The sequence below is a fragment of the Rousettus aegyptiacus genome, unplaced genomic scaffold, assembly GCF_014176215.1.
Source record: "Rousettus aegyptiacus isolate mRouAeg1 unplaced genomic scaffold, mRouAeg1.p scaffold_m13_p_3, whole genome shotgun sequence".
NCBI lineage: Eukaryota > Metazoa > Chordata > Mammalia > Chiroptera > Pteropodidae > Rousettus > Rousettus aegyptiacus.
In genome coordinates, this window is record NW_023416306.1 from 140,392,548 (window position 1) to 140,464,636 (window position 72,089).

General features: G+C 35.9%; 1 protein-coding gene across 4 annotated transcripts; it reads left to right on the top strand.

Moving 5' to 3' along the window:
- Positions 1-4,636: 4,636 nt before the first annotated feature.
- TMEM260 (transmembrane protein 260) lies at positions 4,637-58,424 on the top strand. Of its 4 annotated transcripts, XR_001598292.2 has the most exons (17): positions 4,637-4,902; positions 9,458-9,489; positions 10,192-10,343; positions 26,570-26,747; positions 27,934-28,047; positions 34,048-34,227; positions 35,729-35,769; positions 38,589-38,672; positions 39,829-39,943; positions 41,195-41,364; positions 44,209-44,380; positions 46,094-46,242; positions 50,093-50,269; positions 51,595-51,648; positions 53,151-53,241; positions 54,376-54,491; positions 57,386-57,496. XR_001598292.2 is itself a non-coding variant. In XM_016156121.2 (16 exons), the coding sequence occupies exons 1-16, from the start codon at positions 4,743-4,745 to the stop codon at positions 57,653-57,655; spliced, it is 2,139 nt and encodes a 712-aa protein (XP_016011607.2). In that variant the 5' UTR covers positions 4,637-4,742; the 3' UTR covers positions 57,656-58,424. The 4 variants fall into 4 exon arrangements, 3 of the variants coding, with proteins under 3 accessions (XP_016011607.2, XP_036095003.1, XP_036095004.1); XM_016156121.2 differs by lacking the exon at positions 54,376-54,491 and having other exon boundaries at positions 57,386-58,424; XM_036239110.1 differs by lacking the exons at positions 51,595-51,648; positions 54,376-54,491 and having other exon boundaries at positions 57,386-58,424.
- Positions 58,425-72,089: the final 13,665 nt, after the last annotated feature.

Sequence of the window (72,089 nt, forward strand, 5' to 3'; positions counted from 1 at the left end):
TCACCCCATTCTCCCAGCCCTCCAACCCACCTCTCCTCTGGCCATCACCAGATTTTCCTCTCTATTTGTGAATCTGTTTTTGATTAGTTTGTTCTTTTTTTTTTTTTCTTAGATTCTGCATATAAGTGAAACTATATGGTATTTATCTTTCACAGTCTGACTTATTTCACTCAGCATAATAACCTCTAGGTCCATCCATGTCATTGCAAATGGTAGGATTTCATTTTTTTTTAATGGCTGAATAATATTCCATTGTATATATGAACCATAACTTCTTTATCCGATCATCTGTTGATGGGTATTTGGTTGCTTCCATATCTTGGCTATCATAAATTGTGCTGCCATGAACATAGGGATGCATAGATCTTTATGAATTATTGTTGTGGTTTCCTTTGGATAAATACTCATTAGTGCAATTACTGGGTCAAAAGGTATATCCATTTTTAATTTTTTGAGGGAGCTCCAGACTGTTTTCCATAGTGGTTGTACCAATTTGCAATCTCACCAACAGTATGAGAGTTCCCTTTTCTCCACAGCCTCACCAACACTTGTTGTTCTTTGATTTATTGATGATAGCCATTCTGACAAGTAGAGGTGATGTTTCATTGTGGTTTTAACTTGCATTTCTCGGATTAGTGACCTTGAGCATTTTTTCATATATCTATTGGCCATCTGTATTTCTTCTTTGGAGAAATATCTGTTCATTTTTTAATTGGATTGTCTGCTTATTTATTATTGAGTTGTATGAGTTCTCTATATATTTTGGATATTAACCTCTTATCTGATGTACCATAAGCGAATATCTTCTCTCATTCAATCAGTTGTCTTTTTGTTTTGTTGATGGTTTCCTTTGCTGTACAAAAACTTTTTAGTTTGGTGCAGTCCCCCTTGTTTATTTTTACTTTTGTTTCCTTTGCCTGTGGAGATATATCCAAAAATAAATTACTGTTAGCAATATTAAAGAGTTTACTGCCTATGCTTTCTTCTAGAAGTTTTATGGTTTTGGGTCTTACATTTAAGTCTTTAATCCATTTTAAGACTATTCTTATATACAGTGTAAGAAAGTGGTTCAATTTCTTTTCTTTTTTTTTTTTTTTTACATGTATCTGTTCAATTTTCCCAGTACCATTTATTGAAGAGATTGTCTTTACTCCATTGTACAGTCTTGCCTCCTTTGTCATATATTAAGTGAGCTTCTATAGATTGCTTTAGGCAATATGGCCATTTTAATGATGTTGATTCTTCCTGCCCATGAGCATGGTATATGCTTCCATTTATTTGTATCTTCTTCAATTTTGTTTTTCAATGACTTATAATTTTCTGAGAACAGGTCTTTTACTTCCTTGGTTAATTTGATTCCCAGGTATTTTATTGTTTTTGTTGCAATTGTAAATGGGGTTGTTTTCTTAATTTCTCTTTCTAAAAGTTACTCATTGGTATATAAAAGTGCCACTAATTTCTAAATATTTATTTTGTAACCTGCTACTTTACTGAATTTATTGATCAGTTCTAATAGTCTTCTGGTGGAATGTTTAGGGTTCTCTACATATATTATTATGTTATTAGCAAATAATGAGACTTTTACTTTTTCCTTTCCAATTCAGATACCTTTTATTTCTCTTTCTATTCCTATTACTGTGACTAAGACTTCCAATACAGCATTGAAAAGAAGTGGTGAAAGTGAGCATCCTTGTCTTTTCCTGATCTTAAGTAAAATGCTTTTAGCCTTTCCGCATTGAATATGATGTTAGCTGTAGGTTTGTCATATATGGCCTTTATTATGTTGAGGTATGTTCCCTCTATTCCCACTTTGCTGAGAATTTTTATCATAAATGGATGCTTGGATCCAGATTCTTTTATAAGAGAATAAACATTTGCATGTTAAACTACTGTAGCAGGATTTCAGTTACTAGTAACTAAATGCAATCCATAATAGATAGACCAATGGTCTATTATTCATTTATTCATTCATTACATAAACATTGTTAAGTACTATTTTGTGCCAGGTATACACTGGACATAAGCCAGACAGTCTACCAGGTTTTAAATTCTGTTTAAACACAGAAATGGAGATATCACAAGGCAGTTGGGTTTAAAAAATAGATAAGTTCTGGTTTAAAGGAGAGGTTGGTGGTATGTAGTTTTGAGATTTATTAGCCTGTAGTAACTATTTATAGTTTCACTCAAACCATTTTGGGAAAGAAGGCAGAAAAGAGACTAATTCTACAACTCGGCCTTGGTTCACTCTACAGTTGGAGGTCTGACAGAAGCAGAGCCAGGGTGGAGAGGCCAGGGGTAAAGGAAAGCCAAAGGAGAGTTCTGTCATTGAAGCTGGAGGAGGAAGTGCTTCAGGGATAAGTGAAGAGTCAGCATGCTTACTGAGGGGTAGAGTCAGACACAGACTGAGAGAACTGGTCATTCTTCTTCCTCAAAGGAAATTAACTATAAAGCTAACGAAGCTTTAGTTTCATAGATGGTCACTAGACCAGGCTTCTTTCCGTGCCTGTACATAATTTTGTATATGCAGCTTTGTATTCTTTGGCTTAGATGATTCTCCTAATTGCATAAACTCAAACCCCATTAAACCTAGATATGTTCCTCTTCATCGTCCTTCACCTCTCTGTAACAACTTGACCACACATACTTAATTAACGTCATTCCTTCTTGAGACACATCCCTTTCTTCTACTGTTCTTTCCTCTTCTCCCACCATTCCTTAAATGAAGATATGTGTTAACACTTGGCCTCAATCTTGTACTTGCTACACTATGCCTCTGTGAACTTATTCATTCATATCACCCTTATATGAACAGTTCCCAAATTCATATGTTCAGAACTAAATTCTACCTCCCAAAACATGGGCAAAGAATTATCCTCTTTTGAAAGATACTTGCCATGATAAAAATTTATTTTATAGAGCTCATAAGCAAGAAAAAGATGAAATGATGAAAAATGAAATGTATGTGCTTTAATCAGTCATTATTAATTGGCATACTCTTTCAAAAGAGAAATAGAAGGCAGCCTGTCTTAGTAATCTATTGCTGAGTAACAAATTACCCCCAAATTTAGTGGACTAAAACAACAGCATTGATTATCTCACAGTTTCTGTAGGATAGTAATCTGTGAGAGACTTAACTGGATCTTCTGGATCAGGGTCTCTCTTAGGCTGCAATCAAGGTGTTGAAAGATGTTACCATCATCTCAAGGCTCCTACGGGGAAGGATCTATTCCCTACCTCCTTCAAATGGCATTGGCCAGATTTACTTCCTTGCAGGTTGCTGGACTGAAGACCTCATTTCCTCACTGGCTGTTGGCTGGAGGTGACCCTTAATTCCCTGCCCATGGAACTCTCCATAAAGCAGCTCATAGCATGGTAGATGGTTCCATCAGAGTGAGCAAGTAAGAGGGCAAGGGACATAGGTAGTGACCACAAGAGGGAATGCAAGTGAGATGAAAAGTCAGCCCTAATTGACACACATCACTTTTGCCTTATTCTGTTGGTAGAAGGGAGTCCCTAGGTCCAGCTCACACAGGAGGGATTACACAAAGAAGTGAATACCAGGAGTTAAATCACTAGAAGCCATTTTAGGAGCACCCTAACACACAGCCCCTGCTCTCTAGGAACACTACAGGTGAGAAAGCATTATGTAAATATCTGCGAAAGACTAAGGTATGCCGGCACAATGACTGCCAATTAATGTAGGTGTATGTTACTCTACAGTTGCAGCACTGTGTTCCTGTCAGATTGTTTGTAACAAGTTTTAGATGGACACTGATCTTCAGTATATTTTTCGATGCCTTCCACAGGGGTTGCCCTTCTCCCCTCCCACTCCAATATTGCTATAATATTGTAAAAGGTAAGCTTAAAAATCTTACTAAGAGTGTGCTATGTGGTCGTCCTATAGTCCTCATCCTTTTTTTTTTTTTAATTGCTGCTAGTCGGAAAGTACAATGTCTCCATTTCATTTCCTACTTTGTGGTCAAAGCTCCATCAAAATACTCCTCTTTGTTAAAGTAGAAGACAACTTTGCCAGGGTAAGAATTATTTGTATTAATGCAGAAAGTCAAATTTCTCAGCTCATCTGCCGAGTTTTCCTCATGCCATGGGGAAAAAAAAAATTAGACCAATTAGCTTATTTTAATCTCTCTGAAAATTACTCAGCGATTTAATAATCAGCACTCTGGCTTATAATTAATCATAGTAAACACATGCGATTAAAGCAGTTATTGACTGACTTGGCACATGCTGTACGCACACCTCTCCTTGCATTAACACGGTTTAGGTTCCTGGCTCCCAATCTTGGTCCTCTTGTGTAGTTTCACTCCACACCATTGGGGGCAGAAGAATCCCTTGCTTACCCGCAGTTTTGGACTCAGCTTCTGTCTCTGTCAGATCCAGCCAAGTCAGTGACGAAGGGGGGAAAGGGCCCTGGAGGTGCAGGCTGTGCCCAGGATTGCTTTTTTAAGATAAAGACTTTTTTTCTATGGTGGGCTAATTTCAAACATATTATAAGTCTGTAAACCTCAGCATGTGAGAAAACTCCTCGAACCTGGTTCTCGCAAAGCCTGGCATTTTCTGCGTCCTCCCCACCCCGGCGAAGGAAGGTACGGTCCGGCCCGCGGAGAACTGACGCGGAAGTTACTGCGTCTGCTGCAAGGGCCCCGCTCGCCCGGGCAGTTTTGTGCTCCCGCACGTCGTAGGGCTCGCCGGGTCCTCCTTCCTCGGTCCCCACTGATCGATCCATGGGTCTCCATGGCGACAGCAGGGGTTCGGCCCCGGGGCGGGCAGCCGAAGTGGGGCCGCGGCGTTCCAGAGGCCTGTGCGGCGGCGTTGCAGTGTTCGCCGCCGTGGCCGGTGTGTTCACCCTCACGCTGCCGCCTTCGGTGCCGGGGGGAGACTCGGGTAAAGTACTCTCAGGGTCGTCCCTCCTGCCCCTCTGCTCTGGTCTGCACTTTTCTCACGAGGTCTGGACAGCTCGTGCCCTCCAGGGTTTCCGGTCCAGACCCAACTTATGTTTCCATCCGTTCATGTTAACTCTGATTCTTTTTAGTTCTCAGGCTTTTGAGATAGGACTTGTGGCTTTCACCTGATGGGGACTTATCGGCCACTCCACTTACCCAGATCTTATTTCTGGACCTGAGTTTTCGCTTCCCATTTCTTATTAGTCCACAAGTATTACTTATTGCATGCTTGTGTTCCAGACAAAAGGAGTGGTGAACAAGTATGGAGAGTATTCTGGTGCTGGTAGAGACAATACACAAATTATTGAATAAACAGCTACATTTTAAGTGGTGATATAGTTAGCAGAGACAGTAAGAGGGAAATGTGATTCGAAAGTGGGAGGGGCTGGTGGCTCCTTCCGAATGGCTAGTCAGGAAAGGCCTCCGAGGAGGGGATCTTTGCTTGAATTTTGAGAAGGAACAAGCCTTGCAGAATATTTGGGGGAGAATACTTAAAAGAGTGGAAGTCGGGTTGTGGCTTTAAACAAGCTACTTCTATTAAAAAGAAAACCACGAGTGCACTAGTTATTTTTTGCTGCCCAATAAGATACTCCCAAATTTGGTGGCTTAAAACAGCAAACAGTTATGTCATATTTTCTGTGAATCAGGAATCTCGGTAGAGTTTAGCTGGGTGCTCTTACTCAGGACGAAGATGCAGTCATGGTGTAGATTGGGGCTGCAGTCCTCTCAAGGCTGAATTTGGAAAGGATTCACTTATAAACAATCCAGTTATTTTGCCAGGTGGGTCTGGGTGAACTAAGAGAGGGCACCTTTGTCATTTTGTAATCTAACCTTGAAAGTGATATGCCACTACATTGTTTTATTCGTGGAAGTTAGTAAATCCAGCCCACACCCAAGGAGGAGAGGATTACACAGAATACCAGAAACTGGGCATCATTAGGGGTGATATTCAAGGCTGCCTACCACATTGAGGATTGTTGATGCTCCATTTTCAAGTCATTACCTTTATTCTTTCAGGTCCTATCAAGCACATAGGAACAATGTTTCATTAGTATAGTGCAGAATGGAGTTACCATGTTTCCAACGTTTATATTAAAAAAGAAATAACTTTATAATTGTGAGAGTTTTGACATTGGAGAGTATTACTCAGAGGTTGGGTAGTTCTGTACTTTGCAGAAAAGAAAACCACTGACAGTTACTTACTATGGTTGAGCTGAAGTATGTGGGTGGGATGAATAGTTAACACTTATTGAGCACTTACCCAATATTGAGGGAGGTATTATCAATATCTTCCTTTTATAGATGACAAAACTAAAGCTAAGCTATGTCCAGAATCGCACAGCCAGAAAGCAGAGGCAGTTAAGGAAAGAACCCACATAGTTTGACTTTAAAACATGCTCTTTTAACCCCTGCTCTCTGTCAAAGAATTTCATAAAATTCTTTGTTAAATCTATCATCACAAATGTAGTGATATTTAAAAACTTTAAAATCTATGATCGTTGCCTTGTCTTTATGAATACTGTTTTAATTTTTCCCAGAAGAATAAAGTTACCTATTCATTTTGAGTTACCAAAGCTCTTAGATGTTCCAATTTGTTTAGTTTAAATAGTGGTTGCTTCAAATATTTTTGTTCATTTTTGAGAATGATAAATAAACTCTTCTAAATATTGCCAGTAAAATTTGTGTAATCATTTCTTTGATAATTTCGTTTATATGTTGAATGTACTGTTCCCCTTGAATGTTTGTGTTTATGAAATATACTTTCTATCAATAAACAGAACACATCTCAAAACCAATATAAACCATGTATTTTTCTTCCTACTAAGTCTTAAATTATACTCCATAAATCCATCACATTATATGGCCATGCCAGTATTTTGCACCACTTGATACACATTGTTGATTTATGGGCAGTAGTGCTTATGGTCCTTTGGAGAAGAGGGTGGGAATCTAGCCTTCACTTTTTGTTGTTTTGGGAGAAAATCAATTTGCATTAGGATGCCATCTTTAATAGACTTCATTTTTGACAGTGTAATTATATAATTAATATAAAAAGTAGACTATAAAGGAACCCCCCTTTTTTTTAAAGTTAAGCATCTGCTAACAACTCTGAACTTGCCACCCATTTGTGGCCCAGACACAAACAAACAAAACAGTGGTCCGCACACTTGAATGTACTTTTGAAGTGCCAGAGAAACTTAGGCCCAATGTCAGAGGGTCCTAGTGTAGGCAGGTTTTGGGTATGCTCATATAATCTTCATTTCTGTAAAGCACCCAGATAAGTTTATTTTCTGTTCAGGTAGTAGTAGGACTTACGTTTCAGGAAACCCTAATGTAAGGGTAGGGAGAAAGAGGACTCTTTGTTTTTTGTTTTTCAGTATTCACTTTGCCTCTTTACCATACTCAGTTTTAAGAGTAATATTTCCCTTTAGCTCTTTATCAAAGGTAAATTTATAGGCTTTGAATAGTGGCATCCTCTGCATAGATTTTAGTTTAACATTTGGTAAGAGTTGTCGATGGAAGTTTGCCACATTCAGATCTATCTTTAATACTAATAGAACTCTAGCAAAGAATAACAGCGTATTGACTTTTTAATGGTAAAATGAACTATTTTTGTTAACTTTAAAATGTAATTCTAAATACATTTTAAATGGAAGTGAATGAAAAGTGATATTGAAATATTGAACTTCACTGTGCTTCACTGCACCTGCAGAAATATGAGGAAAAAAAACAAACAGTTTTAGACCGAAGACATAAAAGCTGACTCAGAGTAAAACTATAAAATGTACTTGACAGTAGTTAAAAAGGAAAACAGCTATTTTAAACATTTATATACTTTAAAAAGTATATAAGATACAAGAAGTGCCTTTGGTTTCTAAGGGTTTCTTGAATATCTCCAGAAAACTTTGAAGATGCCCTTAAGTAATTGACTTAAGTGAGTAATATCTGTCTTTGGGTGCCCTACGAGGGGTGTCTGAGTAGCAAGGATGACTGTCAACCTGTATGTTCAGAGCTTGAATTAGAATGTGTGTGGCCAGAGAAGGGAGAGGTGGTGATGTCTTGACAAGATCCTGAAATGGATAGGATAATATTTTTAACTTAGTGGAACAGACAGAAGTGAAAACAACTAACTAGAATATGAGGCAATCTAAGTGCTAAATAGATTCAAGCAGGTTCTATGGAGGTGGAAGACATGTTTCATGATGATGGGGAATTAACTGGGGAGGGGTATGTGTAAGGAAATGTGTCACTGAGAAGGTGGCAATTGAACCAGGCCTTGAAGGATTTAGGAGAGGATATTGGGTGAGAAAATGAGTGATAAGGGGTGTAAAAGAAGACCCATTCCAGAGGAACAGTGAGAATCAGATTCTACTGAATTGAGTATAGGTTTAATGGATAGATATAAACCTTGTAAAGGGACCTTGAAGCCATAAAGAGCTTGCATGTCATGCTGAGGGATCTGAACTTCATTCAGTAAGCAGAGAGCAGCCATTGAGAAATGTTACACTAGAGGTTTGATCCAGCCTTTGGGGATGAGGGGGAGTGGGTATGGGGTGGCAATAATAAGTGATTTCAGTATGGAGAAGTAGAAGATTGGTCAATGCTCTTTTTGTAGTCCAGGCCAGAAAGGGTAAAGGTCTACATTGTGGCTAGGGCAGTTTGTAAAAATTAGTCATACTGATATTTATTGAAAGATAGAAAATGGATATTAATACATTTTTTAATAGACAACAGTCACTTTAATACATTGTCTATTAATATTGATTGATTTCTTACATTGTACTGCACTACAGTATACAGGGCTGAGTCAGAAATAGTCCCTGTCCTCTGGATACTTAGAACATTAACGAAGCAGGCATTGAATTACTACATCATAATTTTAGAAATGATCACTAATGGCGAGGAATTATAAAGTTCTATGTAAATAGTATTATGATTTAACGATTTGAAAGAATGTATTATGGTAATTCAGTATGAAAATAACCTGGAGCTAATAAACATTTGGAAATTGTTTAAAGGTATTCAACCTAATTAATGTGGAGAAGGTACCCAAATGCCAGGGTTAGGGTAGTATGGCAGACTTTACCAAGTGTTGTCTGCACATTCTATATATCATAAGGTCACATCTTTATAGACAGTTTTGTACTAAATACTTGAGGGATAATACTGCATATCGCACTAATGCTCTAAAAGAGTTTTGTATATATTTGCAAGTATATACAACTTTCAGGAGGGAAAATAAGCATTTTCTTAAAAAATGGAATTCACCTTTATTTCCACTGACCAGTTATTAAAAACTACCAAAGATAGTTTATTCAATGAGACCTAAGGGAGAAAATATTCTTAGACTATTCATGCTGTTAAATCTCTGCAGATTTACAGTTTTATCCAGTCAAATTAATGCAAAACCCCAATGCAAGCATTTGGATTTTGAAAACTTTGGAGGAGTGTCATTTTCTAATAGTAATTATTGGTTTTACATTATTTTTTCACAGGGGAACTGATCACAGCCGCACATGAGCTTGGAGTAAGTATTAGTTTTATTGTTTAATCAATGCTCTCATTAACAGTTTTAGGCATTAAGAAAGTTTAATTAAGCATGGAGTAAAGTAGATTAATTTATTTTTAAACCCCCAGTTTTTAGTAACTTATAAGTACAGTACGTGACAATTTACTTTAAGTTTTAAATCCAATTAAACTAAATTATAGAGCAAAGCCTTTACTATATATACAGTAGCTGGCTTATTATCACCCCAAATTTTGTATAAGCTGTGGAGAATAAAATAAATCGGGTTAACAGTTTTAATAAGTTTATTATTTAATAAACTTTATTATGGTGCATGATCCCTTTAGCAAGACCTTAGGACTGTCAGCATGGGGGTAATCCGATAGCAGTGTGGTCTTTCAACTTTCTAACCAATACAATATTTCAGAACCCGCTTTTTTTCAATAGCCTTTTAAATGACCCTAATGTACTGTGAACTCAGAGAAGAAACTGCTTAAGAATCGACAATGAAATATGTCACCCTTTCTCTAGGTGACACACCATGTGATAGACAATGCCAAATCCACTGAAGAAAATATTTATTTGTGTTGGCACAAAAGGATTACAATAGAAAACCACTATTAAAACAGTCTTTGGCTCTTAATCTTCATACTTGCCCGAGAAAAGGGCTTCTTTTCAATTAAAGCCAGTGTGAAAACCTAACTGTTGCTAATTTTTCCGTAGGTTGCCCATCCTCCTGGCTATCCTTTGTTCACCCTGGTGGCTAAACTTGCAATTATACTATTTCCTTTTGGTTCAGTTGCCTACAGAGTCAATCTTCTCTGTGGCTTATTTGGAGCAGTAGCTGCATCATTACTTTTTTTCACCGTTTTCAGGTAAAGTAGTTGATTAGTTAAAATTAATTTTGACTAATATAGTTTTCTTATAGCCCAAGTACATACATTTTTAAAAAATCATTTGTCGTTTCAATGGTTTTCCTAATCACTCATGCGATTTCACTTTCTTAATTTATAGTAATTTCATATGCATCTGACCCTCAAATGATTACACAGTCAGTTCTGCTTCATACAATGGAGTCAAGGTGTCACCAGTTCATTATCACAATTCTGTGGTTAGGCAGAACTAATAAGGTTTGTCATTTTATGAAGATGCAGCTGGGCCAGTTTAATTTAACAATATGAACTTCATCTTTTGGTGAATGATAAATAACATTTAATTACTCACAGTACTGCTGATGGGTAGCTGCCTATCAGGTTCAGAGCTAATACCTAATTATATTGTATTTAAATATGCACATGTTGTATACTTTTTGAAATGAGGCTATTAACTAAAGAAATCAATTTGAGATGTGGTTTTAGTAACGTCTCACTTTGTTCCATTATAGCTGTAGGGAAGATAGGAAAATTAGACCCCACTTACTTCATTGATGGAAGGCTTTCTTAGTTTAGAAGGCTACCTGTTAAAAAACGGGTCATTAGTGTTGGATATTGGTAAACTCATTTGTCTTTGGTATTTGTCTCCTTCATTCTTAACTCAGTCTAACCTGTGCTTAAGAGGATTATAGAGAAAAATACAAATTATACTTACTGCAAAGGGAAAACCAAATTAAAACACTAAAACACAAAGGGAAAACCAAATTAAAACACTTCTTTCAAAAACAATTGCAGATTTGATTATAAAAATATTCTTGTATACAAGTATAGTATAATTTGAATAGACAGTTGCACATGTCATTTTGGAGACTGATGTTTTTATTTGCATTAGTCATAATATTGCCCTTAAGCTGAATTCTTTTCTAAATTCTCTTTTAATAATTTACAGTAAGGTAAAAGTTGACATAATTATGACTCTAAACTTTACTTTTAAATCTATTTGCAGAAAGTTTTCAGATTGAAATTTATATTTGTTGATTATTTACTAAATTTTATCTATATTATTTAATTTGTTTTTATTTCAGCCTTATAGGTTTTCAGTGAAAGCCAAATCTTTAAGTATGAAATGTTTAAAATAATATCTCTGCTTGGATTTATTTGCGGTTTGAATGTTACAAATATATTTTTTAAATGAATAGAATAATCTTTATCAGACTTTTTCCTTCTGTGTCTTTTATATAAGAATCTGTCATTCTTTCTGTTGATAGAAAAATTGATCTTTTTTATTTTTAAATATCTAGGTTGAAATTTAGAACTTAACCTGTCTGTATTGAATGTTATTAATTTTTACAAGACATTTAAGAAAATGATATTTAAAGAAAATTGATACTTATATTTATTTTGATAGTTCATCTGTATTTTAGAAGATCATTTCTATAACACATTTAAGCTGTATGTGGATATAAGTAGCTCTTAATGCAAATAAAGGGATTTGTCCTCTAAAACTTTTTCATGTATTAATTTTGAAAAAATTATAAAAATTTTCAATATATTGTTGATGCCATTCCACATGAAAACCACTGTAAAACTCATATATAAAAATCTTTACCTTTAAAGAATTCAAATACCTTTGAACAATAATTTTCCTTCGAGTTGTCCATATTTTAGAATAGCTTTTAGTATTATCCTTGATTATAATGAATTTTAGATTAGCACATTAGTCTGCAACCCTCTTCTTTTAATATATAGACATAATGATAAATTTGTATACTTGCTGATACATGTTTTAAATCAAAAATTCTTAATATGACTAAACTGGATATAGGAGTGGTTTTGGTAATATAGTACTTTGGAAAAGTTGCTTTCTTTCAGAAAAGGGATCTAACAATATTATCTCTTACACACATTTTAATATGAAAATACTTCATTATTTTGAATACAAATAATTGACAAGGTACACGTCCTTTGGGAACAACCTAGTTCAAGTGGCAAATCTGTTTTATCAAACAATAGACACCCTTCAGGAAAGAGCAAGCCATCTCTATGGTAATAGGACTAACAGTAGCCTATTGATTGAGTGGAAGAAGACATTATACAATGTCAGCTGGCTTGTTACAATTTCATTTGTTGTATGACCTGAACTTAACCTTTAAAACCTTTCTTCTGTGAATATAAACCCAACAGCAGGACACAGTTTTTGTACAGCCATTACAGTGACAGCTTTTTTCCAGTCCCAGCATACAGTAAATGTATTCCTTTACAGGTTGACTCCTTTATCAGAATTTCTTTAGGAGACATTTCACTACTTTATTCATTTACGGACCAAATCATCATTCCATTTTGTTGTTGAATATTGAAGGGTTTTGATCCAGGAAACTGTTTTATTTGTTCTTTCCCCCATCACTTAAGGGAACATTACTGTACACGTGGGATTAATGCTGACTGGTGTGCAGTAAATTAATTCTTTTAACAGGTTTAGGTTTTTTTTTCAGGTAATTGTTCACATAGCATTCACTATATTTAACTCTCGGGGTGGACATAAAGACCTTCTGTACCTTTTAAACAAAGATTGTATTTCAAAAGCAAATTTCTGTTTAAATGTGTTGATGTAAAAAGCTCCATTTTTTTCAGTAAACATGACTTAGGTTGAAAGAATCATTTATTCGTTGTTCCCAATTACTATGTAATTTTTGCTTTTCTTGCATCTTTCTCTTGCTTTTAAAAGCAGTAAGATGTCATTAACACTGCATATTTTGTCAGTCTTTTCTAATGGTTGGCAAGAACTCATTTATATTTGCTTTCCCCTAATGTAGAAAGTGTATGAGTAAAACGGCACACTGAAAGCTGTCTGTGTCGCTGTAGTTTATTGAATTAAAAATAGTAAGATTGTGCCAGTGTTTTCCGTATGTATTTATTTATGTATTGTCCCCTTCAGGGGTATTTTAAAGCATGCATTATGTTAAGGAAGTTTAATCTAATACATTTCATTTATATGAAATTGTACTCGTTTTATTAATATGTACATCTGTGCATTTAAGGCTATGTAATACAGTCAATGTTTTATGGGAACTGGGATTTTCTTTAAGGCCATTGAAGTAAGTGATTTTTAAGTTTGATAGTATGATATTACATTGTTAGATTTGAAATTCACAAATCCTATTAATACAAAATAAAAAGTTATAGATAATGTAAATCACTAATATGAACACCAGTTAGCATTGCCTAGTACTTGAATTTCAAACATATTTCCTAGGAAACATTGAACTAGGTCCTATATTCTGAATAAGGAAGGAGTACTTGAAATCAGTATCATTAAACATCAGTGTAATTATATTTCACATGTCCTGGTATCACTAAAAGAGAATGGAGTATGTTGATAATATTGTATGAAAATTCTTCACCTCAGGGAAGATTTAAATTGCTTATGATTTCAGATGAAGGCATATCTTTTATTTTGGTTGTTACAAGGCAAGGAATACATTTTCAACAGGCTTGAGGGTCAACATATTTTTTTCAAACTATTATGGGCCAAATGAAACTATAGAAGGATTCATTCAGCAATATTTCTTGAGCCCTCATGTGAATTGAGAGTAAAACTGCTTTAGTTTTTATAATAAAAATTCAGTGCTCATTTTAAAGAAAGTAAGACAAAGTCACTAACCATCAAACAGTTGTTCAAATATTTTTCTAAATATCACCGTTTCAGGAAACTTGCATTAAAAAACTTTCTAACACTTTTAATGTCAAGTAAATTACCTAGAATATATGAGTATTGATAATAAAGGTATATTGAAACTACACTTGTTTACTAAAAAGAACCTACAACGAATTTCCGTAATATTTAAATATCTGTTGGCAGATTGTTTTGTGCCAGTATTTTATTTATTGGGTATCTTATTTTTTATAAGTTAAATATTTCTAAACATTTTGCTACTACTAAAAATTAATTTGATTAAACTTTTGGAAAAGGAACACTTGACTCTGAGTACTGTGTCTGCTGCTATAGTTTCAGCTAAGATTCCATTCAATAAAGAATAGAAAATTAAAATGCCATACCTTCTAGAATGTAGAATCTCCTGCTTAAGGGACATTTGGATTTTCCAACTCAAAGAGTATTTTAGATTATTACCATAGAGAATAATATGAAGCTCTTCCTAATTTCAGAGGTAACTATGTATAAGTAACAAATAGTCACCAAGTTTTTGTAGTTGAAGAAGAATGGAAAGTACTGGAGCATTAATTTCCATTCAGGAGAATATCTGTCTTGATCCCTGGTTAATTGATCATATATTTCTCTCATGCTTGTATTAAAATTGCATTGACTCAGACTAGTTAAGCATATTAAGAGCTTGGTTCATTTGCATTTTCTTATAAGTAGAGGGACATATTAGGCTCAAATAGCGGCACTTCATTTTGAAGGGAAAAAAGCAGGGCAAAAACTCTTTTTTAAGACTGTAGAGTCTTTTCTGACAGCTAGTCAGAGTTAGAATTAGTTCAAGGAAATGTTAATAATGCAGTGCCTGGCCTAATCCCTTTGATATCACCAGGTATCCTCCTGTTCATGGGTTAATTGCTTTAAAAGCGAAGGCAATATTCTGAGCGGTGGGCCGCTTCACCTTTTCACAGCTGTTACCATTGAGTGACAACTAAATCCCATGTGTAAGATGAGGAAGAGCTCAATCTCCAATTGGGAGAAAATTTATGTAAACCACAATCCCTTCAGAATGTGCGGAAGTCATAGACTTTCTTGATTTACTCTGCTTTTCCCAGAAAGCTCTATTGTTCACTTTCCTAAGTCCCATCAACCCTTTGTAGCAGAATATCACAGCGGCAGCAGATAGCTTGAAATATATAAATGCTATCATAGCTCTGATTAATAGCAGTGCTTATGAGTCAAGTCTGATAACAGTGCAGCTCTCCACTCAATTTCAGATACTGCTAATGGAATCTGTCTTCTCCAATTGTAATATGAGAAGGCCTAATTTGCCATGGAGCTTGGAGCTGTCACCAGTAGGGGATTGTGGGGTCAGATGGGAGCTGCCAGGTTTTTGCCCTGCAGCTTGTATCTCTCACTTTGAATAGAGCAGCCCCCTGCCTGCCAGTTAGCTGATAGGCCGCCGTGGGGTTTATGCCACTATATACAATAGGAAAGGGCTACATAGGCTGACTTTATAATTGTGAAGCTAGCTCATATTTCCACAGCTACTGTGCTGCATAATTTCTAATAAGTGGTTTTAACAAATGTCAGATTATGAAAAGTTTCCTCAATTACAAAAACTTATAAAACATTTAAATTGCTAAATCTGTATCCTGCCGAGATTTTGCCACTGGAACTAGTCATCAGTCATTATGGCTGTAATCATAATTGCATATATTTCTTAAAACTACAAATAAAATTATAGATCATAATTCCTATAGATTTGCTGCTTTTCAAAGACATAGAAATAGAAAATAGTCTTAATGAATTGAAATATTAAGATATACTTCATAACTGCATAATACGACTACTTAATATTAATTCTCTACTGCTTATTAAGTTGGTTAGTGTTGCTGATGAAAATAGTTTAATACTCTAATTCTGTTGATTTTTGTTATTTCAGTCTTTTAAGTTTACTTCATATACCTTTAGGATATTAATACTTTAAAAATTGTGCAGCATCTTCCAAGTTTTGAGTTAAAAAGGACTTAGTGTGATGCCTTGGCCAGTGCCTTTGAGAATAATATGCTGAAATATACTTTAACCAATTTCAGTTTTGCTACTGAATACAAAATACACATTGAGATTGAATAACAAGCCAATATTGAGGTCTTGCGTGTTTTTAAACATTTCAAACAAAATTGACGAAAATCTGTAATTTGAGAGTTATTTTAAACTAGGCTGTGCCTTAAGAAGATAATGCCTCCTGTTGTGCAAGTTATTTGGTATACCATGAAAACTTAGTGAAATGTAACATAAATGATGGTGATTTCTATAAAGCCTAGTTCAGTGTTTTAGATATTCAGGTATAAGTTGATGGGATATAATAAAAGGAATTGTTTTAAACCTTGAATAGCTTTCTCATTTATTGGTTAATACATAAATCTTACATCTAATGGAAATTCCGTGATTACATTTTCTTTATGGCAGCTATTCATAATATTCCTTCTATTTCAGTTGTACTTTTTTCCTTTGTGAAAACTTTTAAATTTTTCCCCCAATTTTATTTAGTGGTTTTAAATCAGGAATAATACTTTATACTTTTCCATTTAGTATACTAGTAGTTGATATTTATGTAATTGAAAATTCAATGTAGAACAGTTGTTTTTCTTTTGATTGAATCTCATGAAATAGAACAAAACTTGTTAGGATTTTATCTGGAGTGAAAGTAAACTTTTATAAAATGTGGATAAAAGGACTTAACTGAAAATTTATTAAAGATGGAAATTTTTACATTTTAGGTGTGGCGGTGGCTTCAGAGACATAACTTTAATGTACCGTGTCCTAAATTATTGATTTATGTCTATTAGATCTACATTTTAAAATGAAAAGAAAAAATTTAAATTCTCCTGCTCTCTGAATGTCCATTGGCCATAATTTACATACAAAGTATCTGGCACATATTAGATACATAATTTGTATTTGTCAAAAGAGTGTTAACTGCCACTGAAAGAGAAAGGTTCGACAGTGTACCTTTCTTTTCAATTGTTTAGCCTTCCAGTGTGACCATTCTCCAGGTACATAAAGAGATAAATATATGGGCATTGATTGTGTGAATGAGCCAGAAAGTAACATGTATAATTTTCATGAACAAGACTCAGAAAGATGAGAACTTGGGAGGATGGAGGCTGTAGATTTGCTGTTAATCGCATCTTGCTTTAGCACACTTCTTCCCTGTAATCCATTGCATTTGTTTAGTCATTCATTATGCTTTGACACTAAGAGTACTTTATGTAATAACAGTGCTCAGATGCTGCATTTTGGCCACCCTACAGGATTCTACTTACTTTAGGGAGTTTTCCCTATGAAAGGAGAGTAGTGGGTTGGGTTCTTTGCATGAAAGTAACACCAAAGACAAATACATTCGTGAATTTTATGAGGCACGTCAAATGTGTGTTCTGAAAGAATCTCAGGTTTCTAATATTTGCCTTTTGATTGAAGGTTAGACAAACATGTGACTGCACATGAAAATCAAATACCGTGTAGTAGAAAGAAAAATATGCCTTATCATCAATAGCAAACCTGTGTCAATGGTGTAAATTGTAACTTCCTGATCCATCTGTTGTGTCAACAATGAATAGTATTCCATCAGTGAGAAAACTACTGCACAATCAGTACTTTTCTTAGGAATCTTATCTAGGTCTCACGGCTTTTGTGGACCAAAAAGAAGGCAATTATGTCTTAACTATGGAATTCTGAGCTCCACATTTGGTAGGCTACTCTTAAGAGCATCACATATTCCTTACCCCTCTGTGGAGAATCTCTGTCATTTGCATTACCTGGGTGAAATTTTAAATACTTGACCACCCTTTCCGTACTATCTATCATACTGTTGGTGCACCTTTCCTCATTGACCAACCACTTGCTGTCCTAGAATGTGAACTACATGATTTTAGTGTTAACCCAAGTAAAAAGCTATTAGGGAGATGTATTTACTGCAAATGTATTGCAAATCATAGTTTATGTTTAAAAATAAATATGTCATTAATATTTAACAAAATATATTTATTTATATAAAAAATACTTCATTATCTTTTAGATATTTTGAATCATCTGTATCACTGCTTTACTCTGTTAGTATGAGACCTTGAAAATTGAGCATACCTCTCTAACTATGTAAAAACTTGATTGTGATTGTTAGTATTGACATGTGACTATGTTTTACAATATAGTGGTTGTATTATTAAAATTATCATGGTAATGGTGTTTGATGTGTGATCTTCATATTGCTACATAAGATGTTATCTCGCTGTAAGTCAGGTTAGATTCTAGAAATATGTATTTCATTTGAAGAAATGTCTCCTTCAACCTTCTGTGAAGCTCTATGAGAATTAGATTGATAATGGAAAGCATTTTTTTTTTTCTCATAGCTAATTCAACATAAGGTGTTCTTACGTTAACATGGAAAATAGTTTAGACTTTCACAGTTTACTAGTGAGTTTTGGTAAAGTGACTTTTCATTTTATTCACTATCTCATTTGAATTTCTCTTTTTCTCCAATTTAGTATTAGTTTTGTAGAAGCAGTTTCATCAATTTCAGTAGAAAAATGTGTGCCTTTTAATTTTAAGATGCCACTCTAGCACATTAGTTGTAAATAAATTTATTAATTCTTTGGTTGCTTTTAAAAAAATACTTAAGCAAATTTATTCAAAAGATTAAAATGAAAATTGAAAGTCAGATGCCTGGATTGCCAAGTGAAAACACAATGGTGTCTTTGATTATGTCATTTTTATTAAAAATAAACATCAGACTTAATCGATGATTAGGTGACAATTGTTTGTTTTATTTAAAGACACATATTTATGGTCTGTCTGTCCATTTGATTTTATGGATGATACCAAACAGCTCATTTTGTGGAATCAGAACAGCAGTTTCATTTAAAACACATGTTTAAATAATAATGTCCAAGTGGACAATACTTCCGTATATTTCTGAAAGAAAGATTACATAGCCAGAAATTTGTACCACCAATTCATTTAACAGCATGATATGCAGTCATGTTTGTGCATAGTGTTTCACTCTGCTTATATAATTTAACTATAGCCTTTTCAGGAAAAAATAAAAAATCTGTAGAGTACATGTTATGGTTAGAATTATTCCCCAAAAGAGATTGTAACTAACTTGTCTAATCATTCACTCTGGGGCACCCTTCATTGAGAGGGATGGTAATTGGCTCATAAAGTAACAAAGGCCCCAGCAAAAAAAACAGAGGCTCTAGAAATTTTGTGGATTCATAGGATTCATAGCATTAATACATTTTTTAAAAACTCATAAATAATTAGATAATAAAAGTGCTTATTCAGTCACCTGGTTTGCCTAACAAGTTTGAAACTAGATTTGCCTTCAGACATTTTCATCAAAGTGATTTTTGCAATATCACGTAAGACTTCTGCAATTTAATGTCTCTTTCTGTCTCAAATTCATAGTGGTTTATTGATAGGGAAGATTCATTGATATTTGGTTCAACGAGATATAAGATGGAAATTTTGAGGTATTTTGTTTGAAATTTCAAAAAAATTTGAGAAAAAAATTTAAGGGCTTCCTTTACACATCAGTGTGTGAAAGGCGATATGAGTAACTAAACTTTCTATGTTTTATTATTCCCTTTGAAATATGTTATAGATAAGGAATAAATCATATAATATGAAAAAATGCTTTTTAAGTAAATTATTATTTCTGTGCTCTGGCTGAAAGAATATTTAAATGCTTGAATTAAAGTACAGAATGATAAAATGATTAATTCTTAGTTTCTATAAGATATATTGATATGGATATCACTATTTAAAAAAAATTAATGTAAAAAAAATCAAAATAAATCCTTGAATTTTCCCCTAATTTCATCTGTTACTGTGATGCTACAGTAGTGATAAAGGATGTGGTTCTTAAAAGGAACAAAATTTATCCCAATACCAAAACATCTTTCCATTTTTTGCAATTAAAAAAGATTAATTTCTAAATAATGGCAGATGTGATTTTATTATTCCCTTTGAAATATTTGTGTTCTAGACAAGGAATAAACCATGTAATATAAAAAAAATGTTTTTTTAAGATTTGGAAAGGGTTGGACTTAGGTTGGGCTAATTAGAAACCATTGCTATTTGGAGAGTATTAAAAACGAAAGATAAAGTATGTCTGAAATAAATATATATAGAGAGAGGTGGGAAAACATTTAGTTTTCAAAAATATCAAATAGCTTTTCTAGGGATATAAACACCCACACATATATGTAAAGCGAGATGTACTTCTTTTAATTTTAAAAATGCACTGATAGATATACTCTTACATGGCTATCCAGTGGTATTAATGGTCCAAAAATAATCCTATTGGCTTTGTAATACATTATTTAGAGAATTTTAAGTTCAAGTCTTGTTTCCTTTCTGTGTTTTGATTATGTTACAGTTGAAAAATTCTATTCATCAGGATTATAAATATAGAAAAATCCGGAGAAGGGACAGCTACTCTAGTCTTAGCAAAAGTAGGGAAAACTTCTTGGAAAGGTGATGCCTATGCTGAGTTGTAAACAATCAGTGGGAGCTGGCCAAGTGAAAGCAAAACAGCATTCCAGATACAGAGAACCTCATGTGCCAAGAAACCCAGAGAGGGGAAGAAACAACTTATAAGTACAGAGATTTACAAGTCACTTAGTATTGCTGAAGCAAAAAGTTCGAGATGAGTTACATCAAAAAATGAAGCTACAGACGAGCAGACACCAGATCATAAAAGTTCTTATATGTCATGATGAAGAGCTTGTAGTGTTTTATAATACAAAAGGAACCATTAAAGGGTTGGAGGCAAAAAAGCACAGGAACAGATATTTTTAGATCTCACTGTGGTGGCAATGGCGGGCCTGGGACTGGAAGCAGACGAAGCCTTTGCATCGGTGCCGGCCCGTGGTGAGGATAATAGCTGAAATAGGGCAGTGGTGGTATGGATGAAGCGAAGAGGATGAACTTTTAAAGTGTCTCTGAAGTAAAAGTGACAGGATGTGATATGTTCAACAGGAGGAGAGAGAGAGGGGCTTTGATGGTGATGCCTAGATCTCTATCTTAGATAACTAGGTAGATAATGAAAATCACTAAAATAGAGAACACAGGAGCAGGAGTCATTTTAGAGGATGAGGAACTAATTTTGCACATGTCGACATTTAGATTGTCTGAGACATCTAGAGTTGGAGTGGCTTTGTGGTCTGGTGTATAGCAGTCAGTCAGAGAGATGTCAGTCTGAAAATAAGGGAGCGGCAGTGCTGGAGACATATTTGATTTCTTCATTTGTAACTGGCAGTTGACATCGAGAGAGTAGATAGAGCCACCCAGGCAGAGTAAGTGGAGTGAGAAGAACAATTTCCTCAGAATGAAATCTTGGGGAACACTGGCTTTAAGGAGTTCATGCAAGAGGAGCCATTAGGAGGAAACACAGGAGGAAGATCCGGAGCCATAGAAGGAAAACCAGAGGGATGGGAAGTCCCCAGTGTCCTCAGTAGAGTGTGGCTGTGGGAGTGATCAACACAGCAGGGAGGTCCCAAAAGCTCACTGTATGCGGCAGTTAGATGGTTATTGAGGACCTCAGTGAGAGCAGTATCTTTAGAGTGGTAGGGTGAGAACAGAGGGTAGAGGCTGCAGATGTGGACCATGTGATACTAATAGTGAGCCTAGCCATGACCCTGAAACTTCCATTCATGAAAGCATCCTTGACATTAGCTTGGTCTTTAGTCATTCATCTCTCTTAACAAGGTGAAATGAAGTATGTTTAAGGTACTATGCCTTGAATGATATAATGAGAGCCTACGTAGAGTCAGCAAATGATTCAAAGTCTTCAAAAGACCTTCTCTAAAGTCTTCATATAGTTCTCATCCTTACCATTGCTGACATCATCCTTTGACTTGTCAGGAAGTCACAGACTCAGCTTGCTATATACCGATGTGGGGCATCCCCTCTCCTTGTTGGCATGCATGCAGGTAATGTCATGGCAATGGGCCACACACCTGTCTTCCTACATTGCACTCACCCTGCAGACTTAATGCATGGTGAACTGCTTGTGTTTCAGAACAAATACTTAGTTTTAATGAAAATGTTATGGATTTGAGAACAGCTTTATTAAACTCTTTTCCATCACAGGCTGCTTTCAACAATATAGAGTCTAGTCTTGCTTAATAGGCCTGTCCCATCCTTCAACCATTTGATGTCCCCTTTCCCTACCCACTTTCCACTCCCTGCATGACTGTAGCTTTTTTAGTTTGCTCGTTTCCTTGATGCCCTAACCCCTGCCTGCCATTTAATTGAGGCCTAGAACCCTTTGCTCATCCTTTTCGTCTCCTCCATCAGCCCAGTGTGGCTTTCCATTCCTGCCTTCCAGTGTAGGCCCATGTTTAATTACTTCACCAACCTTCTTCTCTTGCCCTTCTGTTTTATCTACGTAATAAAGCCCCTAAGCCAGGCTCCATCCAGCCTTTCCAGGCCAGGCTCAGGCTGCTGCTGTCTTATCCACAGCATGTGGACTGATGCTGCCCCTCCATATCCACGGCCTCTGTGGTCTGCAGCCTCACCGAGCACAGAGTGCTGCTTACACATCCTTGTTATGTGTCCCTCCACAGCTTGCAGTTTTCCCACAACATGTCTCAAAGTATCTCTACTTTTCTTAATCCGCAAGTTCATATATGTTATGTGGTCAGTGAATATTGATGGATTCTGAATCTTAACTAAAACAAACTTTTAAAGACAGTGTGTTTAAATATGTGCATTTTAAAGGACATTCACAATTTAATTTATAAAAGGCTGTTGAAATCAAAGAAATTTATACAGATTAGGATGATAAAGGGGATACGTTTTTTTCTGAGGTGATAAAAATGATATAAAATTGACTGGTTTTGGTTGTATATGTCTATTAATATACTAAAAACTTTCATACACTTTAAATGCGTGAATTATATAGTATATAAATTATATCTTGATAAAGCTATTTTTTACAAAGGGAAAACTTTAAGATTGGGGGGTGGGGGTGGGGAAGCTGGAGAGCTCATGGGATTTCTGGGAGGGCTGGATTACCAGGCTGTGAGCCTGAAACATCCAGAGCCCTAGGCAGGTATGTTCAAGTGAAACCACCACTACTGCCATCTCTGGGCACCAGATGCCCCAGCTTACACCTCCAGCATACCTGGATTCTGAACATTGCCCCTGAAAGTGCTGCCATCATCGTCTGTGTAAACGATGTACAAATGCAACTAGCCATGTCTGAATGTATTCTGCCCCCACCCCTGGTTCTTTGCCTCACCAATTTCCAATTTAAAGACTAGAGCGGGTGCTTCTGACAGGTAGAAGGAGCCCAGGTCATACATACACCCATGCTCTAGCTGTAAGAGAAACTGGGAAAGTATTTTCTATTTTCAGCATGTATAATAGGCTGGGTATCCCTCAAGTATAGAAAGGGATTTTAGATGCTGAGCAGCAAAGTTAAAAAACAATGAAAGCAACTACTTTGTAGATTCAAGCAAATACTTTGTAACAGGCAAAAACAAAAATGAAAACAAAAGATTACCTTTTGTCTTCACTTCATGTTAGGACTACAACCCAAACTCCTTGTAAGAGTTAGTCTGATTTCTAAGCAAGGAATAGCCCACTTAATAAACCCTCAGGTTCCCCAAATGTTAATATTTTACCACATTTGCTTTGTCTTTGATCTGTGTATTTTTTTGTTTTTATCCATTAAAGAGTAAGCTGTAGCCATGGTACCTTTTTACCTTTCAATGCTTCAGGGTATATTTATTATAAACAAGAACATTTTCTTACATGTCCACAGTGCAACTCTCAAAATAAGAAAGTTATCATTAATACGACATTGTTATCTAATCTACAGACTTGATTGAGATTTTGCCAGTTGTTCCGCTAATGCGCTTTATAGCAAAAGACAATCTCAGATCACGTCTTTCATTGTATCATCATATCCCTTTTGACTCCTTAATGTAGAACAATCCTCATGGTTTTTGTTTTTGTTGTTTGTTTGTTTCGTCTTTTAAGATCTTGACATTTTTTGATCCATATAAGCCAATTATGTTGTAGAATGTCCTTCAATTTGAGTTTGTCTATTCCCTCATGTTTAGACTCAGGTAATGCATTTTTGGCAGGAATACCATACGTATGATGCTGTATTCTTTTCTTCGGAAGAGATCAGGAAGCCCATGATGTCTGTTCCATTACTGGGCTGTTAACTTTGATCATGTGGTTAAGATGGTGTTTGCCAGGTTAGCTACTGTAAAGTTAACATTTTTGCCTTTGTGATTAATCTATTTATAGGGAGATACTTTTAGGTTATTACACATTTCTGTCACTGCAAAACATTTACCCACTATTTTTGTATTCATTGATTATTATGATGATAGTTTCCAAATGATGACTTCTATTTCCATCATATCTCCTACAGTTAGTTATTAGTTGGCATTCTATAGACTTTTCATTGTCTTTCGTTTATATCACGATAGATTCGTGGATTCTTGTTTATTTGTTGGGTTGCAATCTACTGCTGTAATTATTCGATGCTCGAACTATCCCCAGTTGGGCCAGTGAGAGCTCCTTTACACTGGCTTCTGTGTCCTTTTGTCATGTCCCTGTTTGAATACTTCCTTACTTTCTGGCACAAGATGTTTCAGATTCATTTTGTTCGTGAGCTACCCCAGCCCTGAAATCAGACATTTCTCCAAAGATGCTAATTTACATTTTAAGTAGAGGAAGAACTCTTGTATCTTATGCTATTTTCCAAAGTAATATTGACAGATGAAATGTAGAAATTCCTTTAAAAATGTTACAAATACTTTTAAGATTAATTGATTCTCTCATTCACTAAGTTTCCTTTCTCTGCTTGAGGCTAGATGCTTACAATATAAGTTTAGTTTAACTCCAGTTCACATTTCAAAAACAATGTCAAAATAATTGTTACAGACAATTAAATGCAATAAATGTTCAGAGATGGGCTAGAAACCTGGAGATTGGAGAGAAATTTCGAAAAGAGTAGAGTTTGAATAAATAGGAACAGGAAAAGCATTCAGGTCAGGGGTACAGCATGAGCAAAGGTATGGCACTAGGAATAGGCATGTCTTATGAAGGGATTTTGAGAAGCCTGACTAGTTTGTAGAGCTAACAGTGTTGGTAGCTAATGGCTAGGTGGGGTTTGTTTTTTTGGGGAGATGGGATCCCAGGATGACTACTTTAGAATTTGTCTTACAAGCAGTGAAGAGTCCCTAAGTGTTGGGGCTAGGTAGTCATAAAGAATATATTTTAGGAAGTTTAATCTAATGTTATATTGTAGAATAGATTGGAAAACAAGACAAGTTAGAAAACTATTAAAGTAATTGAGTCAAAGGCAGTAGAAATACAAAGTGAAAGGAGTTTGGAAGGAAGAAATTAGTGTATCGACAGAAAAACTAGGAGAATGGGGGCTTCTGATGAAATAGGAAATGGATGATTTTTGTAAAGGAAAGAAAATAAATAAATTGCAAACAAAGAAAAACAGGTTTGGTGATATTGATTTTTAAAATTTTAACTTTTTTCTATAATGGTTGATTAAGAACCATAGAATTACTTTATAACTTTTTAAACAAAATAGTATAGGACGTGGGGCCATATAATTTAATTATCACACAGTAGTGCTTGCTGAATTTCATAACACTCATTAGACATAGATATTTGGTAATAGCTTTAATTTTCTTAGCTTTAGATTTATAGTGAAATGAGAAGGTGTTTTGATTTGATATGCTCTAGTATATTCAACTGTATTACCAGTCTCAAATCATATCTCTGAATTGAGATCCAGATTACTGATTGATTTGAAATGTATGGCTCTTGTTAGCATTTAGGGGGTGAGAAATTTGTTTCCAAGTGTAACATTTGATTCTTTTTGTTTTATTAAAATCTACGTTCCCATTTCTCTCTTTAAAAAAATGTATGTTTTTAATTTCAATTTTGTTTAAAGGAGAAACCATCAGAAACTAAGAATTTAGTTTACAAGATTTTAAAATCAGTAAATATTGTGACCAAGACATGCTTTGCTATATCTTGAGGGATAAGTGTAGAAAGGACTTGGATCCAAACATTCCATAGGAAGTAAGAAAGAGAGTTCCTGAATAGACATTTTGCCATTTCGTTAATTTTTACAATTAAACATATTTCAATCTTAACCAGCATCATTCTTTTTTGTGGATATAGCGAGAAATATGACATAGGTTTGTTATCTCTCTAGCTACTATCTCTTCAGGCTTTCTGAACTGGCTTGGATCCTAGAGGTTACATCTGAGAACTAAACCTCATTCTATCCACAGGATACCAAGCAGGTTTGTTCATTCGTTTATTAATAGGTAAATATATGGACTTCCTAATTAAAATCCGTTGAAAAATATTATTACATGAAGTACTGTGTTAACCATATAACGTGTTGGGATAGTGCTGGGTGACTGTCATAATTTCTGCTGCTACAGTTTATAAAAAAGGAAAATAAAGTCAGTTCTTTTTGTTGGGAAAGAAGATTTCACGTTATCTGTATTTGCAGGCTTTCTGGCTCATATGCTGGAGGAATCCTTGCTGCGGGGGTGTTTTCATTTTCTCGTCTAACATGGCAGTGGTCCATTGCAGCAGAGGTTTTTAGCTTAAACAATCTGTTTGTGGGGCTGCTTATGGCTCTTACTGTACATTTTGAGGAGGCAGCAACTGCAAAAGAAAGATCAAAGGTAACCTATTTTGAACAAAGTAAAACCACTTTTTGTTTTAATTTTTAGAGAGTTGCTGTATTTCTTTTTAACTTTGGCTTATGTACTGTTTCGCTGTTCTGATTACTGTTGAGGTAGTCTAGGCACATTGAGAGAGAAAATGTTTTCAGTTCTTTTTCTGTGAACCATGAGAGCCTTTATAAAATATGGACTTTTTCCCCTTAGAGTTTGGAAGTTTTTTTGGAGAATGAGGGAATTCTGAAATCTCCTTTGAGTTCTGTGGGAAAGATAGGCTTGTTGGTTAATTCTGCCAGTGTGTGTGTGTGTGTGTGTGTGTGTGTGTGTGTGTGTGAGAGAGAGAGAGAGAGAGATCACAAGATGTCAGGCTCTAGACTGACCGCCTTAAATTATATACCATTATGGTACATTGACTTATTCCCTAATTGCAATAAAAGTCACATTTTTGCTTTTTTAACTAAAAGGAGAGTATCAGATATAAAAATGAAGTAGTTCAGAAGAGATTACAATGGATTCTAAGGCAGACACTTTCATCAAAATAATTTGAAACATGAAAGAACCCTTGTCTTCTAAGAGCTTACAGTCTACACCTTGGAAAATGCCAAATCATCTTAGTATAGGTAGTGCTGTATCGTTAAAGAATGTAGAAACAATAGAACATGGTTTATCTGGTTTCTGTAAACAAATCTGCAATGCCATTAGAGTTTATTTTTTGTTTAAAATAAACTTTTTTTCTGTTTATGAATTTAACATGTTCAAAAAAAGACCACAACCCATAGTTAAACAGGTTTCTAAATAAAGTATATATTTATTTAATTTAATAGGAGAAAAAAATAAAACAGAAAGAATTGTCAAACTTCAATTCTAGATTTTACTTGCATATGAATTACACAATATCTTATTACTCTTAGGACTTATATAAATCATCATACAGGACTGTCTAAAACTTAAGTTTGAAGACAGTCATTTAAGGTCAAACTACAATGATTTGAAGAGACTGAAAAATATTAATGGTGATAAATATTAGTGACTGCTGGAGCATGACTGCTTGCATCTAAGAGGTTGATTTTAATCTGACCTGTGATACAAATACTTGTTTTTAATATAAAGAATAGCTTTTTTATTATTGTGCTTACATAAAGTTTTAGGAGATGCTTAACTTTTTTTTTTTTCTTTTATTTATTTTCAGATAGCTAAAATTGGTGCTTTATGCTGTGGCCTTAGCTTGTGTAATCAGCACACAATAGTACTCTATGTTTTGTGCATAATACCATGGATTCTCTTTCGGCTTTTAAAAAAGAAGGTAGGTTTTTGAATTTTGTAAAAATGAAAATTCATAATATTTTATTTAGGCCCAATGTAATATTTATGGCATCAGAAAACATGGGGCTTTAATTTTTGTGTTTTAGTTTTATGTATAGCATAAATTACCTTAGGCCCTAATGACATTGACTGAAAAAAATAGGATTTACAAAAATTATGCAGTATTGATTTCAGTGGCATCTGGCCTATCTCATAATTTTCTTACTGATTCCAAACAGAACCTCGATGAAAATAGGCTAAAAGGACTTAAAACAGCAATAGCAAAATTTCTTAATTGTTTTATTCTATATCCTAAGATGAAAAAATAGTGTATGAATAATAGTTCATTTATCCAACTGGTGACTGAGTGCCTGCTCTGTGCCAGAGGCTGCGCTAGGTGCTAGAGATTCACCTCAACAAAACAGATACCATTGCTGCTATTGTGAAATAAATAATAAGTCTCTGGTAAAGAATAGTCCTGATTTCTCAGAATCAATTTCCCTTGGATTCAAAATGATTATTTTAGTTTTTTTTTTCTCTGAAAGGAAAAATGATTATGAATTTAAATGGTAGTGTAACACAATATAGGAAAATTACTTTGTTAGACAGTAGGAGATGTAGGTAATAATGACAAGGTAGGGAGCCGAGTTAGACACAAACCCTTGGAATGATAGCAGCTCTTTATTTTGTTCGTCTTCTTCCCAGGGGTTAAAACAATTTGTATACAAAGCCAGTGCTGGGGTTATTTTACTTACTTACTTTATTGTTTGTTTGTTTGTTTGTTTGTTAATTATACCGCAGGCACATTTATTTATCATTTCATTACTTGTCACATATACTTAGCTATCATTCGAATTATATTAGAAAAAAAATACATATATAAATTGTTATATAGAAACAGGGAAATAATTATGCCAAAGCTTTAGATAATTATATTTACTGTACTTGAATACATTTTCTTTCTTCTTGGCAACAAAGCAAAAACAAGTAACCTGCGGGTTATGAAATTTTTCCTATGCGATAAAAAAATAAATAGAAATATTACAATTAACCAGAAAGATCAACTTTTTTTTGGAACAGAATTCTGTTAAGTCAATCAGATAAGACCTTGTGGAATGGATATTAAACAGCACAATGCGCATTGGTTTTAGTAGTGGTTTTATAGAGTATACAGGAAGTTCTTTATGTTGTCTTTTATTATATAAGCCCTTGAGTAAAAAAAAAAAAATGAAGATATAAATAATTATATAACTCAACAGAGACTTCTTTATGGAATAAAAACCTGAGGAGGCCCCAATATTTTTCTTGCAAATTGATGGATGGACAGATAGGAATGCACTGATATCCTGATACCAGTCATCTTAGCCAGGTTTTTTTTTTCCAGCTTTATTGAAATATAATTGACATATAACACTATGTAAGTTTAAAGTGTGTAACATGAATTAACATACATATATATTGCAAAATGATTGCTACAATAATGTTAGTCAACAGCTTCATCACCTCACATAGTTAAAATTTTGTGTTTATGTATGTTGAGAACTTTTAAGATCATTTAGCACTGTTCAAATATACAACAGAGTATTGTTAACTATAGTCACTGTGCTGTACATTACATCCCCAAAGCTTTTTCATTTTAAATGTGGAAGTTTCTACCCTTTGACTACTTTTATCCTTTTTCCTCACCCCTCAACCCCCACCTCTAGCAACTACCAATCTACTCTATTTCTGAGTTCAGTTTTTTAGATTCCACATATAAATGAGATCATACAGTATTTGTCTTTGTCTGACTTATATTATTTAGCATAATGCCCTAGAGGTCCATCCACATTGTCACAAATCACAAATTTCAGGATTTCCTTCTTTTTATGGCTGAATTACACATATACACACACACACACATATATAAAGAAAATGTGATATATATGTGTGTGTGTGTATGTGTATATCACATTTTCTTTAGCCATTTATCTGTTGACAAACACCGAGATTGTTTCCATGTCATGGGTATTATAGATAATGCTTCAATGAACATGAACATGCAGAGATAGTGATTTCATTTCCTTTGGATAAATACCCAGAAGTGGGATTGCTAGATCATATGGTAGTTCTATTTTTAATTTTTTGAGGAAACTCCATACTGTTTTTCACAGTGACTGCACCAATTTACAATCCCTCCAACAGTACACAAATGTTCCTTTTCTACACATCCTCATCAGCACTTATTATTTCTTGTCTTTTTGATAATAATTGTTCTAATAGGTGTGAGGAGGTATCTCATTGTGGTTTTGATTTGCATTTCCCTGATGATTAGTGACATTGGGTACCTTTTCATATGTCTGTTGGCAATTTGAATATTTTCTTTGGAAAAATATCTATTCAGATCCTTTGCCTATGTTTTAGTCAGGTTATTTTTATCTATCTATCTATCTATCTATCTATCTATTTATTTTGCTATGGAGTTCAATGAGTTCCTTATATGTTTTGGATATCACAAGATATGTGGTTTGCAAATATTTTCTTCCATTCTACAGGTTGCCTTTTCATTTCGTTGATCTTTTCTTTTCCTGTGCACATGCTTTTTACTTTGATGCATTCCCACTTATTTCTTTTTTGCTTTTATAGCTTGTGCTTTTGGTGCCATATCCAAAAAAATCATTGCTAAGACCAAAGTCAAGGAGCTTTTCACTCTATGCTTTCTCCTAGAGTTTTATAGTTTTAGATCTAATATTTAAGTTTTTAATTCATTTTGAGTTAATTATTGTGAGTGGCATAAGATGAGGTCCAACTTTATCATTTCAGATGTGAGTATCCAGTTTTTCCAACATTTATTGAAGAGACTATCCTTTCCTCACTGAGTATTCTTGACTCCTTTGTCAAATATTAATTGGCCATATATGCATGGGTTTATTTCTGGGATCTCAATTCTGTTCTATTGGTCTGTGTGTCTATTTTTACACCAGCACCACACTGTTTTGATTACTACAGCTTTGTAATATAGTTTGAAATTAGGAAGTGTGATGCCTCAGGCATTGTTCTTTTTTCTCAGGTTGCCTTTGGCTATTCAGGGTCTTTTCTGGTTCCATACAAATTTTAGGATTCTTTTATCTATTTCTGTAAAAAATGCCATTGGAATCTTGATAGCACTTGTATTGAATCTATATATATATGGCTTTTGATAGTATGGACATTTTAACAATATTAATTCTTTCAATCCATGAATGTGAAATATCTTTCGATGTATTTACATTTTTAATTTCTTTTATCATTGCCTAATATTTTTCAGTCACCTGCTTGGTTAAATTTATTCCTAAGTGTTTTATTGTTTTTGATGCTATTGTAAATGGGATCATTTTATAATTTTTTTTCAGGTAATTGTTAGTGTTTAGTAACACAACAAATTATTGAGCATTGATTTTGTATCCTGCAACTTTACTGAATTCATTTATTAGTTCTAACATTTTTGTGTGTGTGTGCGGAGTCTTTAGGATTTTCTATATATAAGATCATGTCATCTGTATACGGTGACAATTTTACTTTTTCCTTTCTAATTTGGATGCCTTTTATTTCCTTTTCTTGCCTAATTGATTTGGCTAGGACTTTTAGTACTATGCTTAATACGAATGATGTGAGTGCGCACCCTTATGTTGTTCCTAATCTTAAAGTCAAAGCTTTCAACCTTTCATAATTGAGTATGATGTTAGATTTGGGCTTGTCATATATGGCTTGTTATGTTAAAGTATGCCCTAGATCAATTAAATCAGAATTATTTTAAGGTAGCTCTGCAGGTGAGCATAACTACTGGCTGGGATCTCTGCTTGGACAAGCAGAAATAGAGTTTACTAACATCTGAGCATTGGTTGCTTTGTAAGCTTAATTTTTCTTCTCCATCTCTATCTGCTCCCGCATGGTTGAGCCCTAGAAATCTCCCCCAGTGGTCCCCAAGAGGTAAGACCAGAATGAGCCTCTTAGGAAGCATCCCATAATGCTGAAGGAGCTGGATGTCCACCTTGCACTCTCTTTCCTGCTGAAGAACTGTAGCCCCAGGGGTGCCCACCCGGCGCAGGGCTGTGCTGGCCTGGGGAAGGGGTGAGGTGGTCAGAATTCTTCTCTTACACTTCTAATACCATCTTTCTCAGTGTCTGTGGTCCAGGGACATGCTTCACCCTCATCCCTTGATTCTGATGTTTTCACAATGATGTCTTTGTCTATGGATAGTTGCTAGGTGGTCTTTTTGTGAAGAGGACTGAAGTCAGGAATGATGTATGTTGCCATCTTAATGGTGTCACTTTTAGCTTGGTTTCTGACATCAGAGAAGCTGCATTTAGACATTTTGTGTTAGTTGATTGATAGGAAAGCCATATGCTTTGTATGAAACATGCAGGACTCAGAATTAATAAGTCAGGAGCCTATTCGTCCTACCCTTAGGTCAGCTACTGATGAAGGATGAAATTTTGGTAAGCGTGACCTTTCATTTCCATGATTTAAATAATAGAGGCTAAAAAATAAAGTCTACCAGTGAAGGAGGGAGAACGAGAAGTCCTGGGTTAGTTGGTTATAACTCTGGCTACTCAAATTATCTGGGAAGTTTTAAAAAAGTGTGTGTGTATGCGTATATACATATATTAACGTATATATGTATGTGCATATATGTTTGTGTATGTTTGTGAGTGTGTACTCATGCTGATATCACCCTAAAATAATTCTGATTTAATTGATCTGGGGTGAGACGCAGACATGGATATTTTTAAAAAGTTCCCCAGGTGATTCTAGTGTATGTGCATGTAAGACTTGGAGCCACTCTCCTGGACTCTGTGAAATAGCTCTCCTATAACTGTCTCCCTGTTTATTTCCAATACAAAAGGAAAATTCTAGAGCAACTGCATTTTGCCATTCTAAATTGAACTTTATAATATGTAGAAATTACCAAAATACAAACATTTATTTTCTTTAAAACTACTTTAATAGCAAAGGAACATTGTTCAAATAATTATTTCTTATACTCTTTTCATGCCTTCACATTTTATTCATCTCATTCCCACTTTAGAAATAGCAAATGAAATCAATATATTAAAAAACACTCCATTTTTAATTAAGAATGTTTATTTGAAAATGCTATTATAAGGCAACTGCACTACTTCTGGTGAATATGAATCTTGGTTCTTGTACCCGTTGTCACATAAGAATTTCCCTTTTCATAAGGAAAAATTGGCAATTTCCAATTATGATGTTTTAAGAGACTCCCTTTCTCAATCACTAAAGCAACCACTATTTGAATGTTTCTAGTATACCAGAATTCTTTTGGACTTAATCTTTGTAAGACTTGATCAATATTGTCCTTTTTTAGAAGTGTACAGATGAGAAATATATTCTCATATGAGTTAATATTATTACATAGAAAAAAATATCCTTCAGTACTCCATTCTATATGTGAATTGAGAAAAAAAGAGCATGTGGATGAGCTGGGAGGTTATTTAAAAGCTAGTTTCATTTGTGCCAAGTATTTCCCATGAAATGTGTGAAGCTCTTGTAGGAAGAATCATATTGTCAATGAACTATCATAATAGAGTATATATAGTTGAAATCTACTCTAGATGAGGGTGATGAAATGTGTTAGTATTATGACAATATTTGGGGCATATTCAAAATCAGACAAACAGAATAATCACTTCCAAGTTGGTTATCTCAGCTGTGCAATGCCTCATGTCGTGACATGGTTTTCAATGTAAAAGGTGCAATAAACATGACACTCACGAGTCTTTGCTAATATTATTTGCTTCACTCAAATTTCACCTGCCATGCAAAGGAGTTCAGGCTGATGCAATTTTCTCGTAATCCATGGTAATCAGAAGGTTTAACATAGTATTCTGTGGTGACTTAATATAAATTGAGAGATCAGCTCTGAGTAAACATATTTGATGTTTTCCTTGATGTATTCTTGAAGTTCGGATGAATCAACTAAAACAAACATTGTTATACAACACAATGTGCTCTAATGCAGGAACTCTCCCTGGGCTCTTTATTGAAGTTGAGCCTGTACTTCTCTGCTGGTTTGCTGCCCTATGTCTATCTTCCTATCTCATCCTACCTCAATCAAGCCCGCTGGACCTGGGGAGACCAGACAACATTGCTAGGATTTTTGACCCATTTTCTCAGAGAAGAATATGGAACATTCAGTCTGGTAAAATGATATTTAAAGCCTTTTTAAGGAATAAGTAACAAAACTTAAGTGGTCTGCCTGGACCTCAGTTGAAAAGAAGAAAAAACACAATCAATGTTTATCAATGGCAGTATGTAGAATTTTTCCTTCAGTTATTTATGTAACAAACTTGCCCCTTGATATGTGGCCTTTAACATACATTAGAAAAAAATGGGATTCACTTAACCTGCCATCATATTGTTGTATACCCTGAATATGTTTTTAGGAAACAAGCATTAAAGAGAGTCTGTTGCCAGCCATTGAAGCATTTCTGTCTTATTAGTGTTGGGTATCACTTTGGGCTCCTGGTCTGTGATTAAAAATATTTGGGAAAGATTAAAGAAAACAAACTCATAATTTTTAATTAACTTTGACCACAACACTTTCTTTTTAAATATTTAAAGAATAGTGTTCATATTAGTTTTTAGTGTAACACCTATGTGTAAATACTTTATGAAATATAATTTCGTTAAATGTGTAAGATTTAATGTATTCTAAAAGAAGATCAAAAGGCCTTGTTTTCCCTAAGATATAAATTAGGGGGAAACACTAAAGTGGTTATAGTAAAAGTTATTTGAAAAATGAAAGAATAATCAGATGATTATTTTAATATATACAGGTGTATCAGATTTCTTTTTTCATGGTTTATACTTTCAGTGTCTTATTGAAGAAGGCCAATCGCAGAAGGGGACATATTTTGCGAACCAATTACACAAAACTCTAAGCTATGCAAAAACGAAACAGTCTATTGCTCAAGGACACATACAGAAGTAGTAAAACTATGTATTTTTAGAAAGTAGGGGAATAGTTAACAAAATTCACGGTAATAGTTGCCACTAGGGGATGAGAAAGGCGAGGCCCGAGGTGGCTGTGTGAGATACCTGGTGGTATTCATGCAGTTTTGTTTCTAAAGGAATGGCGGGTCCATAGATTTTTAAAAGCTATCTTAAATATACATTGCATATGTTGTTTGTATGTCAGAAATATTTCATAATAAAGTAGTGTAATTTTACTTAGGTTTAAATTTATATTATTTACTTATGTCGGTTATTCCATTAAAATATTACTTGGGGACCATTCCAGATTTGAGATTAATGTATAGCTTCACAATTATGTGAATTCTTACGTAAACAGTTGATAATGAACTTTAATCGAAGTGCCCCAAAAAGAGTATAAAGAGACCCTAATGAAAGTGTACAGTCTGTTGATTCATTAATGTGTTAATCCTTCCTACTGGAATAGTTTAACCGATTTTTAGCCAAGTATTGTTTCTGAAATTCTTACTAAAGAATGCCCATGTTTTGTTTTTACTGAATTCTCTTTAAAAATCAGTAAGGCTCTGAAGTAAATACTTTGAATGAAGAGAGGTAGTGCACTGTATATTTAAAACATGCATCTTGTAAATCAACATAGTCAAATATAATAGCCTAACAAAATTTCAGTTTAATGCTTCTGAAAAGAAACTTTTCTCTTTTATGTTTAGGCCAAATCTGAAATAGGATCCAGCATGTCTAAAATTTTACTGTAAGTATGAAATATTTGAAATAATTTTAAAATAAATTCTTTATTGCTTTAAATATTTTTGGGGATTTCTGAGTTTATCCCTCTGTGAAGTAGTATGTCTGAGAAGTAGTTTTCACCCATATAGTTAATAGTTGTTTGTGCATACTGTCAAATATTCTACCGTTTCTTTCAATAAGGAAAAACTTAAAGTGAGCAGTAAATACAAGTGAATGAGACTATTAGGAGACTACATAGAACCTATAAAACTAAAATGTTTCGGCTTTCATTTGGATACAAAATTAGCCCATATACTGTTGCTTCATAAAAAATTTATGCCTTGTTCTGGTTTTATGTATCTTTCAATTTCAGAGATATTTTGTAATATTGTATTTCTCAATTGAACAATTATTTTCTTATATTAAGCTATGCTTTTTTAATTTTTCAGAACTTAATTTATTTAATGTCTCTTAAGATTTTTTCCTTTAGGCTGTTTTGGACATATATTTTTAACATGCAATCTTATTAAAGCCAACTTAAGCAAATATATTTTATATATAATATCTACTGGCATTCATTGAAAAATGGGTTAATATTTCCTTTAAAACCTACACAGATAAGGCAACTTGAAAAAATCCATACCAATCCTGTAATATTTTCATATTTTCAAAATATAAAATTAGGAAGAATGATTTTCTACAGTACTAGCGTGATCTCCTAACTAATTATTAATTTGGCGTCTGAGGACTATTGAAAACCATTTTCAAAATACGGGGAGAACATTTCAACTCTACATATGAGTTAGTTCATAAGTCCTCACAATTTCTATCTTGCTTACTTGCCAGCTTGCTTTCTTCTTTCCACCTTTCCTTCATTCCTTTTTAAATGACCTTTTTTTCTACTTTCCAAACAAAGGATACATAATCATTATGAAAAGTTTAGCAAATACAGGTAAGCAAAAATAAGAAGACGAAAGTTACTATAATTCCAATATGCAGATGTAACCACTATTACTAATTCATTTAACATTTTGTCTATATTCTTCCAATATTCTTTATATTTTTGTTTATTTTTAAAATTAAATAACATACATACTGATTTATTAGCCTCCTATTTTTCATTTTATACAGCATCTCAAAAATATTTTCCTGCCACCAATTATTCATGTAAAACCTTTATAGTTCTCACAATTGACTTAAAATATATATATTTTTATATCTGACTGAGACTTTTATGGTCCCTTTTTCTATTTTGTTGGGGAGAAGGTAGCAAGAAGCTTAGTTTCCCTTTTAAAGATAAAAAAACATCTTTGCCCATGTCTCTGGGCTTTTACTTTACCCTGCCTTGCTCCAAACTGAAAGACTCACTACCTGCTCATTTCACCTACGTTTCGGGGTTGTTATCACACTCAGGATTACTGGTATATTTTGCTTTAACAAATCCTACAGAAACGCAAAAGAACTCTCAAGAGCAATCCTACATCAGACATCTATTTTTATTAGTTACACATAAAAGTCATCTGTTGGGAAATTAAGGGCCTCTTTTATATTGAAATAATAGCAGTTAGGTTACATACCCAGAAAAAAAGACTTGTCAAAAGTGATGACCACACACACAATTTATTCAACCAAATCATAATGGAGGCATAATCCTAGCACCCTGATTGAGAGAATTTCTAGTTTTTAATTGTTTCGGGTGGACAAGAGTGTTGAGAAAGGCAACTCATAATTAACTTACTAGAAAATCCTTCAAAATGATGGAACCTAATCATCTACCCTTTCCCAGTCAAGCAAATTACATTCTTTCCCTATGCATATCTCTAAATTGCAACCCTGTACAAGGAAATTATTCAGTCTAACCCTAGGCAGTGACCATGTTTTAGAGCTTATATTTAAGCAACAGATCTCCAAGAATTAATTTTGAGACTGACTTCATTCCTTTTGAAGAATGGCTTGAAATGGGCCTCATGCAGGAATCAATTTTTCAAGTATATTTAAAAATGAGTGAAGATATCTTTTCATAGCAGATGAGTCTCCATTAGTAAAATACACATTGTATGGTTTCCATAATTACGGTATCACATTTTCTCCAGTAAAATTGCCAGTAGGGAGAAGAAAGTTCTTTGAGATGATATATAGAATCATTTCTTTTTTAAAAAATTGGAGACTGCTAGAGCTGTTTTAGAACTCAGATAACACTTGGAAAATGGTCATTAGTTAATTAGTTAATGGAGCTAATGGGACAATTTAGGTTAATTGTAGGGGAAAAAAAAGGATACATTTCTTGGAGCTTCCTTAAATGGTCTTTGAACCAAATAATATAGAAAAAAGGAAAACTTTTAAGGGAGAAGATAAGCTAGAAAAGAATGGTTAAAGATCACTTCTCTTGTCCTTTTTACCTTCATGATTGGCTCTCCAAAAGATTTATTTAAATTAATTTTCTTTTTCATTGCTAATCACTGGAGGCCATCGTTGCACTGTTGACAAGTTTAAAAACCCATTTTAGATGACTTCTTATTAAACCAGTCGGGAATACAGATTGGTTTACAATTTCAATACAGTCTATCGATATCACAAATACTGGAGAATTATTTGTTTTGATGCTATCCTAAATTACATAAGTTGGTAGCCAAATGTTACAATTGGAAAACATCTTAAAAACGTTCGGCTCTTTCTTGTGGTACTTTTTCTCCTGAATTTGAAAGAAGACAAAATAATTTTAAAATTTGATGCCAATCCTGAAATTTACTCAGTGCATAATCACATGTATTTTACAAAGAATGTTTTATTTGAGATTAACAAAATTTGTTTTCTGCCAGCAATAAGTTAGATTGTCTTTTACAGTTCTCAGGTAACAAACATGAAGACTGAACTGTCATTTAACATTCAAGCCCTTGCAGTTTGGGCAAATATATGTTTAGCAAGAAAGTGAGTAATATAATTCCTTTTGCTGTTATTTTTCCTGTGTTCATTAATTAAATTAATATTTTAATATGTCATTGTAGAACATTGTAGAACGTTGCCACTAGTATTTTATATTTCAAATAAATGACTTTAACCACTTTTATGAAGGCAAATATGTATTGCTTTTTTGCTAGTTTTTTCCTCATTATAAATAAATGATTTTGAAAGATTGGGAAATATATTCAACCTAACTGGTAAGTCATTTGATGTCTTAAACTTTAGTTTGATCCCTTACTCTGCTCATAGCCAATTATTATTGTTACTTTACAAAAGAAACAATTATTTGAATGCCTCTGAAGATAAAAGTAATCTCCAATGATAAAAGAAAACCTAAAAAAATATAGCAACATTAACCTCCATTGATGTCTTCTTCATTTACTTCCTAGTCTGTTGAATGTATTTTTAAGTATATATGTTTATAGTTTTCTTTCCTTAATACTTAACATTATATTGTGATCATTTCCCTATACCATAAAAAATATTTAAAATCATTTAAAAATCTATAACCTAGGAGAATTAATTTAAATGTTTTTCTATTTGAGGATCTTTAGATAACCCTCACTTTTTCCACTCTTATAAGTAATACCAAAGCATTTTTATGGATAAATCTTTACCCACATTTCTGGTTATTGCTTAAAGACTTATGCCTACATGTCAAATTACTGGGTCAATGAATGTGAATATTTTTAAGGCTCTTGATATATATTATCAAATGAACTTTTCTTGATCAGACTAACATATATTTTTATACAACCACATTTTCACCAACATTGAGGTTTTTTAGTTTAAAATCGTTGTTATTTTGCTGCATGGAATTATTCTTATTTTGTATATGGTAACTATATCTTAAATTTAGCTAGGTTAATAATTTGTATTTCTTCTGCAAATTTATAACTTTATAACTTTTGTTGCATAGTTTCTACTTGTCTATAATATTATAGTGTAGTTTTTTACCATGTTTTGGTTATCTGTTCCAACTCAGATTTTAAAAACTGAGATTTTTTTATTCCTTTAAAAATGGAAAGTTTTATAGTTCCAAATATTTTTATAGTTTAAAACTATGTCATATTATTTTCATGTACATAAATAATTCTGGACATATTTTAATTTTTTTTTATAGGGACAGACAGAACTCATCATTAATTTGGCTTTTTACTGGAATGTTTTGCATTTATTCATTGTTCTTTGCTTGGAGGGCAAACTTAGATATTTCAAAACCACTTTTCATGGGTGTGGTAAGTTTTATTTAGATATATCCTTTGACCAGAAGTTTGTGAAGAATGTACAGATTTGTCCCTCATGAATCTTGTAGAAGAGCAAATTTTCTCAGAAACAGTTAAAACTGCATAACATTATTATAAATCAAAAGCTAAATTATTGAACCAGTAGGGCTCAGGCCTCATTTTAGGGAAAAAAGTACAATGTTTGAGTAACACAATAGTTAAATAGAAAAATAAATGTAAAGTAGATTTAAGTTAGTCATTTTATGTGTGCGCTTGTAGATATAGGCACTACTGCATTCTTCCGGAATTTACGAGTTGTGATTAGAGGGTTTTTAACTAACAAATTCCCTTATTTTTACCTCAGCACTCCAGGCCTATGCAAAAGAGCAACCACATTTGTTTTTCCCCGGCTGCCATTTCTGAGATTCTCCTTATAATAGAAGCTCTGTAAATGTAGATTGCTCTGTTTTAACTGCTGACAGCAATGGATTGTGTGTGTGTATGTTCAAGAGGCCTAGTAGATAATACCCTGCTTAATCACCTGAGTTCCGAATCAATTGAGAAATAAGATAGACCAGTACAGTAGGTGAGAGAATCACTTTCCTTACTGGTGACCCTGAACATAGAGAACGTGGTTTATATCTGAGGGCAAGGGGTCTTCCTCGCACTGCATCCCAGAGTAGGCAGACCTACCCACTAGTTACAGACAGTGCTGTACAGGGCAGGCCTCTCCTCCACCCCGCGCCCCGCTTCTACTCTGCTGGTGCCACAGGGCAGAGTCTGCCCTTGGACAAGTGCTTCCTGTGGGCAGCGCACACCATCAAGAGGAAAGGAGAAGGCTATGCAGGCCCAGTCCCAGCTCCCAACTGCCCAGTCAGCTCAGTCTCTGCAATTCTACAGGAAGAAATAAGTGAGAGGGTAGAGAGAGGCCAGGAGTGTTAAACCAGGGGAATTTCACATGGAAGAAGACATCAGGAGTAAAGAGAAAGCATTTCTCCTCCTCTTCCACCTTGCATATTGCAGTTCAAGATGAAGTCCATAGTATCGAAAGGAATATGTGGGTCCAAAAAGGGAGATTCACAGGTCAAACTGGAAAGGTGGAATGTTTGAAAATGGAAAAATAATGTGGAGTTGAATTGGGGAAGGCCTGAATGACAGCAGGCATAAGCAACTAGGTGTATGCAGTATATTTTTTAAATAATTAAGTACCAGATTGATTGCCTACGCCAGTCGACTGGTTGTACTGTTGCATGCCTTCCACAGGTAGAACGATTCTGGATGCAGAGCAACGCGGTGGTGGCTGTCCTCGCCGGCATCGGCTTGGCTGCACTTGTTTCTGAGAGTAACCGAGTGCTGAACACCAGTGGGCTTCAGTGTCTGGAATGGCTTTCGGCAACTCTTTTTGTAATTTACCAAATATATTCTAATTACAGGTAACACATGGTTATTTTTATGACAAGTAGCACTCAAGCCAGAGGCATTTGGATATTCAGATTCTGGGACTTTATCCTTAACTTCCACTGGTTTTCAAAGTGAGACAGCTTGGTCTGAGTCCATGGTTCTGAAACTTGGAACCACAGTCCCTGCATGAGTGATGCATCGTTTCAGGGCGTTGCAAACAGGGTTCACGTGGTACAGGTAAACTATTTGTATTTTTTCCTCTAAGGAACCCTAGAGACAGATACTTTGTAGAATCTAGAGTATAAGAAAATTCTATGATTTAAAATACCACGTAGATGGAGAGTAAAGACATTTTGGCTTTTTTGTATGCACTAAAGTAATTCACTCTATGTTTCACAGATTTTATCTTTTGAGAAGTACCTAGTCCTTATCTAGTTTATTCTTCAGTAGTCAATATTAATTATTTCGAAATAGTTAAGGTTCTAAAATTTTTTTAGCCCTTAGGCATTATTACTATTTTATGCATTTTTCAAAATCTGTTTAATAATCATTTTAATGAAAATCTCGGTCTAACATAAAAGATGTCCAAGTTTTAGATATTAGTTTATTTCCAGCAGTATTGAGTAAACATTATAGAAGTAGAAGAGGCCATTGAAGTTTTTTTATAATGAGATTTGATTGGTATTTTAAAGGTTAAATGTCCTTTTTCATCTTAACTGGGAAAACCAGTGTTCTTTCTAATACTGGGGTAGAACCAGGGTTAGGAAGGCTACATCACCGGAGGGCTGGTGGCATCCTCAGACCCAAATCCATAGCTAGCTCAAGAAGCATTTGCCAAGACCACAGTGTGTGTGTTCCCAACCCTTTTTAAAAATTAATTTATTTAAATTTGTTTCAAGGATACAGTACATTGGTTAGACATCTATGTAGTTCATAAAATGATCCCCCCAATTGCTCCCTCCTGCCCCTGGCTCTCCACTTAGCCATAATAATAATGCTAACTGCATTTCCTAATGCTGTGCTCTCCATCCCTGTAACCAACTATCAACTACTAACTTGTACTTCTTTAACCCTTCACCCCATTCTCCCGGCCCCCTAATCCTCCTCTGCTCTGTGCATCACCAAATTGTCCACTATATTTGTGAGTCTGTTTTTGATTAGTTTGTTCTTTTTGTTCCTTAGATTCCGCATATAAGTGAAATCGTATGGTATTTATTTTTCGTTTTTCTCTGTCTGACTTATTTCACTCAGCATAATAACCTCTAGGTCCATTCATGTCATTGCAAATGGTAGGATTTCATTTTTTTAATGGCTGAGTAATATTTCATTGTATATATGAACCATAACTTCTTTATCCAATTGTCGATGGGCATTTAGGTTGCTTCCATATCTTCACTATTGTAAATTGTGCTGCCATGAATATTGGGGTGCATTGATCTTTACGAGTTATTGTTTGGGTTTTCTTTGGATAAAATGCCCAGAAGGGCAATTACTGGGTCAAAAGGTATATCCATTTTTAATTTTTTGAGAAACCTTCAGACTGTTCTCCATAGCAGCTGTACTAATTTGCAATCCCACCAACAACATAAACGGGTTCTCTTCTCTGCATCTTCACCAACATTTGTTGTTTTTGATTTATTTATGATAGCCATTCTAACAGGTATGAGGTCTCATTGTGGTTTTAACTTGCATTTCTCTGATGATTAGTGACCTTGAGCATCTTTTCACATGTCTGTTAGCCTTCTGTATTCTCTTTGGAGAAGTGTCTTTTTTTAAATCACAGTCTTCTCCTGACTTGGTTCTTTAGGGCAGTCCAGGTTCAACACTGGTGAGGCCAGCACAGGCTGGGTGGTTTTGTTTTGCGTTAATTCTTTTATTTTCCCCAGGTGAATGGAGTAGATGTCAACTTTGCTGGGTGGTGAAATGTGAGGCATCATTCTGTAAAGTAGGGAATCATAAGAGGCAAGAGTTGCATCAGTTACAAAGGCGAGGATAATATTTTGTTCTTGGAAGTATTTATTTGCTTTGTGATACTAACCAAGTTAGGCTGCGTTTCTCAGTACCATTAAATGTAATGGACCTGATAATAACAGGAAGGACGTTGCTTATTCAGTTTTTTTTATTCTTTTACTTTTGTCGCCTTTTTCTTTTTTCGTGGGAAGCACTCAGAATTTACGCCAGTTTTTCTTTGAAGTTAGAACATCCACTTCACTATTGAAAGGAGTGGTACTGCTGTTGTTGGCAGTGACAAATAATGCCTGGAGAGAAGTAAAAAACTCAACCATCTATTTATTCCTTCCCTCCCTTCTCATGGGTCTCATTCCCTAGTGCTTTCTCAGTGTAGAAGGGAGAGAGGAATGCGGGGAGGCTGTGGTTCAGGGAAGTGGTAGAAAGGATGACCTTGCATCCAAGAGGGTCAGACAAATGTCATCCCAATTTATGCCAGAAATTGGCAGGTTTGTTGTTGCATTTCTGAATATTCCTTTGTACTAAATGGAATTAACATGAGATTACCTTAATTCCAAGTGGAATCAGAAACCTTACTTCTTTTTAGTGAAATTGGATGGATATACTTTGAGAAAAAAAAAGACTTATCCTTGAGCACTGATTCTCTTTTAATGGAAATAATTGTAAATTCTAGAAGTGAAGCAGTATACTGATTTTTTCTCAATTGCACAATTAGTTTTTTCTTTTTTCAGGTGATAGTGTTCTCTTTTCAAATATAAGCATGTTTTTAGAAAATATAAATTAGACTACTTTGAAACACTAAATGTAAATTATGTGATGGGAAAGGAATGGGGTGGAAAATAAGCCCAGTCTTATTAAAACTGAAGCAATGTTTTGTATTTTAATGTGTTTTTGATTCATTTATTTAGCATTTGTGACCAAAGGACCAACTATGTGATCGATAAATTTGCAAAGAACCTTCTAGCCTCTATGCCTCATGATGCAATTATATTACTCAGAGGAGATTTGCCAGGGAATTCTCTCCGTTACATGCATTATTGTGAGGGATTGAGGCCAGATATTTCATTAGTGGATCAGGAAGTAAGTATATAAAAAATATACTTAGTATATAGTGACTGTTACCATTTAAAAACGTGTTTTAAAAAATGTTTTTTTTTAACAGCTATCATGATCACTCTTAGGTAGACTATATGTCACATTCTTTTATTTTAATTAATAGTATAAGTCATGAGTTGCCTCATTATTTAAACTAAATGTTTTAAGAATTAATATGTTTCATGTTAGATTTAAATAATATCCTAGGTCTTTAGTTCACCTAACAAACCATGAAAATATTGTAAATTTATTTTTAAATTGTTATTTTATATTCAAATGAATACTGCCCACTGGTCCAGGGATTAAAATAAATTAAGCTGAATATAAAATAAGTCATACTACAGGTAAGTAAGTATTTTACTCAAAATAGAAATTACTAACCCCAATTCTGCTGTGGAATTTTTATGTAAACTTTGTTGATCTTATGAAAAAAAATATGGTTGAAGAGGACTTGAACAATTTTGAAGTCTATTAAAACAATCTTTTGGAACTGAAAAAATATATTTCAACTATAAGATCATTTAAACTATAAATACTTAAAAGGGAATATGTTTTTAGAGCAGTCATCAGGACAAGAGAAATTCTTAATCTTAAAAAAATACTGTGATTAGTTTGGTTGAATAAATTATTAAACACAAAACTTATTTAATAAATTTTGTTGAATTAAAGAATAATTTGAAGTTTTTCAGAGAATACTGTATAAACATATTTGCAAATATTGGGAAATTTGCAAATTATACCTTTTTATAAGTTTGCATTTATACCAAGTGTACTAATTGATCAGTTTAATCTTCAGTCTAGCTTCTGACAAAAGCTAGGTTATTTGTTGATAACAAGTATGATTGTAAATTCTCTTTGGGATGGCAGCTGGTAGAGTTGAGAAGCACGGATTTCAAAGTTAATCAGAACTAAATTCAAGGCCTCATCCTGCCACTTCTTGGATGTATGACATGGGGCTAATGATTTTCCTTATTTACAAAATGGAAATGATATCACATAAATTGGATTGCTCATGAATACAAGAAACAAAATACCTGACTAAGAATAACTTAAAGTGGAATTTTTAATCTCATAACGAGTATGGAGATAGTTGGTTTTGGGATTGATAATACAAACAGTTCAACGATGTCAGCAGTCTGGGGCAGCTTTTCTGTGGGTGTCTTCAACTTCGGCAAATGTAATTTGACAACTGTTCTATGCCAGGTAGTATGCTAGGTGCACAGGCACAAAGATGAGAAGATACAGTCCCTTCCCTCTAGGAGCTCACAGGCTAGTGAGAAATAGGCTAAAAGTTACAAATGTCCAGGAGTATCTCATTCTGCTATGGAAACCAGGGAGGACATCATGGAGGAAATGATATTTAAGCCGGTTCTGAAAGCTGGAATACACATTCTCTAAGTATAAGAATGGGGGAAGGGCATTCTGGGTAGTCCATCAAATGCATGGAGACAAAATGAAACTAGATGCTAATCTTACCAATAACGGTTGTAACTTAAGACATGAAATCCGACTTTAATTCATTAGAAGAGGAGTCAGTACCTCATACCTCGGTTGTGCTTGTCAGTTATTTTCGATTAATTTTATATTTAATGAGTATATCCACATTTTAGATTTTTTTTTTGCTGTACTTGCTAAACTTGAGATTTTTTAAAAGAAGTATATTAAAAGTATGACATCATATGTTATTTTTTCTGGCAGATGATGACTTATGAGTGGTATTTACCCAAGATGGCAAAGCATTTACCAGGTGTCAACTTTCCTGGCAACCGGTGGAATCCTGTGGAAGGAATATTACCTAGTGGAATGGTCACATTTAATCTTTATCATTTTCTTGAAATAAATAAACAGTAAGCATCCTTTTTATATAATAGCTTTTCTGAAATCTTAAGCTGTTCTAAAATTGTTTATGTAACAGCTGTGCTTCATCCAAAGACCAATTTTCTACACCTATTTTCCTGTCACCGGTGAGATTATCTTTGTAATTAAATTGAATATCTGTGCATAAATGAGGCCAGGCAGAAATAAATGTTATTGTTCTGGGTAAAGGAAAAATAAAAACAGATTAGCAAGAATAACAAATAAGATCTTAGTACAATTCAGAGGAATTGGAGATGTGCCTGCCTACTTAAAATCATTGCAGGTAGATCGCAAGCAATTATAGTTTCCCCTGATCAACACCATAGCCCCCTTTTAAGTGTAAAGGAAATGTTTTTCAGGAAAAATGGCTTAAGGATTCTTTTATAAAGGATAAGGCATTTTTATACATAACAAAAACACAGTTATTGTGGCCGAGATAACATGAGAATTGTGAATTCTGTGCTTGAGAACATGAAATTATTTATAGTTAAGGTCAAGAATAAATAGCTCTTCCAGTGGGTGTTGAACATCTCTCCTATCTGTGAAATGCGTGGGATGGTCCAGAGTGTGAAGAAGAAAAGCTTATTTCTTAATTTCTAGTCTCTTATAAAAGACTTCAGAAAGTCTTTATAAATTGCAAAGTTAAATTATCCCTTACTAAGAACATAATAATATGATACTTTTGGTGTTCAGAGCCTGATGCATACTGTGGTTCATGAAATAATATGAAGGTTATGGGTATAAATGTGCTGTGAGAGTAACATTTAATTGTTTTGGAATAAAATATTAAAAACTGTTAACATCTCCAGATAAGCATTTTTTTTTTTTTTGGCGAATTGTATTTAATTCAATATTACAAATGTTTATTGAATCTACCGTGTTCCAGCTTATATTAGGTCTTGGCAATATAATGAGACTCAGTTCCAAATTTAAGTAGACCACAATCTAGTTGTATATATACGTAGACATGAGTACAGCTGGTCATATGATGGGATAAGCTCTGGATTAGTGAAGCTTTATAAAGTGTGAGACACAGTAAGTATTCAATACGTGTCTACTGAATGGGTGACTTAATTGATAGTATTAGCCAAGCATTCTGGGAGAATGGGTGAAGAGCAATTACTTCTGCCTAGGGGCATTCTTTCAACATTTAGTAAATATTGGGTATCCAACATGTCCAAACAGCTATACTAGCCACAGCTGCATGGACACAATTCCTGGTGTTACAGTCTTTCAAAGAGCATTTCAGGTAGTATCTTAACTATGAAACAGATATAGTATCATCTGGTAAGTGTAATAATGTTAGTATGGACAAAATGTTGGAGACTTAAAGGCCAAGTAGGAATTTGTCAAGGGGTGGGAGAAGGCTGACTCAAGGGACGTGCATGTGCAAAGTCATGGACAGGGCCTGCTGAGCACTGGGGAAACTGGGGGTGTTTGAAGCTCAGGCCTTAGAGGGCTAGGTGAGAGGGTGATTGGAGGGATGGCAGGGCCCAGGTGGTGAAGGGACTTATCCTGCAGGCATGGATGAGGCTTTTTCTCATTACAGAACTATTGCATGCTCCTTGTAAAAACTCTAGACAACACAGATAAGAAAGCATCAGTATCATCTGTCTTTCAAGGACAACCACTGTTAACATTTTAGTAAACTTTTTGGATTCCATTCATTTTTAACAAATTCTTTATTTATACACACATACACATGCTCATACAACTATACTATACTTTACATAGCTGGGATAATATTGAGTTTTCTGTCTAGTTTTTTTTTTTTCTACCTAATATCATATCATGAGCATTTCCTCATGTACTCAATAAAAGGTCTTCATTACCATATTTTTGTCTGTATGATATCCTCATAGATTCATGATAACTTAACAAATATTCTATTTTTGTACATTGTTGTTTCTAGACCTTTGCTATTGTAATACAGCATGGTGATGAGCATTCTGGCCCATAAATTTTTGTTAATATTTTTGATTAAACAAGGTCATAGGATAAGTGGTTTATTGGTGTCAGTTATTAAAATAAAGTTTTTAGTTTAAAAAATAGTATATGTTCATTGCAGAATAAGAAAAAAATTTAAACTAGAAAAAGTATGGTTCTCTCCCTCAGAAATAGCAAATACATCAAAAATGCATATTTTTACAAAGTCATAAGCATGATATGGAAGAATCCTATTTTTTCAATGACTATCAAAACCATTTTCTTAGTGTCTTTACAAACCCTTTATAAATATTTTTAGTAGGTACATGTACTGTAATTTAATAGAATTGAACTATTGTAGATACTTTATATGATATCTTTTTAACCATCATAAAATTGTAGGCTACAACAAATGCATTCGTGTCTATAATTTTCTTACAGAGGAGGTAGAAATTTGAATTATTAATTCTGAGAATTTAAGTCAAAACGCATGAACAATTGAGAGGCACTTGATATTTTTTGCCCCAAAGCATTGTACCATCAGCATCACATGAAAGCTCTCAAATTGGTACTTTCTAAAAAGAAGAAATCTATTATTTATTGAATACCTATTATCTTATTTTTAACATGTAGTACAGTTTACCTTTTTTGATGAATGGTCCTGCGAATTCTAACAAACATATATATTTGTGTAACCCTGGCAACAGTCAGGATACAGAACAGATCCGTGACCTCCAGAACTCCTATGTGCTACCACTTTGTAGTTATATTGTCCTTGAAGCCCTAAGCCTTGCAACCACTGCTCTTGTCTCCATTACCTTTGTAAAGGAGGGGCAGATTGGACAAGGTTTTTGTTTTTTTTGTTTTTGTATATGAATGTCCTGTCCTAATGTCATTTGTTGAAAACACTATCTTTTCTTCATTGAATTGCATCTATACCTTTCTCTGTATGTACCAAAAAAAAAAAAAAATCCTTCTGGAGTTTTTGATTGGTTTTAATTTGATTAGTGTTTTCATGGTGTATTGTTTTTTATCCTTTTGCTGTTAACCACCTATATCATATTCAAAGTGAGTTTTTTATAGATATATACTTGGGTCTTGTTTATCTTTTCATTCATTTCAAGATTATTTGCTCTTACTTCTTGGTGCATGGTTATAATAGCTATCTTAAAGTCTTTGTCTGACAATTCTAGCATCTATGTCATCTTGGAATTGACATCTATTGACCGTATTTTCTGTTATAAGATTTTCCTGGTTATTCATGTGCTGAGTAATTTTGGATTGCATCCTGAACATTTTGAATATTTGGGTCTTATTTAAATCCTAAAGAGAATGTTGTTTTTTTGTTGTTGTTAAACAGGACTTCAGCCAGGTTAATCTCAGGCTGCAAGTTCTGACCTGTCTTTTGTGAACTGTAGTTTCAATGTCGGTTCTGTTTTCAAAGCATTTGCAGTGCCATCTGGATCAGTCCTTGTGTGTGATACTCAGGACCCCGTCTGGGACCTGGGTGGTAGTCTGTCCTGTTGCTTATTTCTCAGATTCCATTTAGGGTCAGATCTATGCATGCTATGCACAGAGATAAACTAGGAGTTCATACGCAGTGTTATGGGATTGCTCTCCTGATATCCCTCCTTTCTGTGTTCACCCTAATACTTTCCAGCTCCCTGGAGCCTTCTTTCCTGGTTCTCTGAACAGAAAGCTGATTTTTCACATTAATATAAGTATCCAACAGTCTATCTGAGAAAGATTTAAATAAACTTAAATGTTCACAAGTGGTTTATTGGTAACTAAGGTTTAAGGAGTTAAAAATGACCATTTGAGTTACATTTAGTTAACATTTAGAACTTTAAGTTAAAAATATATTTAAATATTTTTTTTCTGATTTTTTTTTTCCTGTTCTAATGTTTTCAATAGAAAAGAAACATTTGTTTGCATAGGAATTCATGAAGGTGACCCAACCTGGAAAAAGAACTATTCACTTTGGCCATGGGGTTCTTGTGACAAATTAGTTCCTTCAGAGATTGTATTCAACCCTGAGGAATGGATTAAACTTACGAGAAATATCTATAACTGGACTGAAGAATATGGACGGTATGAACAGCAGTTATATTTTTCAACAGAGTATAGCAATTTTGTGTGACTAAAAAACTTACTAAATTTTGAGATGCCTTTTAATTCTTTGGACTTTTTAAAATTAGTTGTTCATATTGTCATTCACTGCCCGCAATGTATCATAATCGAAAAGTGGAACATGCATTTCTTGTCCTCATGTTTGAAGAACAGTGGGGCGATGGAAAGGAAAGACAGGCTGTAGTCAAGTGGACACAATAGTTAGATGCATGGCGCCTTCCACTCCCACCTCTTGAATTGCTATATTGTGTACCAGCCTACATCCTAAAAGTGGTAGAGCTTTAAGAGGCACTCTGTTGCCCATGCTAGTTTCCACATGCATACACTTGTCATATACACTTTCTTCAAGAATGGCAGATAACTTCTCCATGGGGAACACTGGGACATGAGTACCTTTTTCTTCACAGTTCTTTGCCATCAGCCTGGTTATGTTATTTTGAGCATGATTGGTCTTCCTTGAAACATTTATATATGGAGTTGACTCTCTCCCATATAGTAAACAAGTCACCATCTAAAGAAATATGCCTCCATTGCCTGTGTTTAAAAATATGAATTAAATATTAAATAATTGTTGCTCATAATTTAAGAATGGCAAGATCACATGAAAAATTCTACAAAGGCTTTTTGAATCAATATGAACAGACCACATTGCTCTGCACCAAAGATGGATAAGTAGGTCTACATCAAAATACTCTGTGGGCATCATCAGGAAAAGTTAGAAAATAACCTATTCTGTAAACAGCTGATGACAGTACAAGTACACAACATCACTCATTATCTTTATTCCATCAAAATAGATACATAAATTTTAATTAAGAGAAAAAAATCAGCCAATGGTTTAGCCGGTGTTCTTTGAACACTACCTAGTTCCAGCAATGATTTAGCAAAGCCGTGAGTCCCCTCTTTTTCAGACCTATCCCCCTTGCTTCACAGCTCATGGGCTCTTAGATGTGTCGACAGAGCAACCAAGGCCCAGCCTTGCCCCTCTGCCTATCTGACAGTTCTTAGGAACAGATGGCTCCCCAGATGCCTCCGGCCTGTTCCCACCAATCCTCTGCTCCCATGAGGCACTGGAGCTCATTATGCAGATTAAGAACACATTTACCAAAACCTCAAATTCCTAATGATTAAACTTCTAGGAGAATACTTTTATTATTTTGGTCCCTATCACTACTCCAAGATCCAGCCTATTTTATTTGCTGTGTGAGATTATAAAACAAGGATTACGTGTCCATAGCAATAAATGTAGCTGGCAGAAAAATGCTACTGTTTTCTTGTAACAACAGGTTTGATCCATCTTCTTGGGAATCTGTGGCCAATGAGGAGATGTGGCAAGCAAGGTAACTAATCTGCATTTTTGTGTTTGCATTCTGTTTTTAATATGGCAGAGAAGTAGCCTGTGGCACTTTTCATTTGGAGAGTAGGGGTGAGTGATGATAATAAAAATAACATTTACGAGCAATTATTTTGTTTGAGGCATTGTGCTAATAATTATACATGAATAATCTCATTTCATCCTCACAACAACCTATGATGAAGTTATTATCTCCATTTTACAAAAGAACAGACTGGAAGTAGAGAGGTTCCTTGTCCCAGGCCCATAGTTGCTAGTGATGGAGTCTGACTCGGGAACACTCAAAACTCCTATGGTCTCCTGCTTCAACTACACCAAAGTGAGTGTAATTGATTGAGAAGTTGATAATTATCACCATGTGCAATGTGCTAGTTAATTACTTAAGCACTTATTGAATGCTTCCTAGAGGCCAAACATTGTGCCAGGCATGGAAACTACACATGTGAATACAACACGGTTCTACCCTCGAGTGGCTCACAGACTAATGGGAACAATCAGACACGTTAAAAGAGATTTGAATATTAATGTGCTAGATGTTATACATTCCTGTTTGGAACACTTCATGGTGATGCATTAACTCTCTTGGTTCCTATCATTTAAAAATATTCAAAATACCTAATGCCAACAGTTTTTGGCCTAATTATTAATGTAAAAGTTCTAAAAGATACAGATGGGGGTACTAAGTACGTATAAAGTATTTCCTGCAACAAAGGAAAGATGAACACTCTGGGCCAGGAACTGTGCTTTGCACTGAGAATTGACATACAATATATTAAGTGTTTACTTATAAGTTTAAAGATTTTTTTTAATTGTTAAGAAATACATTTCTATAATAATAAACAGACATACTAGTTTATGCAGACATGTTTTGGAAAAAGTCAAAAAACCATATATTTCAAGTTATCAGCCTAGTTATAGAGACAAAGACTTGCTTTAAAGAACATACAGTGATCAAAGATTTACTGTATGTTTGCACTGTGATAGAATGTGGGAAAGCTGGGGGAACAATCACATAAAAGAAGAAAGCAGGTTATTATTCAAGTGGGTGTTGATTTAATCAGTGCGTTGAATATTTGGATAAGTTCATGTGGTCAAGGAGTGCAGCCACCTTTCAAGAGCTGGTCTCACGTGGCACGAGCCATTGCAGTGGGCACCTTCAGGGGTGTGTTGACACCCTCAGCAAGTCTCTCCCTTCCCAGCCACTCTTGCATAACAAGAATGAGGAAAAATGATGTGTAATAGTGATGATGAACGTAAGCTTTATTCTAAAAGAATTGGTAGTCAGCATTAATTCAATGTCTTGGTGGAGGCGGGGAGGGGGAAGGTACTGCCGGCTCAGAGTAAATGTCTGTGGATGTAAAAGAAGTAAAAATAATGCAATAAAGGATTTTGTATGTTCCTTATCAGTGGAAAAGTCTGGCAGACTTAGCTTTGAATGTGAAACTGACAACATGGTTTTAATGAATTCTCCTCCAACTCCACCACCAGGATGAAAACACCGTTCTTCATCTTTAACCTGGCAGAAACTGTGAACTTACCTTCAAATGTGAAAGTTCAACTCTACAGTCACGCATATGATGTATGTTATACTTTTATATGCATAAACATATTTGATGGGAGGGTGGTGGCGATCATTTGGGACAGAGAGGGGGTGTATCACAGTAGAGGTTTTACTTTTTGTTTCCAGCTTTATCTGGCATTATAAAGCAGTAGGTAAAATGGAAAAATACTCATGTGTTTCACAAATAATGTCCAAAGTAAATGGCTGTGGTTGGCAAAATAATGACCCCTCCTAAAGAACCTGTGAATATATGACTTTACATGGCAGAGGGGACTTTGCAGATGTAATTAAGATTCTGAGGGGAAGAGATTATCTTGGATCACATCCAGGTGGGCCCATATAGTCACAAGGGTTCCTATAAGGAGGCAGGAGGGTCAGAGTCAGAGATGCGACAATGCAAACAGAGGTCAGAGAGAAAGATCTGAAGATGTGATCAGCTGGCCTGGAAGATGGGGGAAGGGACCCCAAGGTGGAGTGAACAGGTAGCCTCTGGAAGCTGGAGAGGACAAAGAAACAGATTCTAGAGCCTTCAGAAAGAACACAGCCCTGTTGATTTTACAAAAACCTTGATTTTATGACTTTTGACCCTAGAATTGTAAGATAATTTATATTGTTTTAAGGCACTACATTTGTGGTGATTTGTTACAGCAATGGAAAACCAATATAATGGCTTTATTTAAAAAAAAAAAAAAAAGGCGCTGACAAGTTATCCTCTATTGTAAAAGCCATAATGCTGGCTACACTTGAAATGAAAGGGCCATGGCTGGTTGAGATTTCATGAGAAAAATAAACGGTCTTGGAGAGTGGTTCTGTTTTTTAACTGTGGCCCCAAGAAGCCAAACAAACCTTCAGACGGCCCAGCCACACTGAGAGTCTTGCACAGTTGATTCTCTGTGATGGGAAATGAGAGTACAGTACATTTTTACTTAATGTTGTCAATAGGTTCGGCAACTTTAGGTGAGATGATATACAATAAGACCAATTTTACCATAGGCTAATTGATATAAACAAGAGTTAAGTTTCTATGGAATCTCATCAGCATTATAATGAAATGACATTGAATGAAATGATGTTTTTCGAGGATCTGCTGTGCAGAGCAGAGGCTTGCTGAAGCGGTGTTTTAACAAGTCCCTGCTTTTCTGCGCTTTATAGGACTAGGCTCTTCAGATACCTTCAGAGATAGTCTTGGAGCCTCCTGGTGGGAAACAGACATCCTGGCACTGGCTAGTAAGAACAGGGCCCAGAAGCTACATCCATGAGCAATTGAGGTATTTCTGCTATCTCTAGGTTGCTGTGGGTCTGTTCAGGCAGGCATGTGTTTGGTGCTAAATCAAATAGCCTGGTGTCCAATCAGTACAACTAATTTTACTCCAAAAGTGTGTGATCATTGGTTCATTATTTATCCATTTATTCAGTCACTCACAGACCATTTATTGAGCACCCAGTCTGTATCAGATATTGTGGTGGAGATGATCAAGCATTGTCCCTGCTGTCAAGAAGCTAGCAGGCAAGAGAGAGAGGATAAAGTCCTTAGTTAAGCTCAGTGTTATAAGTGACAAGAGGTTTGCAGAGGTATTGTGGGAACAGAGAGCTGTACTTGAGTACACCCTCCTGCAGGGGAGGGTGGTAAGGAAGGGAGAGAAGGCTTCTAGAGGAGATTTCGCTTGAGTTTCATCTTGAAAGATCAGAAGGGGCTAGCCAGACAGATGGTTGAGCAGAGGAGTGGGAGAGGGAGGACATTCTATAAGGAGGGAAGCACAGGGACAATGATACAACCTTTGAGTGGGTACTCAAGGAAAGCGAGGAATAGATTATAGGAGGCAGCATGGTAGCAGTTGAGAAGTCCAAGTTCAAGGCCCATTTCACCATTAATTGTCAACTGTAAGTCAATAAACCTTTCCTAGCCTTAATTTTTCTTCTTTAACAAAAAAAAGTGGGCTTTAAATTCTTTCTCATATCCTGGTTACATTATATCCTAGTCGTCTCAAACACTCTGTGATTCTTTGAAAAACAGATAGTATTTAGTTGGGAGAAATCCGAGATTACGAATGTTTTACATTCTCATCAGCGGTCTGTCTAGTCTATGGTCAATTCTTAGGCCATTACTGAAGCTAATTCATGGATTTATTGTCTCTTTGGGCTTGTAAGCTTTACCTTTGTCAGTAAACACAAGTCTATAGCACGGTCTGTCGGGATCTCCTTTGCATATATCTCTAGATATGTGACGTTGTTTCCAAGGCCAATGCGGCTAAATACTTGATAGCTCAACACAAATCCACCCCCCCCCCAGTACTGGTTGTTCAAGAACATTCTCATTAGGTATAAAAGATATTTTTGTCATTATTGACATTATCCTGTTCAATAGTTCTTACAGAACATTAAGCTCAGGGGACATTAAGTTCAGGTGTAGTAGGGAAGTAAGCAGTGAGTAGCCCTATTATCTTTAAGAATACATTTGAGAAGTTGAACATGTCCCCAATAAATAAGATACAGTCCACCAAGACTAATGTCATAGTTAACACATAAGGAGGAGAAAATATAATTCCACATGATGAGAAATGACTAGCTTCTTAAGATATGACACATGTGGCTTAGTGGGTCATCCAGACTAAGATAATGATGTGTCAGTAACGAAATATTCTAGAAAAAGGTAGTATGGTTATTCTGATGTCTAAGAATATAGCAGTGATCACGAGTGAGCCTTTCACTCTTTTGCGACACTGGGGAAATGCTCATCGAGGTACTGGCCTCTGTTTTGAACTCCAAAACCTCAGGAAGATTTTGAAAATTTAGGGAAGTGAAGAAACCGAATAGTTCCTGAGTGCCTGCTCTGGGCCGGGCAGCATGCCCTGTGCTTTACACACAGCCTCACCGGAGGGAGACTGGGGAAGGGAAGCAACAGATAGAGAACAAAAGACTGAAGAAAGGTAGGGAAACACAGAATATTTTACCAAAAGAATGAAGGGGTGGAAGGCTAACGTCATAGTTTTGATAATATGAAAGTGCACGATGACTCTTCCCTATTTTATGGAGTGAAGACTTGGGAAAATTACTTTAGAGGGCAGCTTGAAGACTGAAGATTATTAAATATCAAAATGACATCTCGAACGTGGATTGTGGAATTTTTTGTGTGGACACTACTTAAAAATTGGTTGAGTATGTTTTTGTCTGTCTGGAGCAGGAGTTGAGGAAATAGATAATATATTGGGTCCCTTTAAATTGAATGTTGTGATGAATACAGTTCTGATTTTAAAAACATTTGCTCATGGAGAAAGCATCATTACTTGTTCTGTTGTGCTGTCAGAGTCTACTGGTAAACTCAAGATCCTGCAGCTGTTAACTCCACCTGGAGAATCTCCAAGAAGGCTGTGAAATTCCCAAACAAGTGTAATCTTCCATTTCGCAGATTTGTATCTACTTTTTTGTTAAATTTTGAATTTTTCCACTAGATAACTCCATATCAAAAATTCTAACTCTGTCCAAATAATACTATCTCTAATGTAGAAAAGCAAAATTCTTAATTCCTGTGGGCAAAGTTCCCACTATCAAAATTGTAATTATAGGATCTATGAAGATTTTCAATATCTTGCTTTAAGGATACCCCTTAAATTCTGTTATGCCCAACCTGTTCGATGCTGGATTTGCTCGAGCCATTTTATCATTGCTATTGTTATTACTGTTGTTTTTAATATAGAGGAAAATTTATGTAAAAATGAGGGACAAAATTTAAATTCCTTCAAGTTCTTTTTCCATGCAGTTTTCTAAAGAAAGCTATTTTTTTCTCCAACGGCTAAGTTTAGAGTTTCAACCTTTCTGCCTATAGAGTAAATAGCTTTCCATGAATTAGAACTAAATCCCTTTGCCAGAACATCTTTCTGGAGGAAGAGCATTTTGTCCTGACACAGTGTGTCTTAAGTTCCCTCTGTAACATCTGAAAAACCCCAGAAGCAGTTTTTGATGAAGCACATTTGCCTCCTGCTACTGTAATAATTACAGTAACATCCTTGCATTTTCTGCATGGCCTAGCAACGATTAGATTTTTACTGTAGGCCGCTTGGATTTTTTTTTTTCCTTATGTTATTAATTCCTGTGTTTTCCGTTTTTTGAAAAAAAAAAAGTCAAGTGATAACAATGAAATACCAACATTTTTGCTGTCTTCCAGCTTTATAAGGAGATTGTCTATTTACAAGAGGAACACCCAGTGAATTGGCACAAGAACTATGCCATCGCCTGCGAGCGGATGCTGCGCCTTCGGGAAAGAGGAGCAGACCCCCAAGTCTTGTTATCGGAAACCATCAGACATTTCCATCTCTACACTCAGAAGGCACCGAATGATCCACAGCTGGCTGATATTTCAGTTGCTCTAAAGCACCTAAGAAAAGAACTGCAAAGTCTGAGAAATATGAAAAACGTCGGAGACAGCAAAATGTGAAAAAACCTGCTCGTCATTCAGCTTCCAAAAGTCTGGGGTCCAGAAGTTTTCTCTCCAAGAAAAGAAACTGTATAAAACAATTTGCAGCTAAGTCACCTGCCAAATAGAAATAACGTGGTACAGCAGTACCGTTTCTTGGGAGGCTTAGTAAATGAGTTGTGCTATTTATGCAAATTCTGTTTAGCCCATGTTTACCAAATTAGCGTTTCGAGTAAGAATCTTTCAGAAATTCTCCCGATTTCCAGAATGTTTTACCTAATGACTTTGCTTGATTAGATTCTGAAAGAGAATGGATTCTTTTTGCATATTTAAAATATTGGCTGTGAATCTTTTATGGGCTCTGCTTATCGGAATCAGTATTGAAGGTTAAATTCTTAAAACATTAATACCAGACCAAAGACATTTCTGTTTCCCAAAAGTGAAAAAAAATGTTTTAAAGAGTGAATCTTGTTATGCAGCAAATTAGAATTTTTTTTTTTTTGAGTAGCTGTGGTTGCTAGACAATCTAATGGTTCAAGCTAAACACCAACCAGATGATATTTCAAAAAGAGTTGGGGTTTTATTTTCTGATTTCTTTGAAAGCACCAAAAAATAAAGCTAGTTCATTGTTTGCTTTTTTTTCAGTTGCATAAAGTGATTGACAAGTAAAAAGGATTTTGGATTTCCTTAATTAATTTTATATTTATGTTTCACTTCTATTTGGGTTCATAAATCTGGGCCCAATAATTAGTAGGCTCCTGCTGCCAAAATGCAAAAAAAAAAAAAAAAAGGCGGGGATTGGAGGGGGAGGATGGGGAAGTGGTTCAATAAATTCATTTCTGTTACAAGCATCTTTTATACATATTACTAAAGAGAACATAGTAAGAAATGCAAATAATAGTTCTTTATTTTATTATGACAGTTAATTAATAGCAACCTGTTTTAATGAATAAAGTCACTCAGAGTCCTTCAGCACTTCCTAAGTAGAGGCCCGAATCTGTAGGGATTCTTTTCCCCCCAATTGTATAGCTCCTAGACTCCGAGCACTATATAGGCCCCTGTATAGAAATGCTCACTAATGAAGAGGGAGGGCTAGAAGCTTGTCTGCATTCAAAGATCACTGGTGAGTCATTCAGCAAGAAAAGGCCCCTTACCAGGAATAGTCACAGTTCCGTGGCATTGTACTAGCAAAAGGGTCTGATCAAAGGTCTCCTGTGGTGCTTGCATGGTTCCCTTTCATACTACGACCATAATTAAAACCACTAATTCTCTTTTAAAATGCTGCAGGATGCCATGTAGGCATCTGTCTGGAGTGTCCTTTGTGATGTCATAAGCTGTTAAGGACCAGTGCCGAGGGCTTTTGAGTGAAATGCCAGTCATGAAGGTGCTTCAAGACAAGGGTGCCTCTAAAAGCTTGACAGGGCCTTGACTGCACAATCCGAGCTGAATTTGCCCCTTGTCAGCTGCCAGTAAATAAATCTCAAAGGGGGAAAAGCTGAAGTTTCATTACCTGATCCATGGGGCTTTGTTGGTTTTGGCACCACACGGGGGAAGCTCTTGCCCCTCCATTCTCTGGATTTGAAGATGTCCATTGGAGCCTGCAGCGCCTGGACAGGGTTCAGAGCGGAACCTTTTGAAGAGTGTCAATAGTTGTAACAGTTCAGCTGTTAGGAAGACAAATAAATGGAGGAGCTCATTAATCCGCTTTTGGCTCTCAGTGCCTTTTGCCCTTTTATCACAGCCTTATTAGGCTCCTACTCATCTTGAACCAGAAAAAAATGAATTGAAGTTGTTGAGTACTAATTGGCAAAGACTTTTAATCATGGGCCAAGAACTTTCACTGACTTGAAAGTAACTTCTCCACAGGGAAGAGCTGAAAACCTGGTTCACCTTAAAACAAAAACCTGTTGGAGTTCAGTGTGGTGTAAAAATTTAGGGAAGCATTGATAAATTGTCTAAGTTTATCCATTTGAAAGAAATTAGGTAAGATTATGATTCCTACTTTTCTTTAAAAAGTGTAATAAAATTCAAATAAATGTTCCCTAGAAATGCATTGCCTTTATTGGTTCAGAAAAGAGATTACATTAGATTCATGGGAGGTGATCATGTTTGTTTCTGAACATCTGTATGTATGGATGTAAATCTTCATCTGAGCATCTACACATGTGGTGTTGGAGGAACTTTATCAAAAGGAATATTTCTTATGTATAGCTTTAGGAATGGCCAATGAAGACCCTTTTCATAATATCTGCTTTTTAAATTTATCTGTACTGTGGCGCTATATATATATATGTATATATATGTCTGAATAAATGTGTTTTGTGTATTGATTGTTGTCAAATGGTGCACAGATTATTCTGTATTTGTCCAGCAATCATTTTGGACCACTCTCTCTTTGAGAAGACAATCATGTGATGGCCCAAAGTAGATAGGATCATAATTATTTAAATTTTCCAAAACCATCAGTAAGTGAAAAAATAGCAAACTGAGCTGAGATTTTGGGATGTTGGGCTTCCTTCCCAGATCCACTACTTTGAAGAATCCTTTCTTTTCTGCTTTGTGAGGTTAAATAAGTTGCTGTCTTTTTCTTTCTCTTGCTTTTTCTTGGCTAGTGCATAACCACAAAATCCGACAGAAGGGGTTTCCTTTAGTCTAACCCCCGACATGGAAGAGAATGTGAAGGAGGTGACTTCTCATGCAGGATTTGGCCGACATTTTCTTAGCAGTGTCCCTGGAGTGCCATGTGTTGGCAGGACGACAGGAACCCCACAAGGCCAACTTCTGCCTGGACTTTGGCCTGAGGATCAAGTAGGAGCCAGCAAAACTGTCTGCCTCTCCACATGCTGCAGTACCCTGCTGCCTGGCACCAAGGCTGGCACACACGGAGGGCGAACGGAGAAGGGGATTGTGTGGCTCCATGTTCTCTAACAAACCTCTTCCCTAGCTCTGTTCCCGCTGATGGGAGGTATGCTTGAGTCTTGCTGTTGACTTTCCTTTTGTCTTTCTTTTTCTAAAGGAGATACACATACACACACACACACACACACACACACACACATGTATTTACATATGTGTGTGTGTATTTAATGCTTTTGTACTATTACTCCAAATGCAGCCAAAATTGAAGAGAGCTAATTACTAGTGTGCTATTTTGAGATCTTCAAATAGAAATTATGTTATTTCTGTCCATATTTATAGTATTTTCTGGTGATAGAACCATTTTATTTGGCCTTTATGATATTTAAATAAAGTCCATTTTGAGAATGTTAGTTATTTTATGATACTCTGCTGATTTCTTTACCAGGCTAGGATATGAAGAGTCATTTTTAAATTTATATTTTAAAAGTTAACTAACATGAGTCCTCAATCATAGTTCCCACCAATATCCTTCAGATTTAAAAAATTTTAGTACTTTTAAGGAAAAAAATAATGCCAAAGATTGAAAAAAAAAATGGATCCTGTTACAGCAAATCCTTTTACTCTGTTTTAATTCTGGGGTGTTTTGTAAATGCACCAAGGTAGGTTATTACTTAAAATTCTGTTCTTCTAACTGATTCCAAGTCCTATGGTAGGTAAGGAAAATAATTTCAACCCAATAAGAGATTCACACTGCCCAGTGCATCTTCATACTTTGTTATGGATGCAAAACCATTCTAAGGCTTATAGTCACAAATAAATAAGTAATGTTTCCAGGGATTCTGGAAACATCTAAAGGCCAAGATCTTGGCACAGCATTATGGAGCAAACAGGGAGCTAAAGCTTTAGCAGCGATCATATTCGATGAAGACGTCATTGTCAGTACCCTCTAAAGGTCTGTTTGATTTGGATCAGCATGGGTAGCATTAAAAAAAGCCTCAGGAACAGCACAATATGCTTACCTGGATATAGGAAAGTCAACTAATCGGAATAGATCTTGAGAAAAGGATTTTTCTGAAAAAAATAAAAATAAAAATTCAGGTTGCTTTCAACGATGTAACATATATTTGGTGGAAATTGTATGTACTGGGAAGATTAGCTTATGCCATATTGGGGGGAAAAAACGGTGTGCGTGTGGGGGATGGGACATGGGTAGAGGTGAGACACGGGTAGAGGTTCCAAAACTATAAACAGGAAGCCCTTTAAATGAAGTTATCTGGATCTTTCCCACAAATCGAAAGTATTATTGGTGAGGGTTAATTGTCAGTAATATATTGTGATGATTTTAGGAAACTTGAGTTGTTAAGGCTGAGAAAGTTTTAAGCTAGAGATCAAGAACACAAAGGCAAATAATTGGGCCATGCTCCCTTCCCAGTGATCCAACTTCACAGGGCACCCAAGTGGTCACAAGTCTTTTTGTACACGGTTTCCATTAGATGAGGATAATATTAAATAAAGTTCTAATAAAACACAAATAGAAATAAGCCAAACCTAAGATTTCTTTCATGATTTTAATTGTTTAGAATTTTTTTTAAAATAAATCTGTGTAAGTAGTATCAAGGGGGAAAGTATGATAGATGGAATACAATCTTTATGTTGTTAAGTTCATTATATGTATTATAAACTAATAAGTAGAGATGATATCCTGTTTTTTAAAGTGTACAAATGACGATTATCTTCTACTTAGAAGTATGACCTGAAAAGGGGTTATTTTGTAATGTAACCTTTTAAAGAAGATATTTTGAGTCTTCTCTCATCTAAATGATGTATTCCCTAGATGGCTGAACCATTGGAAATATTCCTAATACCTGTGGTTGTCACTTTGTGCAAAAATGTGTGTGATTAAGGTAAAAAGGGAGATACTGCTTGGGTAATCAGACCCAATTTTTTCATCCTTGCATTATGGTTCAATGAATCACATATCCTAGACCCTTAAGTCATCTAAGACACAAGAAATCCCTGTAACACTTCGGCATGCCAAGACTCGGAACTCAAACTGCAACAGAGGGCTCACTAGGGATTTGAGGACAGGGTGAAAGGTGCAAACACAAGAATCTTTTTACTGTGTCTTCCCTCAAGGGCCCTTTTAAAGTACTCTAGTAAAATCTACAGAAACTTTAAAAGGGGTTGTTTATAAACAGAAGATTCATTTATCAAAACACTAGGGTTCCTTTGATTGAACAGTTAAAAGCCAAACTGACAGGTGAGAGGAAGTTTCAAAAAAAAATTTTCCTTATAGAAGAATGAAAAACCAAAGTTAAATCATGCAGAGCTTACAACAGGTAAGTTCACTGATGGAGAGTACTTGTACTTACTTAGTGGTTGTTTTTATTTGGGTGCCATAATTTTTCACTAAATTTGTAGCATATTTCTTTAATATGTGGACTGGCACCTATAGTTTTTATATATTTTTTTCAATGATCAGAATTTTAACCATTAATCCACATGATCACTTAGAACAGGTCTTCAAAGTGTGAGATTATGCCTAGTTATGGTGATCATCAAACTGGGTCATGAAGTCAATGTAATGGATGTTGAACTGCTTTTTCTTAATGAAATAAAAAATATAATGACTCTAAGGTAACAAAGATAGATATCATTTCATGAAACTCATTTGTGTTTGTGGTTGTATGTATAACATCAAACTATGTATATATATAAAACCTTTGCATATAAACCTATAAATGTGTGTGAACAAGGTCATAATATAAAATGTACTTATGTGGGTCCCAGTAAAAAAAATAAATTTGAATGCCATTGGCCTAGGAGAATTTATCCAACTTTATTGAATGTTAATGCCAAAATTGTTAGTAAGGGATCATCTAGTGTAACTAGTACAGCTAACCTAGTTTAATGGATGAAGAAACCGAGGCCAACACTAAGTAAGCAACTGGATTAATGTTACACAGCTAGGCAGGGGCAGAGCTGGTACTAGATCAAAAAATTGGGTCAATCTGATATACTTTCCCGTCTTCCATCACAGTTAAATGAAACCAGCTATATTTCACTGTCAACTTTATGTCACCTTAAAGTCCCCATATAATGTGGCATATGAAAATTATGATAAACTTATCTAGACATAAATAGTAGTGAAATCAGGTAGTGTCATAGGAATTTGTTTAAAAGACATACACTGAACTTTCTTCCCCTCCTCCAAACCTCTGGAACATAATTTCTTTTCTCTCTTTGTTTTAGACAGGATCTGTTATATCTCTAGCTTTTGACAGGATTGTCCTACTCATTCTGGGCTTAAGAATATATATTCAAATTCAAGGGTTTGTAGGATGATGAGAAAAAGTCACGTTGAAATGCAGGGACTTAGTAGCATAAATTACATTTCAGCTGAATCAGCTACTGAAAGCTTCACTTAAAAAATGTTGCATTTATTTATGTATTTCTTCCCCCTTCTGAGCAGGGTTCAAAACATAACAGTATTGCTGTTTTACAGAAGGAAATATGGCCAACTCCACTGGAATGTTCATTGAGTTGGGAATTAGACATTTCCTCCCAGAATCCAGGACCATCTAGAGCTAGTGATCATGATGTTTCTGTTTGGTTCAACCACTTTATTAAAAATCTTGAACAGCGTCCAGAAGGGCAGAGACCTCTGAAGATCTAAGTGTCTGGTTTCCTAATTATGTACCTTCCCAATTCAGTCTTTAGGTGATAAATGATTCCTTCCAAATTTGGCTCTTGAGTCATGAGTATAATTTATAAAAATATATAATTTTATTCTTATAACAACTAATCCCATTCAATATTCATTGAATGCCTTCAATGATCTGAAATCACCTAAATTTCCTGCATTTACTGTCAAAATTGGAAGTAATTTGGTCCGTCTTTGGGAAGCAAATAAATTTGGTGTCGCCCATTAGACAAAGACTCCTTCTGATGTGACCATACAAACCATGCTGTGTGTAGTCTGTGTTTTGGATAAAGATGACTTGTTTCACAGGGTTGGCATTTATGTGACAATCCTTTTTTTCACATGTCCCCTTGTAAACAAATAAGTAGTTGATCTACAGAGCCTAAACCTGTTGAATACTATGAGCTAATTTGTATGAAGTAAATGTATGAACCTAAACAAGAATCAAACAAAATTAGAACTTTGTTTTAAAGCAATTCCATGAGATTCTGTAATAATTGTGCTTATCTTGTAATGTGAAACATGTAATTGCTTAAAATTTTGATGAGACAGAGATTCTGAGTTCCTTTTTTTATTATGGAGCTGGTGGAATAAACAAATACCTTAGAAAATAGCATTCATCTCACCCTGAAAGTGCCCTTTCAATATACAACCTTTTGCAGAAACTCACACGGACCTACCAGTGAGCGAGGGACAACTGTAGTTCTCATTGCCTGCATGAAGAAGCATGCACAAGGATATGTGCTTGGTATACTCATTTTATCCCTAAAGGAGCCAAGAGCAGAAACCTAGTCCTTCCCAACTCTCACATTTATATTCCCAGGTTACAGGTTATTCCAGAAAGCACAGGCCTTTCTTTTCTAGATGGCACTAGAAGCACTGTCCAGTAAGTATAGTCGTTAGAGCTAGACTCCCAGCTCTGCCGCTTACTAGATGACTTGAAGCAAGTGTGTATGCCTTAATTTTCTTTTCTGTAGAATGGGAATATAACAGACTTGCCTTATGGTGTATCTATAAGGAAGCATTGCACAGTGCTTGCTACATACCAACTGCATCTACTGCTGACTGTTTTCATTAATATGCCCATAAAACCAGTTCTAATCTACTTTTTACACCTGAGTAAAATAAGTCTTCAGAGCCTCCTGCTGTTTTGCTTCTCTCTTACATGCATCTGGAAAACTTATAATTCAATTTAAATTACAACAGTAATTACAAATTATATTTTTTAAATTATATGGAAAACTGGCAGTTATAAGAAAGTAACCAAGAAGCACTAAGCAGATGAGGAAGTATCAGTCTCATCAATCAGGTAAACGCATCTCAACCTGCAGGCACATGTGTGCACAGGTACACACAGGTAAAATCCATTCTCTGCAACGTCGTTACCATGACCACCCTTCCCCCTTTCTGCTGGCTTCCCCACACCGTGGCCCAACTGGAAGGAGGCTTTGAAATTACTATTTGCCTCTTCCCCCTAATGCATATTTTGCCATTTATACATTTGAGCTGATTTTAAATTTTTATGAATAATTTAGATTCTGTCACTCCCAGAGACCTCTTAAAAAATAGTCTCCACCCAACAGCTTCTCTAGGCACTTAGAGGACTGACACAGGACAGATGGCTTGGAGTCCTGAACTCAGGGCCACTGCTGAGCCTTCAAAACCATGCTAGGGGATGGGGTCAGATTTCTGAGTGGGGATGAGGAAAGTGCCCACCAGTATGTTTTGTAGATGAGTACTATATTCACTTATTTATTATTCATCTAATCAATAAACATTTTTTGAAGTCTTACAGGATACTAAGTCCAGGTACTAGGTTTTCGGAGGGGGAAGGAAACTGGACAGACAAGGGCCTGTTACCTAAGGAGCTTCCAGAGTCCAGATGGAGACAAAGCCAAACCGCAAGCCTCAAAAATCTGCCCCAGGATTCTTTTTCACCACCACTATGGTTGACCCCACGGACGAAAGCAAACCTGCTTTCTCTCTATTACGAACGATTTAAAAATGTTTACCACCACCTCCTCAACGCCGGTTAACAAGTTTCCCACCCATGGAGATGTCTACATCTTATTCTTAGGTTATCTAGAGCTGCCCTGAATCCACAAAATGCTGCCCTGGACCACAGAACAGTTACTTTACCCACAGTTCCATTTTAGTCCTCTCCCCACGCCCCTTCTCACTGCCAACATCCATTATTATACTCTGCCTTCCTTGGCTACACCCTGCCCTTCTGCTAATCTCAACAGCATCAGATTAACAAACTATTCACTGTCTTCCTACAGCAAAGAAAAGTTCTCACTTATTCCACTGCCACCTGTAGTAACAGAGAAAGGAGGATATAGGTAAGAAGTACGAGAAGCATGTCAAGTGCTCTTAGGCTCGGCACCTAACTCTGAGACCCGCCACTCAGGTTCCTAGAGGTGTACTGATTCATTCAGGCCCTCTCTGCACATGCCTTTGTTTAAACTCATTGCTGAAAAAGGAGGTTCCATTTCCACAGAGCAGAGAGAAGGAATCAGCGCTTCTGTAGTAATTTTGTAGAACCTCAGTTTAGCCGGGAGAAAACATTACGCAAACCCAAACTGAGGGATACCCTACAAAATACCTGACTAACAGTCTTTGAAAGTGCCAAAGCTTTGAAAGACAAGACAGAGAGCATCCCAGATTGAAGGAGACTAAGGACACAAGATAATTAAATGCACTGTGGGACCCTAGTTAGATCTCAGAACAGAAGATATTAGTGGAAACACTGGTGAACTCCAAATTAAAGGCTGTAGTGTAGCTAATAGTATTGTACTAATGTTAGTTTCTTGGTTTTGATCATTGCACTATAGTCGTGTAATATACTAAATTAGGCAAAGTTGCAAGAAGGATATATTGGAACTCAACTATTTTTGCAGCTTTTCTGTAACTAAAATGTTTAAATGAAAGGTTTTTTTTTTTAATAAAAAAAAATATTAAAGGCAAAACACTCCTTTTGCCCCTCACTCCTTGTCATTCTTTGTTGATTGCTTTAAGCCTCAGATGACCAACAGATAGAACAGTGGTCTTTATTACTTGGGTGCACCAGTGATCAAAGAGATAAGTTCCTTAAGGCCAAAGGCCACAGGCTTGCCACCAGCACTGCTGTTAGGGTGGGTGGTCCTCACTGGCCCTGGGCCTGAGCCCCCCTCCTAGTGGCCGTCCAGTAGGACCTGGGTGAGGATGGGCATCTCCAGGGAGCCTGAGGCTGTTTCCAGCATCTCGGGGAGACTCAGGAGAGGTCTGTGGGATTAAATACCCCACAAAGCCACTGGACTCAGACTCGGTTGGAAGACAGCAGGATCCAGTCTCGGATTATTCCTGTGGTCCGGGTTTCTCTCTTCAGGCAGTCACTACAGGAGGAGAGGAAGTGAAAGCGAAGCACCCATAATACCCTAATTCTTTCCGAAGATGATTCATGTTTTTGTAGCTTCATTAGCATTTGCAGATAGAAATACATTTTAAGTGGCATTATGCTAAGTAATTATTCTTACAGGATATGAAATTAAACACATTTTACACAGCATGAAATTATGCCTGCCACGTACCGAGTCTGGTGGCAGCTTGAGAGTTTGGACAGTGGGTTACGAGAAGGAGAAAAGCAATTTATGTATTAAAAAAAAAAAAATAGAAAAACGCCAACCCGAAATATTTCACCAAAGGTAAGTCCTTGTAGCAAAATAATTTTGGCTGGATGGAATATTAAACCTGCTACTATAAATTTCACGCCTTGCATTCCTAAAGCAGATGCAGGGTGATGATGCCAAAAATTAATTGGAAATAATGCGGCTTGCCTTGTGTACTCTATCCAGTAGAGGGCACAGCAGATAAGCGTTGTGTGCGTCGGTGACTTAGCAACTGATAAGGCTTGTTTGTAATTGCTTTTGTAAAGATATGTGGCAACATGCTTGGGTGCTTATTTACATTTAGGAATGTGGTTCAGAATAGGAGGTTTAGATTTATAACTTTGGTTTTGTCTGTCAATACGTGGGAGACTTTTGGTTGTTGCGAACATTATATTTACCAATGCGTAATGTTAAATTGCTGGATTTAATTGTTACAGTACAGTGAATTATTCTATTATTTCTTACTTTTTTATCCTAAGGAAAATTCAAACTTTCCAGGCTTTAGGGCAGGATAAAATGGCTCTGAGCATGTCAACGTCTCAAGAGCACATTATTTTCTTATTGGATTGTATTAACTTTACAGATGGAAATTTGAAGGAGAATTAGAAGGCTTAGAGATGGAAAATTTGGAGAAGAAAAGAATAATGTCTTAAGATTTCTGGAGGGGTTAACTGGTAAGTCATTTTGAAAGCTGCTGATGCTAATTCTCATAGCAAGAGACATAGCAGACTCTAAAATTATTAGGAATGAGGCACAGAATTGCTAAGAAAGAAGAGGATCTCATGTCACACTCAGAACTGCCAAAGGATTCTTCTGTTTGTTCAGGTTCTCTGTCTTTCTCTTCGTTGTAACTCGCACGGATTTCTCTTGTGTGAACTCCTAATGAGGGCAACTTTCTCTAGGTAGAGGGTGTTTGGCAGCTCCACTTAGTTTAAAAAACAAACACAATTTCCTGCCTCAGATGCACATATTTGGATCCTAAAGGACAGAACATGACAGGTATAAACAAACATTCATCTATAACCACTCTAATTTGAAGCTGAAGAGAAAGCCGTGGGAATAAACTGCAGTATCATAAAAACCTAACAGATAATAACCCTAAAAAACAACAACAAAAAGGCGTAGGCCTACCCTCTGCCAGGGAATCGCTATTTCCTGTATTGAGTGGCCAGGATCGGGCAAGCAGAGGTCCTGTCCACACTGCATGACCAGACCCTCTGCCAGGCACCAGCCAGGTGGGTCTGGAATCCTGGTTGTCACCGCCCCCACCCCTACCACAGACTCCTCCCCACCGTTTTTGGAGGCTTCCACACAATCTGCAGTTCAGAGGCACCCCGCTGGGAAAATGAGCTGGGGAAGAACTCACCAGGCAGTCGGCCTCTGGGTGGGGAACAGGAGCCAGAGCTTGAAGGGTAGCAGGAGACGGGCCATGTGCCCTTTTCAGCTTTCAATTCTGTGCCATGAGCAAGTCTTGCCTAATCTTAAAATTGCAGGGAAATGAAACCTGGACCTATAAAGAGTGGCTGCTCATTCCTAGACCTGTTCTTGTCGTCACCCTCTCTTCCTGCCACCTTGAGTTCCTTTCTCCCTCCGGTGCTTTTCTGTTAGGAAGAAGGATCCCTGCTCCCAGGGCTATACTCTACTGAAGATCTTATCATTCCTTCTTTGAAACTTTAGTTTGTTGTTCATATCACACTGTTTCTTTACTAATGGATTCCTCGTGTGTGTGTGTGTGTGTGTGTGTGTGTGTGTGTGTGTGTGTAGGTGGTGGTTGTGAAGGACTCCTGCATCAGGGGAGGGAAGAAAAGAGACAGCAGAGAGACAATGGGGAGAGGCCATTCAGCAGTAGAAAAGTTGGGGCAGAGAAATTTTATCTGCATGCTTATAATTTAGGGTTGAGTTTTAGAGTGAGTTCAAGTTTAATGTGAAAGTTCGAGTCTCAGAGCTCTGTTTCCTATCCATCTCTCAAAACCCTGTTGGTGGTACTGTCACACAGGTTATATATGCCCCCCCCCCAATTACAAGAGCCCTGATTTGGCTCCTATATAGTTGCACCTGCTGATAAAAAGTGCAAATATCTCCTTTTCTTAGCTGCTTCTCTTGCCTTACAATTCTAATCAGAAGCCGTATTTAACAATGCAAATGGCTACTCCCATGGTATATCTGTCAGGGTCCCATTACAAAGAAAAGAATATATTCCAACTAGTTTCAACAGAAAGGGACTTATAACAAGGCATTAAATGACTCATAGAATTACTGGCAGGGGCAGAAGAGACAGGCTTAACCTTTTCGGGATAACCTCAACACTGCTCTGCAGAACCCAGGCACCAGTAGGACTGCAGCCTTCTACAACCAAGAAGCTCTCTGCCCAGGTGGGAAGCTACTGCTCCTACCCTCTACTCCAAAAGCTGGACACCACTGCTACCCTCAGGAAGCCACCGCGGTCCGCGACTGCATCTCCTACAACCAGAACCACGCAGGTGTCTATGGAACCCACACCAGCAAGTAGCCGACCCACCACTGCTTTTGACACACACAAAGCCAGTGATCAGATACAGCGAAGCTAAATGTGTGTACCCATGCTTGCCAGTGAAAAGTACAGAAGGTGGCAAATCCCACGTGAAGGCCCCCCAAAAGGCTCCACCGCACGTCCCCGCCACCAGGGCACCTGGGGAACATGGTTTTATTGCCCAGACTCTGCAGACAAAGGCCACCAATAGGAAAGAAACAAAATAGAAAGCAGAGCACCTCCCGCTTTTCCACTGTCATTTGAGAAGCCATCTTAGGTAAACTTGGGCGTGAGAGAAGTACATCTTGGGGATACTGCTAGAAGGCATTGAGGAAGAGCTGAACCTGGGACAAAGTTCTTCAGGTCAAAGAGCAGCTTTAAAGAATTTTTGCAAACTCAAAATTGAATGACGCAAGAGAGAGACTACAATACATACACTGCCCCCAAGGCTTTCAGAAGCCAGGGAGGCCCGCATAAAGAAAAACGAGTAACAGATTGCTGATTGCAAGAAGAGTCAGGAGGCGGATAGGAGTAGGAAGACACAGCAGAGATTAGTTATCCCGTGGAGAACCCTCACGAAGCCTCATGCAGTTATGTGGAAAGTCAGAAGTCCAACTGAGAACTAGAGCAGGAAATAGCAGCTGAGTCCTGATGGCCATACAGAGTACGGTTCCCCAATGTCACCAGAGTAAACTTCAATCACGTTTTGCCTTGAGGGGAAGCAGAGTCAACTGCTCTCAAGCTTTGAGTTACTCATGACCTTCGGCATAGACATGAACTGTTTTAATCTTTTCATTTATTAAAAAGTGAATCTAACAGATTTTTTTTTTTTTTTTAAATATCTATTGTACTAGATGTCAGGAAACAAGGAAAACATAGCTATGGTACTTTCAGGGAGTTTATAATTGTAGGAGGGCCAAATCAAAATAGAGAAGCAATTCTGTTATAATGAGGTAGCTGCTACAGTAAGGGAAGCATAGAGGAAACCTACCCAGACTCGAAGTTGGAGGGGAGGGGGAGGAGAAGTAAGCTGCAAGGGGAGGAGGAGGAGAGTTAGACAGGTAGGCAGGGAAGGAGGCGAAAGCAGGAGGAGAAAGTATTTCAGGAAGAGGCACTAGTAAGTGCAGAGCCTTAGAGTAGAGAGAGAGAGTATAGCACATTCAAAGAATTTATAGTAAATCTAGGTGGTTGAAAGGTGGAATTTGAAGTGAAAGTGGAAGAAATAAACTGCTAAGCAAGCAAGCACCAGCTCACAAAAGAGCTTCAGAGCCATAATTAAAGAGTTTGGATTGTTATACCTGAAACTAATACAATAATGTACTCTAACTATAATTGAAAAATAGAATTTTAAAAAAGAGTTTGGGTTGCATCTCGAGGGCAATGGGAAACTATTGGAAGTGTTTTAAACATAGACGTGATGCCACGTGAATTTAGAATGATCACAACGACCACAAAGTAGAGAACAAACAGGGGAGTAGAAGCAAGACAGGAATAAAAGAGAATCAGAGGTGGCCACCATCGCATAGAGGCGATGACGGAGCCTGTAAATGACAGTGGAAAGGAAGAGGAATGGGCACTTTATAGCAAACCTCAAACCACGAAAAGGCTCTCGACACTGCCTAGCAGCCCTAACAAGCTTGATTTCTCTCTCCAGGACAGCCATCGTGAGCTTTCTTCTCTCCTCCAGACTCCACCTCGTAGGTATCTCCTATTTAGTTGAGAAGTCAGAGGCCGTTA

Bases quoted from the DNA above. Each gene is read 5' to 3' on its own strand.
- TMEM260 (XM_016156121.2), top strand. From the start codon at position 4,743: ATGGGTCTCCATGGCGACAGCAGGGGTTCGGCCCCGGGGCGGGCAGCC. The intron at 4,903-9,457 runs GTAAAGTACTCT...ATTTTTTCACAG, and splicing joins GGTGCCGGGGGGAGACTCGG to GGGAACTGATCACAGCCGCA. The intron at 46,243-50,092 runs GTAAGCATCCTT...TGTTTTCAATAG, and splicing joins TTTCTTGAAATAAATAAACA to AAAAGAAACATTTGTTTGCA.